The sequence below is a fragment of the Syzygium oleosum genome, unplaced genomic scaffold (assembly GCF_021117445.2).
Source record: "Syzygium oleosum isolate NSW1041296 unplaced genomic scaffold, Sole_v2.1 Sole_v2.09, whole genome shotgun sequence".
Classification (NCBI taxonomy): domain Eukaryota; kingdom Viridiplantae; phylum Streptophyta; class Magnoliopsida; order Myrtales; family Myrtaceae; genus Syzygium; species Syzygium oleosum.
In genome coordinates, this window is record NW_026607493.1 from 4,709,027 (window position 1) to 4,775,196 (window position 66,170).

The window sequence follows — 66,170 nt, forward strand, 5'->3', positions numbered from 1 at the left end:
ATTAACTTTTGTCAATTCAAAACGAATTAAATTTTTCATTTTAGTGCTTTTATGCAAGTTTTTATTTAATAAAATTTTTAACTTTTAAATTCCACATTGGGGAATGTAATAGCGACATTTTTCCGACAAATCTTTTAAGGGAGTTTTTTTTTATGAAACAGGATCTATGTCATTAACATTTGTCTCTTGGAAGAAAACAGACACATAAAATGTCGGACATTTACCAAATCCACTTTTTTTCTAGGATTGGCAACCGCAAACAAACTTGCGAAATTATTCTAGAAGTTGTGCTCTAGAAGCGCCACGTCACCGTTCAAAATATTGATTTACAGGAAAGAAAAAAGGTTTTATAATATAAATTGATGGTTCGAGTTCAAGATTAATTACATGGAATACTGATCTAAGATTACTTAAATATTTGTTTACTGGAATTAGATCTATTAAACTGATTGGTTGGGTTGGGTTTGGGTAAGATGAAAATGGACTCGACCCGGGTTAACCTATCCAACCCGTTTTAATACAATACAATTTTAGCGACTCAAATCTGATCCGAACGCGACCATATCCGACCCACCTCGAGCTCCAATTATTAGCAATTTTTTCCTTTTAAATATGAAAAATAGAATACTGAAAAAAAAACTAATCAAATTAAAACAAGTTAAATATGAAAAAGATTAGCAAATGAGAAAAGACTAAAAATAGTCCGCTCAAATAACCCGTATTTTGAATGCATTAACGAAGGGACCGATGCCGTTACTCAGCCATTATCATCGATTCGCTAGCGTCAGCATAGTCACATTAATGTTGTTGAAAATTTATGTAAATGAAAAAATGTAATCCGAAATAAAAGATTAGATTAAGCAAAAAAACTACGGGCACTACCTAGTCCACTAATAATTGTATCAAATGAATTTTTTATTGCTACTCATGGCATGAAATCCCACGCTTACAAATCAAGGTCAGGAATTGAATCTCTGCAGATCTTAGTCGTTTTTTTTGGTTTTTTTCTTTTTGCGAAACTATGGATCGTAATTGGAGAGATTGATTGGAGGTACAAATATAGATGAAGGGGTTCCCTCGACCCGTAATTAACTTGGCGTTGTGGAATAAGAATCGCATTCGATTTAATCAAAATATCCTGCAGGACCACCGTAGTTTAAGCATGTGTGACAAATAAATTGTGCGATTCAGGTTTTCGATTAGAATATAATAATAAAAGTTGATCAGAAACAACAGCATAATTTATATCATATACAGACCATAAGCTGTGAATATACTTGGTCAATCGTACATGTTAACCTAATTTTTTCGATTGACAAATATCATGCAGGATCCATCATAGGTTAAAGCATACGACACATAAGTTGCCTGATTCGGGGTATTTGATTTCAAAGTTAATCAGAAACAATAGCAAAGTTAAGTAAACACTCTTTAATACAATAACTTGCAAACCATCGTCTTCACATCACGACTGGTCGAAAAAGAATACTTACAAGGAACACTCTACAGTATACATCACTGATTATATTAAACCTAAAATTGTATCTCTATAAGAAACTCACACTGAATCACGATTCAGTATGTTAAAAGCTTTTCCAATTCATCATATAGATCGGACAGTGCTAATTCTGATCCGGTCGCCCATGGATGTGCGGGAGTTGATGCCCCCACGGCCGGCATCAGAGGCGAGCCATAAAAACCAGCATCGTTAATGTTATCGTCTCGAGCATCGGCAGCTTGTGTCGATGAAGATGGAGGCACATCGACCTCTGTTGCGTTTTCTTCGAAGGTTATCTCGTAATGCATCGTCGGATCATCTTTATCGCCGATGCCGTCATGATTATTGTCTTGAGCATCAGCAGCTTGGATTGATGAAGACGGAGACGCATGTACCTTTGCCGTGCTTCCTTCAAAGGTTATCACATACGGCGTCCCCGGATAATCTTGACAAATGACCTCGTTCGGTGGTTGACGCATCGGCTCATTCCGGATTTGGTTCGATGGGGTACTACTAACCACAGATATAGGCATCGGCGGTGCGTACGACATTTGACGATGTGCGACGTTGTCAATGTTGACGGGATAATCGCACGACGCTAAATTCACGATCGGCGTCTTCGAAGTACAGGCTTCGGAAACGACGGACGAATGTTGAGGGGAAATATAATCTTCCATAATTTTCACCTTTTTCCCTCGGCGATGTTCTTCAGTCGATCCGATCGTGATCACGTCCGAACCTTTTTTCTCCGCCATTTCGAGGTTTGTGATTGCACACACGACCAACTGCAAAAGGAAGATAAAAGGGAGAAAAGGTAAATTCAGACGTATACAGAAATAGAGAAATTAATTAAACAAAAATTAGGGGAGGAAAGAGCTTAATGAAGAATCGTAATATGACTATAGTTGTGGCCAAGATTGAAACAACAGAAAGAACAATGCCTAAAGAAAACGAAAAAGGGGTACAAGATCATTTATATGAATGATTGTGTGGCAAAGCTTGAGCAAGTAATAACAGAAAATAACATGCAAAGGACGCACAGAAAACGGTATGAACAGGCAGTAATTGTTGACATTCTATGGTAATAATCCTCAAGAATAACATCATTCAGTTCTATTTTCTGCCGGAAGGGTTTCTCGAAAGTTTTGGAAAAAATTCATTCAATAAGTTCATTAAATCCATTAACTATAGAAGATTAATCCGAGAAATTTAAACTACCTCTTGACCCTTCATAGAGTACTCGTGCATGGTCCAATGTCCGTTCTTCATCTTCTCGCTTCCGGTCGACGACTTAAAAGTGAACAGCTTGTTGTAACCGACGGTGTAGCCTCGATTGTCCATGATTTCTCGCTTATTCCCATTGGTCCAAGTCCCGGAACCGGCGGTCCTCTTCACCCTGGACTTGATCATCTTTAACCTAGTGAAGACGTAGAAGCTTTCCTTAGAATTCGTGTCGAACATCTCCCAAGGATCATCGTCGCCGTAAATGTCGACCTCGGGCATGAATGGAGGGATGGCCTCCGATTCCCCTTCCACCTTCTTCGCGAGGTAATGAAAGAAGAGGTCGTCCACGGACGGGCGAAACCGGTAACCGATCGGATACCCATCCATCGGTTTTATTTTCTTTCTCTCCATCTCTCTTCCCTCTCAAGAACTCTCTATACTCTGGATGACTAGGAATTGATTTGTGTGTGAATGTGATTGTTTTCGGCTTAGGCCGGTAATGTTGATGCACTTAAATAGAAGTGACTTTTGACCGGGAAATGTAAATGGATACATGGCCAATGCTCTCTCTCTGAAATTACTTAAGAGTTAAGATTAGAACAGATCACACACACAGGTAGTCGTTGGTTTTACGCACTTAAATCTTACTAAAAGAGGAAGGTGAACTTGTAATGAAAAGATTTAAATTCTTATTTAGGTAAGAATTAACTGTAAGTGGCGAAGTTTACTGTTCACTTAGACATTTAAAACAAAACTTGCCTTTTTAATCCATACCATACCCTCCCATTTGGCGAAAACGATAAATATTGCACTTATGGATAGTGTTTAATTCGAAGTCGGTAAATCGGTTAGCGAAATCGAAACGTAGTTAGTTGATTTTTTGGGGATGGACGAACGGTCGAGCGGTGCTCGAGGCGGATGAAAACAGCTTGCCTTAGCCACACTACTTAATTAAACGCAAAGTTTAATAACTTAAATATAAAGATTGCTTTGGCGTATATGTGGATCATTTAGATTTGCCAGATCTAGTTGTAAAGGATATGGATAGTGCACTCGTAAAGCTCATAACCATCTGTTCACGCATATCTGTTATAAATGTACAATTGTCCCGGCTAAAAAAGGAAAGTCGCTTAGAGAGTTATGTAAGATCATTGTCTCAACTTATGGAGTCTCAACTAGTTCTTGAGAGAGAGAGAAATAGAGTGGAAGAACGGCGGATACGCTTCCCTTCGGATATTGATTTTGTCCGTCGGACGAATGACTCTTCTTCGATTGCGGAATTTGGTTTTTCCTGAATTGATCATAGGCGAGTTCGATGTGTATGAAAAGGAACCATGGAAATTCTTCGACAAGAACGCGGAAAGAAACTTGTATGTCTTCACCAAACTCAAGATGAAGAAAGTCTAGAGCGGAACGAACGGCGGGTTCAGGATACTAGGAGGGAGCGAAAACCACCGACATCAAAGATTGCCATGACAATGTCGTTGGTCGCAACAAACCTTTCAACAGTGCCAGACTTACTAAAACTAATGTACGATACTATGAGTGGACCTATAAATAAATGGCACTATTCAAGAACCAATAATAGCCTGACGTATCACTTAATAAATCAGTCTCGATAAGTTTAGCAAACTCTTTTCACAGCTCTTTTGAACTTAATTACAACCACAACTTGTGACGTTGTAAAACGATTTACCACCTTGTGGCCTTCTTATACTTAGTTATTACGACGATTCATAATTATGTATGATGCAATTAGTGTGCCTTAGAAGTGCCCATTTGATCTATTTGATTTTAGAGAGATTATCCGATTTGGAAAAATTGAACAACCATACGCATCTTAACGAGAATATGAAGGACGTGGATCCTCTACCTATACACATTTTTTTAATATCTTGATATACTTTAACTGTTGATAAAAATCTTACTTCTGTAAATCGATTGTTTTGATTTCTTGAGTCATCAAGGGGACCACTATTCGGGATAGAAAATTTTCAGTCCGAAATCTCAGGTTGAATATAATGAGATTCATGTTAGCACAAAAAGTTTTGGTTATCGAATGAAGATGATCTGATTCTTTCTTATTGAGACTGATTTATTACATGATATACCCACACTTCTATGAAATTACCAACTATTTTAATGGTTTGCATATTGACAATTTTTGTATAGACTTACCAACATTTTACATAACAACATGATGTTTTGAATCTATTATCTCCTAGAAATTACTAACCTAAATTAGGGTGACCTACCAATCTTTTATCAAATTAAATAACCAATTACTTGTTACCGACTCTCATTTTTATTACTTACCAAAATTTATCTATGTATCTTATATCTCACCAACTTTTTCTATTAAATTACCATCCTTTATTGGTGTTGGTTAATAATCCCTTACTTAGATATTACCAACTTAAAATAGCGCGACCCCCTAAAATTTTTCTATTAATTTGCTATTTAGTATTGGTTACCAACTCTCATTTGATTTACTTACCAACCTTTATTTAAATTTTTTTATAGCGTGCCAACTTTTCTTGATATTTACAAACTTTTATTTGCATTTCATAATATTGTCTTGAATTTACTAACTCTTTTAGAAATTATCAACCTTAATAAAAAAGACTTACTAACTTTTCTACAATTAAGTTTTAAACTAGTTTTCGGTTACCAACTCTAATTTGAATAACTTATATGGCAAGTTTATTTTTCTTTTAATTACCAACTTTTATATACCTCTCTTAATTATGTTGTAACCTTACCAATGTTTATATGAAATTATTAACTTTAACTTATGTGATTTTTCTCTAATTAAGTTTTCAGCTATTGTTGGATTATCAACTCTTATTTGAGTTAACCGACGTTTCTGGGGATCTTTGTTAATTCACCAAATTTTCTATTGTGTTATTTGTTCTTAGGGAAAAGAGTTAATAAGTCACCTTAATAAAAGTTGGTAATCTTAAAGTGCTTATAAGGGAGGTAAATAAAGTTGCTTAAGGATAAGAAAAATCGGTAATATAAAAAAGGCGGTCCTATTTCCAACCTTATTTTTCTTAAGACACTACTTTTTTAAGTTTATTGACCGATATACTTCTCTCTCTCTCTCTCTCTCTCTCTCTCTCTCTCTCTCTCTCTCTCTCTCTCTCTCTCTCTCTCTCTCTCTCTCTCTCTCTCTCTTCAGTGTATTGTTTCTTTTTTTTAGGGGAAATTATCCAATTAGTCTTAAACCTACAATACATATACCAATTCAGTCCTAAACTTTTCAATTTTGTCAATTGAGTCCAAAACATTTGCACGAAATTTCAATGTAGTCATTCCGATCAATTTTTGCTAAAAATTACTAACGTGGTGGTGTGCCACACGGCTAGTGAAGACTGGACCATCACGTCAGTGGTATCTTGCGAAAATTGATTGGAATAATTACATTAAAATTTCGTGCAAAGGTTTAGAACTGAATTAACAAAATTGATAAGTTTATAACTAAATTAATATTTGTACATAAGGTTTATGATTGATTAAATAATTTCCATTTTTTTATAAGGCTAAGTAACAAAAGGTTGCGCTATTTCCACCTCCATTTTGGCTAAGACACACATTTTTTTCAATTAACTGACCAAAACACCCTCCGCTTTCTCTTCAATTTACTGTTCTTTTATTAGGCTAACAAACAAGATTGACTTTATTTGTATCATCTCTCATTGATTTCACAACATATATGCCCCATTACACCTAACAATATATCATCTTATCCTCCATCCTATCATCACTTTGTCTAGAGAAGTTTGTTAATTATAATTTATGGTCTCATATTTGTTATCACAAAAGATTAGAAATTTCTAGCTGCAACGGCTTATGAACACACAATCAGTTTCCTAATTTTCATCAAATAATTTGCGCGAAACTACATTTCAAAGTTGAAATTTAATTTCAATCTAATTATTAGTCGATCTTCATAAAAATGGAAAAAAACATTTGATCAAAATATGGAAAAAATTAACCCGTCCGAAGCATGATCAGACATTAAGCATGTTTATATTTAGATCATATCAAAACAAAACATAAGCACAAAAAGAAGAAAGACGAAACGGGACATCATAAATCTGGAGCGACCTGCATGGAGTTGAGCCATGCTTCATGCCTCCCCACCATTTTCTCTGAATTATATTAGTCAACTTCATTTTCCCGCGCATATGGTACTTTTCATAAAAAAAAATGAAAATTTTAATTACTTCGATGACCATAACCCTTTATTTTTTGTTTTTTACTTTTTTTTTCCTAATGATAACATTGGTTAATTCACACAGACAATATCATAATTCTTTTCCATTGACAAATATCCTGCAGGTTCTTGATTAGAAGACCCAAGCCCTCTGCCGCTGTGTCGGCCCGTTGGAGCTGATCAGGACAGGCCGAAAACAGGCTCATTTCATAAGCTGACCAACGCCACTCAAGTTTGCTTTAACCCGAGAATGACAGCTGAGGGAATTGCAAGTTTGGCCAGAAAAGAATCCATGTCCCATAGAGATCTTTAAGGCAACAATTTAGCCATTTTAAAAGGAACAATAACAACTACATATTACAATCTTGCAGGTTTTGGTTTTAGAACCAAAAATGAGTCACCATAGTTGGAGCAAAATGAGAGAGTATAAAGTGCAAAGTATCAGATGCTTTCTGTCCAACTTTACAACGGAACCTTCAACTTGTACAATTCACAAATTACCTCGAGTTCATGCGGTTCTGACACCTACTTACCATCACTTCAGGGCAAGAAAAATGCTTAGTTATTTCTATACATGCTTGCATTGCAGACTTTAACAATAAGGTTTCAATGGCATCCCCTCCATTTTGCTTGTCCTGAATCCTCGAACTTCTGCAAGGAGGAGAAATCAGGGATTTCCCAGTTTGCATGCCCAAACATCTCGAAGAGATCACTTTCTATTAATGGTTCCCCCTAGTTTTCAGGCCTGGATCACAATGTATCTTCTCACCTGATACTTATTTTACGAGCTCTCTGAATGAGAACATCGGGGATTCCTAGGCCTTCTTAAAGTGTGGCATTTGGTGGACATGCATCGCAAGAAAAGGTTTAGGAGACCTGTATTTCGTTAGGAACTAACGAGGAGGTCTTTCCAACGCTATCCAACCAAACTTTCCCTTGCGGAAGTCTGTCAAGATGCGGAATGCAGCTTGATGAATATCCCCATTGAACAAGTTAAGAGCAACCTTCTGAACGAATCTGCAATTAAGAAAAGGAGAAAATTAATTAGTCCTGGACCTACAGAAGAGTGAAAATGGCTGCGCATTGTCAGAAGCGTTTAAACAGCCCAAGGCTATCTCTCAACTCCGAAGATAAAGATTATTTTTCTTGCTTTTTCTCCCTTTTTTTTCTTCATTATCCATATTATGTTTACTCTTTATTCTTGCTTGGATCCTAGGCTTTTGGAAAATCTTTATGTCCAACTCATTGGAAATCTTAAAGGACCATGGTCACTAGAATCATATGCATACATGTCACCACAATGACCATCCGCATCGATCTTGTAGCGGTTCTGAAGGACCCCTGCACCTGAAAAAGAGGACCGTGGGTAAATGTAGTTGTTCATGAGAGGGAATAGATATGTACTGACAGCAACCTATTATAATGTGAATGCTCAAATTATTAAATGAAGCAGCACAAGCAAGATGGCAACGAGTTTTTTATGAGCAAAGGCAAAAAATATAGACTTTGTACAAGAGTTTCTCATCTTCTCTCGAAATAAATAATAAAATCCAGACAATTTCCTCCAACTGACAATATTTTCTTCACTTTCTCAAATGATTGACAGACAATGCAAACCGGTTTGCACTTTTTCTCCCCTTTTCCTTATTTTATTTTTCATTTTTTTTCGGGAGAAACAGGGGTGTTTCAATGACACTGAGCTTCCATAGAAATGCAAATGGCTTATAATGACTAATTAAGTTATCCTTAAATCAGTTGACGGCAAGTGCTTCAGCTCAAAAGGCAAGATTACCCCAAGTCCACACTGAGGATTGTATAGTCACTCTTGATAGTTTTATTTATTCTCCAAGCATTTGCAATGAAGCTCCAATACCTAACTAAAAGCCTCACACTAAACCAAATCAGCCAAATAGAGAGTAAAATCCAGTATGGTTAACATTGGTGGAATGCGTTGAGTGACATTTGAACAAGTATTACCAACTAACAATGGGTTATCCAGGGCTTTTCCAGCACTCAACTAAACTTCACCAAGTCTAGCAGAATTTCTATTATTGTAATATATTTTACATCACACATTGCACCTAAAAGTAAAAGCTACTTTTGCCAGCCAGCAACTGCTAGCCACAGAAGTCAGAGATAAACACCATAGGTCATGGGGAATAATGCAATGGGCAACCTACCAACTGCGGGAAGCCTTGTTAGCATTTGTACAAGAATCGCAGCAACATCAGCTACATTGTAGGATCTCTCTCCAATGTCATCACAAATGGCTAGCTTTATAGCAGCTACCTGATCACTAATTCGCATAGGGATTATTCCAGGGGAGTCTAACAACTCGAGGTCATTCCCAAAGCGTACCCATCTTCAACAGTAAAAGGAAATGCATGTATCAGTCAAACAGATATAACTGGTGTAGCAGAATTCATCCGGCATACGTGGTTTACCTAGATAGTATTATTTTACTTAAAAATTTCCATCTTTTGGATGAGCTAAAAAGAATTCTTCAAGATGAAAATTCCCAAGTAAATTTCTGAAAATAGACAGTGTAGGAAAATTTCTTATCATCTGCCAAAAAAGAATTTGCTGTAGTTTTGGACCGACTTTAGTGGTTTTCTCCATCTTCTTTTTGTTTGAAAGCAATAAATTGTTATGATATATATCACCAGAGAGTCCAGAACCTTAAAACTAGATTATAAGCACAGAACATATTTATGATACTTTCAAAGGGTACGTTGTCAAAAGGCACTTAGAAATTCAAGTAGAATCTCTTTTCCTTTTCCAGCATACCTTACAAACATAACAAATCCAATCTATACGTACTTTAATTCTCTTGTAACACCAGGTCTGGGAGCTGCTGGACACATGCGTCGCTTCAACAGACGATTAATCAAAGAAGATTTTCCAACATTTGGATAACCAACAATTCCAGCTCGAACCTGCTCAACAGCAGAGGAGTTTATACAAACAGAAGATGAAACTGTGGTATGGAATGGAGTGTGGCAAGACCCAAAGACTATTCTTAGGCTTCAAATTTGAAACAGTAACTGTAATGAACTGCCAGACTCAAAAGTATATCAAACCCTTGATTACAGAGTTATCATCATAACACGATGCAAATAACAATATAAGCATTCAAAAATTGGGTGGATGGTGACACCAGCCTGAGTGAATCCATATACCTAAGAGAATAAACAAAAAGGTGTAAAGAAAGAAAGCAGAGAATGTTCTTCTAGGCAGCTAGAAAAGGAGTATCATTACTATGACACCAGGGTTGATGGTGGAGACAATGTACACTGTTACTAGATTCGTTGGTAACAGGTGATTCTGGAAGCTGTTCCCATCACTGTAAGGAAGATGCCAACCATCTCTCTTTTCTCCAAAACCCAATATCAATACTCAAGAACCAAGATTCCCAGATACACCCAGCAAAATTTTTTCCCAGTGTAAACAAGATATGCCAAGTCCAGCTAACTAATTATCAAATCTGATGTCATGCTTCAAGCACTCAGCAGACGAAGTTTTGACTAAAATTATGTTTGGAAGATCACAGACTGCTTTCTTGATTAGAAAACTCTAGATAAAGTATAGAAATGAACTTAAATTGATATCCCTTTGTCTTGGAAAAAAATTCTAATCTAACAAGTGAGATTCTGAAAATGAAGGCAAAAAGTACAACAGTTCATATGGCAAAAGCAGAACAGATATCTGTTAGTCGTATGCAATAAAGACAATCACATGTAAAAGCTTCTAAGGTTGCATGCTGCACATAAAAGTTCACTATATGCAGATTAACAAGTATCAAATGTTCCTACCAAAAAAAAAAACAAGTACTAAATGAGTCCATTGATTTCAAAAACATTAAAACATGAAATAATCAAATAAATTGACGCAAGTGTTATTCAACAGTTGAAGGAACATACAGCTCGAGGAAGTAAACCTTTTGCCCGGCGTTTGACATTTACATCCGCTGCTAGTGTTTTTGTTAATCGGCCTAGCTTCATACTCCCCTGCAGTTCCAATACAACCATCATTTGCTATTTCCATTAAAACCAAAAGCGTGAGGGGTTTCTAAAAGATACCATTCCGAGTTTTCCGTTCGAAAAGACGACTTTTATGCCTTGTTTAGAAAAATAAGTTGCCCAAGCATTCCGGTCTGCCTTGGATATCATATCTTCTCGATTCAGCACTAAAATCCTTTTCCTAGTACCAAGCCATGATCCCATCTGCCCACAGAAATGAACTCATAACAATGAATTGTAGCATATTGATTATTTATGTGCTTGAAGCTAGTTACCCCCACATCTGACAGTGGCATAACAAATTACAATCCCATCAGGTTCACATCCCAATGCTCCGGATAATCTACTAAATATTCTATCTAGCTATATTTTTCCTTCTCAAAGTAAACGTGAAGCTCGTCAGGACCTATTGACCTCGTAGTTCCCTGATTAACTTGTCCTTACGCAGATCTTATCTTTCAAGAGTATATGATTCTTCTATTATGCACATGTTAAAAAAAACAAGATCAATATCTAAGCACATTCATGCTATCCCTGACGAGCAACCACCGCAGAACCAGTAATCTCACCTGCGGATGGCTTGTGGACAAAGGAATTCTTGCGTCGCAGACTTCTATAACAACATCCATCAACTTCAACTGCTCTTTAAGTTCTTTCTCCGTCTTCGCAATATGACCAGGATACCACTGTTTTTTGGCCGTGACACCGCAAAAATCCGTTACTCAACAACCAAGATAATCCAATCAAAACCCAGTTAACAATACCACAACGTTAGAATCGAAAACCACAGCGGGATTATACCTGAACAGTACGCAAACCTTGGGTCCAGTGATAAAGATCAGCATCCAGATCCAACCAATCCACTTCTTTGTCTTCTTCGCCGAGCTGGGCAACCCCAGTTCCATGCCAACCCGAATTTCTCCCACCAACTATCTGCGAAAGTTCCCCCAGAGAAACATTATCTCACCCTATCCATTGGCAACCGAATTCCCCAAAACAAGCCAGACCCACAACGCATTGCTAAGAGTTCATAAAGGGGAAGCGTTAATTTGAGTACTCAATCAAATTACTGCGATAGTGGAAGCACTTGGTTACTGCTGCATTCTCAAGTCACATTCTTGAAAAATAAAAAAAAATAAAAAAAAAAACAGTCGAACACGCGTGCGCGCCGAGAGAGAGAGTTTTTGAGTTGATTTCGCTGTTCTCAACTGCTTCACGAAAACTGAAAACAGCGATGATACGAAAATCTTGAAATTTCTCCCACCATCTGCAAAAGTTCCCCCAGAGAAATATTGTCCCACCCTATCCATTCGCAACCGAATTCCCCGAAACAAGCCAGACCCACGACGCATTGCGAAGAGTTCATAAAGGGGAAGCGTTATATTTGAGCGCTCGATCAAATTACTGCGAGAGGGGAAGCACTTGGATACTGCTGCATTCTCAAGTCATAATCTTGAAAAACCAAAAGAAGAAAAAAAATCTGTCCAAGACGCACACGCACACGCACACGCACGCACACACCAAGAGAGAGAGAAGGAGAGGACCTGAAAAGAGGGAGAAGGGGAGGGAGAGGACAGAGACGGCATGGCGGCGTGAGGAGGAGCGAGGGAAGGCCTGGTACGGCGGAGAGAGAAGCTGAAAGAGGGGAGGGAAGGAGAGCTTGGTAGGCATAGGCTCGAGACCCGAGCGGCCATCTTGCTGCGAAACTGATGAATTTGGACAGGAATGCTTCGCTTTCTCTCTGCAGGCTTCAAGCTTCGGGCGGTAGCTGTTTGGCGATGAATGAGCGATAGCTCCTGTAAAAGTATCCTCTCCGGTAAGATGACCGCTCTCAAAGAAAATTTTCCTCGATATCTCCAGATAAAAAAATTTGCTCCTTTTTTTCATTTTTATTTTCCCCCCCTTTTTTTTGCCCAATCTACTTGAACTAGCAAAATCACTTGAATGGAGTATGTGTCGGATACGTTTTTGCCCTGATAGTTAATTATAACGTGGGTTGAAATGGAGTTGCATTCGAGTATATGTTGATCCTCATGTGAAATTCTCCTATGCTTAGTTTTCAATATAAAGAACTTTGTCCGTAGAAAAAACGATAGAAGGACGAAATCGCCATTTCTCACTTCCGATTCCGATTCCGATTCCAGTTACACCCATTTTCCGATTGTAACGATTGGCAACAACTTTAGAACAAGAACAAGCATTGCTACACAAGAAGAAATCCTTGACCGAAAGAACTCTCTGAAAACAATGTCTCGTCAGCTCATGTCCCTGGATACTAGATGTGAGCATTTTCACTCCATAGCCACAACCAGCATAACCTTCCCGAAGCTTGACTCCACAATTGCCATCAAAAGGGTGTCAGCACAAATTTGTCCATGGTATATATAGCTTTACTATGCAGGTGCCAGATTTCATATAACGTGCAACACCACAAAATCTAGCACCCTCGACATAGCCAAAGGAGCTAACAAAGACAAAGGATGCACAAGAGATGCAATGTCAAAGATTGAGAAAATGTGACGTCAGCACTAATATGTGATACTGAAATCAGTTGTGTCGTGATTGTGGATCAAATTACACGAAAAGAATACCGCTTACATGTTTGAATCCTTTCTTAATGTTTTAGCTCCCAAGTTACTGGAACGAAGTGGTACACGACTCTTATTTAAGTTGACCGAGAAAGTAAGAGTACAGGTAAAAGAGTATGTTTAAGATCCGTCTTCACAAGCCTCTCCTGCAAACGAACAGTGGAAAGAAGTGCGAGTCACTTTTGAAGGAGAGAAGCCAAGTTCAGCTTGACATCTTCCCTAGCTTGTCTATCGAAAGGATCCTCGCCGATGTACAAGTCCAGAATCGACCGGCAAAGAAGTTTGCTCTCTATGCTTCCCACCTCGTTCCCATCAACTGCAAACATGACATTGAAAGAAGCATCAAGTAATGTCATACAAAGTCTTTCTATCAATCAAGTCAGATATAATTTTGTATCTGATGCCTTCATCACCATTGATGAGTTGGTCAGTGAAAGAGCAAGTAGTTACAACCAATGCACTATTGGTGATCGAGGCCTTTCGTTGAAAAAATTTTCTCCACCAGCCGTGTTTCGAAAAATAATTCACACAATGGCAGCTCACTCTCATTGACGAACACAATAATCAACTTTGTGTTTGCCAGAGTGGTTGCTCACATACTATTGATAGAGCCACCATCTACTACAGTATACAGATCCACAAAAACAAAATTGCTTAGTCACAAACAAGCAGAGCAGAGTAAATCAATTAACACAAGTGCACAAGAACAGGAATAATAAAGTCTATGCTAAAAGTATATGAATATAAAATGTAGCTATGCCATAGAGCAAGGACTAAAATGAGAATATGCACAATCGCCATGACTATGGTTCAACAGGATTCGAGTCACATATTCTTTAACTTTACTTCGAAGGTAAAATTCGTATGCTGTGTTTGATGTACTGTATGCTAGAGAAACACAAGACGCGTGGAATAGAACTGTTCTTCAAACAAGAAGATGGTACAATCTCAAGCAATCTATCAAATCATCTTACTTGTGGTGCGAAGTACATGACCCCGGTCTCTTGACAGGTCTATCACAGATCCTCGTGGTATTTTGTACTCATCCTTGAACTGGGAAGTAAATCTGCAGATTCATCTTTCGAAGTCACTATTGATATGGAATACATGATACTAGATGCGCAAGAGTAAAAAATTTAACACGAACACGTCTTTCTCAGATAAAGTAACATCATGGGGAAAGGAAATCATAGCAAGCCAGATTAGACGGGGATAAATCTTCAACTACTATTGGAAAAGAAGTGGCCATATGGAATAATATTCTACATGAAATTGCTCAAATCTTAAAACATCGAAAATATAAACTCGCAAGTCATTTAGGAGAGAAGGAGCTCGAACAGTTCATGTGTCCAGTATCTTTTTACTTTCAGATACATCTAAATCAAAATTCCTTACTTTAATTATTAGAATAAGTTATATGCAGCTTACAACAGCTGCCAAGACCTCAACTCACCTTTGAAGCAATTCTTTATTGTCTTCTGTACTGAACTTTTTAAGTCTGTTTCCAACTGATTCTTCAAATGCACTGCGTACGGATTTTATACTCAATTTGCCATAAACAATTTGAAGCCTGACAGTTACGCATATATCACCTTCCATCAGATCCTCCGATACTTCCTTGCTTTCCTTGAGCTCAGAAGTGGATAATTTTCCATATTTCTCCTTGAGCAACTTGTTTACATCCTCATCATCAGCATATACACCTTCACAGCCATAGCTTCGTTAGTGCTTGTGCAGATACCTTGAAGCAGAAAATATTATGATGCCCTCAAAGTGCCACAAGCCAATACAGAAGAGCAGGTTTGATCTAGAAAGATTACAGTAGCGTAAACAAGTTATAATTACAATCATTAGGCAAGCAATAGCCACCTGATTTATTCATTAATTATCTGGAAATGGATGTGGATGGTGGCACCCAATCAACTGTTCAAGCAATGCAGAGCATGTACAATAGAAAATCTGCACAAACTAAGTGTTGAATTATATTGTAAGTAAAGCTGCTGATGGATGTAATGAAAAAGGAACCAACTGGACCTCATTCATGGACTATGAAGGGCAGAGTCTAGTAAGCTGTGGAGAATGCCAAAAATTATAATATTCTAGATAGCAAATGCCTCAAAATTACTGCGACCACCAAGATCATTCACAAAATAACCAAGCCACGGATCTTGAAAAGGTTTGAGATGTCTTAATTACACGGAGGAGCTTTACTATAGTATTCAAAACATTAGATCCCAAATGTTGACCGTGACAAGCAAGAGCACTAATTCCATAAAAGCAAGCTCTAGGTCATGCTCACTCTTCTGTAGAATTCTCCCACAAAGACTGGTAGACCCCCAGTTTCAATGAAGTATAAACAAATTTTGTTCATCAATGAGTCATTCAGCTGCTCATCCAGAGTTGCCCACGAAAAAGTCTGTCTAAATGAACAATTTCCAGCAGTTGCTCCCTTAATGCCCCCTCAGGAATAGTTTCACATTCTGATCCTTCACCAGAATACTCGTGATCAGCCCTTAAAAAGGACAACATAGAAGCTTTAATGTGCTGATTGTTTGCAGAAAGCTTCCTCTAACAGCACTTACTGCGAGTAATCCCGTCTCACTTAGATATGAAGGACCTTATAATCTAGCTCTATAGTGAACAACTGAAGACACCCCAGTTCAGTGGAAAATATATAGGGACACGCACACACGACCATGTCAGTAAGCACAAACACAGGATACAGAAAGATCAAGCTGACAGCAATTCTTAAGCAAACAGTATCTTCACCCAAATTAACAAGAATGCACGATCTTCAGACACACTCGAAACATCAGAAGAAACAACAAATGATGCATGAATCCCAGAAAGAGTAGCGGAAATGCCGGTACCGAACGCATAGACATCGATGTTCTTCAACCCCAGCAGGCTCTTCCTCCTCAACCCGACTCCCAGGAGCTGCCGCGACCCGCCAACGACCGAAGGGAACGACACGCCGGTCCTCGACTCGACCACCGGAGGAGAATTCTCGGCCAGAGAGAGCGAGCCCCACAGGGGCAAGGAAGAGCTCCGGGAGACGAGGACATCGAGCGCGCTCTGGAGGAACGGGGGGCGCCGCGGGTCCCGGGACGCCGCAATGCCGGCGACGGCGGCGGCTCCGGCGGCGACGGAGGCGGCGGCGACGGCGAAGGAGAGGGCGGAGGGGCGGGGGAGAGGGTGCTTGGCGGGGGGCTGAGAAAACGAGAAAGGGAAGCGAAAAGAGACCATGGCGCTTGCTTCGGTTTCTTCACACCCCCCTCTCCCCCTCGAGAATTCAAGGAAATTAAAGTTTTGAACTTTGCGGAGTTGGCATGTGTTTTGTGAGTCTTGTCTTGTCGTGTCCATTTGCTGGCAGTTTCCAGATTTCCTTCCGACACAGCAAAAAATCCATTTCGTGTGAGAAATACGGCACGGGTGTTTTGGTCTTTTTCCTCGGGTGCGTACCAATTTTGAATGCAAGAATAACGACACGAATAGTCATATATAATCTTTAAACTTTTAATTTATTTAATATGATCTCTAAACTTTAGCCTAATATGGGATATCGTCCTTGGACTTTAAAGTTATTCAATATAATCCCTAAACTTTTGATACATGTTCAAATTAACCCCAAACTATACAAAGATTGTGTAATGTTGTCCTTCAATAAATTTAAGTTTGGAGAGGATGTTGAACATTTTCAAATAATCTACAGATTAGATTGAATATGTATCAAAAGTTCATAAATCACGTTGAACAAATTGAAAATTCAAAAACGACATTGCACATTAAGATAAAGTTCAAAAACGACATTGCACATCATACATTGAACAAAAATTCAATTCAACGATCAATTGTGTCATTTTCTCTTAAAAGTAAGACTTTAGAAAGTAGTCTAGGTAAGATGCAAAGCCTCGCATTGTTCGTGTTTACAACAAGCTATATCGCAGTTCCATCTCGATGCCATCTCCCCGAGTCCCCCGTTGTCATATGTTTCTCCTACACGGTTGTACTCACTATCAAAGACGGCGCAAGACGCTGAACTCTGGACCATTCGGGAAACTAATGCAAACAGCCAACGAAAGTTTCAGATAAAAAATGTCTCATCTTCAAGACACGTTTGAAAATCACATCGACATGTTCAACGAATAGGAGCAGGGATACAGTTTCGATCGTGTCCATGCGAACAGGAATGGTCCTGCAACCAACCACAGAGGGGGAGCAATACTAACGCATCGTCCTCGTCTGCGAGTAAGATGGACATCTCTAGTCGTACTCCAGCTCATCGGGAGTTATTGGCCGTTTGAGGGGAATGACGGACTTCTTCTCGACGTCCCGAGACAATGCTTTTCTCATATCTGAAGATGAAGATGGTGTTTGTTGAGAGAAGCGGCAATCGATAGGGAAATGATGAAATTCACAGACTGAACATATTTCATTGGGTGAGAACGGAGACTCACCTAAAGCATCTTCTTCACCAGAATAATAGCGTAGCACCCTTCTATAAATTACGTATCCTAGCTGAGAAAGGAGAAATAAAGAGAAGATGAGTCCTCTAGACAAGTAAATAAGCAAATCCTAATTGTAGCAAATTAGTATTGCGAACACATTTCTGCAAAAAAGAGGGCAACTGCTTGTGGACCCTGCACAACAGGGCATTTGTGCACGCATCACACACATACACTGATTAACTCGTTTGGATTCAGGATAATGCTAGGTATATTGGACAGTTTAAGATTGATCTACTAAATTGGTTTACGATGCCATGCACCAGATTTTCATTGGATGTCGAGCATCATACTTATTTAAAAGGCACGGTTATAGTCTGCAACATTAATCAATAAACATTTTAGAAGATTAGCTTATGAATAATTACACAAATGGTCATTGAACTATGGCCCAACGTGCAATGCCATCCCTGAACTTTTAATTTGTCCAATATGATCCCTGAATTTTAGCCCAATGTGTTAATTAAAAGTTTAGAGACGGTATTGCATATTTGGCCATGGTTCAAGGACCATTGGTGTATTTTCCCTTAATGTTAATATGCCTAACATTACTCGATATGATTTCCTATAAGTAAAATGAAGGCTGAGATTCTTTAAGGCACTAATGGATTTTCGCTTCCCACGACCACGCATGGAGCTGAGCATCTTTTTGGTGCCTCACAGGTCAATTCAATCGCGGCTGACGGGTACAGAGAACCTGAACTTATGGATGGGGGTTGGAGACACGGGCTACAAACTCCTAAAGCTCAGAATTGTTTCAGTAAATTAGGGGCTTCTCTTTTCATTAAAAGAGTTTCGAATCCTAATCCCTTCATCATTATAATGCATGCAGTTCTCTCATGTCTGAGCACATTGGAAGAACGCATGTCTTTTCTACGACATTATTGACGGAAAACAAAAAAAAAGAGGACTACGGAGAACAAGAAAGAATGTAAATTTTTCAAAGGTCGGCAAAGAATTCAGCTAGTCGAAAAAGGTTCACCTTTTCATACATCTTTATGGCTGGAGTGTTTGATGCTCGCACAAACAGATCAACAAAGTAAGCCTTATCACTGCCAAAGAAAAGTTCTTGTAGTGTTAATAATGGAAATGAAAGCACATGACCTCCTAATAGATACAGCTTATAATGAAACCCTCAAATGAAAAAAAATAACATTATCAATGTTTAGGCAGTATAAAAAAAATCAGAATCTAAATAGACAGGTTCAGCTAACATAATATCCAAGAAAAAAATGAATACAAATGAACAAGCACAGTGTCTTCTTTGACTATTGATGAGACAGACGTTACAAACTCATATTAACAACTGAAACAAATAAAACGACCAAGTCTTCATTTGATTCAATCACCTAATCAGTTCCAGATGATTTAATGCACTAGGGGAAAAAACTCCTGGCTCACGAGACAACATATCAAGCATATGACTGGATTTGCCATCAATTTGAAGTAAGTAGTGCATAGGAAGATTGCAGGATATGCTGAAAGGAATCTAGATGAGGATTTGCAAGTATGTGACTTTAGCACTTACCGAGCTTTTAGCCAAAATGTGACCATTAGGACGGAGAGAAACCAATGTCAATGGAATCATTCCAAAAGAAAGTATTTGTTCTTTAGTTTAAAAAGTCATAAATCATTGAGACCCAAAGAACCTGAACCAACAACTTTAACCTGCTAGGTGACCAGGCTTCTATCAGTGGCAGGAGAAGCCTAAACAGAAACCATCTTGTCTGTTTTGTGTTGACCAGTATTCGTAACTCAACTAGTATACTGTATCCCCACAAATGACAAAGCAATTCAATGAATAACTACCTACTCCATGACCCTTTCCGAAATGACTCAACCCATCCATCATTTGGCACTAACAGAAGAACTTTTAATGTCTCTTCATGGTTCAGTAATCTGGGACCACTTAAAGGTTTCAGTGGTTCTTCGTTCATTTGTCCTTGAATTCCCCATAACAACGTTTTCACTATGGCTCAAATGACTTATGCAATAGCAAAATGGTAGCTATACTACCTTCAAACGGCCGCCAGCTTAGTAAAGACAGGAGCTGACAAGACAATAATTACGAGATAGCACATGCACAAGTCTTACAAAGTCAGGCCAAAGGTTTTTGCATATATCAAAACATGTAATACCATAGTCCTCCTTTTAAACTGAACCACATACGCTTTATGCAATAACAGAAGAGGGAAGAAATAAAAAGTTCCATTTCTCATTATCGTGCTTCTACATTATAAACTTTTGCTGACTCTTCTTTATTTTACTATCTCAGAGAGAGGCAGAGACAGAGAATAAAAATAGCACCTCCACATCATGCTCCAAATCCTCTGGAGAAATTTAGGGAATTATTCACTTGACCAGGGAACACATATGCTCCAATTCATTTTCTATAAGGCTAAAGCATTTCTCTGGTCATTAATGAAAAGGTAATTCACACAAATTCAGCGATAAAGAGATTCGACCATAGCTTAAATCGGCCTTTTCTGAACAAAAGGAGCAGAACATGGACGGTTAGTATAAGATAACATTGTGCATTTTGCTTACATCTTGTCACTATTATCTTCCAGCAGATTCATCAGTTTCTTGGCCACCTGTTGCCTCCGATACTCTGGAGCAACAGTTACAGCAGTTACGTGCCCATGCCAAGATTCACCCTGCCCTTCAACTTTTCCCATAACTGCATCCATACACACACAGAGGAGGAAAATGAAAGTTTTGCTTAAGTGATGCCTGGATAATATATGGGAAGAATTTACAGCGAAGACCAACAAAGAAGCTACAACAGAAGTGACAATGCTGGCACAGGAGGAAACATTGCAATCCCACATCATCAGATTACCCTCGCCAGACTTGCTCATCTTGCTCTTACCCATCCATTGAAAATAAAAGCACTTCACTTAGACTCTCATCTCTATATGGTAATTTTTATACCATTCTCTCCTATTTACAAGCTTCAATCAAACTTCTGATGACTTTGAATGAACAATTACCACTTAAGTACATATAACGGCACATGTTCTATCGACAAGAAATCCCATATAACAGCACAGCAACCATATCATCACATCGAAAAATTGTGTAAGGATAAAGTGAACTTAGTGATAGCTTCCAGAACTCCTATCCCTCTACCCTACAGGCATCTAGTGGACAAATGCTACTTCTTGCACCCATTAGTACTCTTATCATCTATTCTCTAATTCTCTACTAATGTCAGGTCGCATTGCTCCGGGAAAACATTATATGATTGCGTGTGTCAGAGAGAGAGACATGGAGATGGAAATAAAAAGAAAGAACAAAAATCCATCCCACAGGTTGAACAAGTACACGTTGTTACAAGAAAATGCACAGTTCTCGCTTGGAAACCCAAATTTTGTAAGCCAACATACAAAAAAGGGGTTCTTCCTCCATGAGCACGAAATCACGCAGCGCAATCTCCGCAGGCAACAAACCGTGGAACCGAGAAATGAAATTCAAGATCAAGAACATCGTATGAACCGACAAGGTCATCCACAAGAACCTAAGAAACAAAAATGGGGAAATTCCAGCTTACTCACTGTAACCCATGATTCGGTTGCCGGGACCTTCGGCGACGTGGAAGTAATCGGGCCATCTCGCCAAGTAGGTCATGTAGAACGACATGTTGAACTGCGCGGATTCAAAAATTTCAATCCTCAAGAGCCAGTCTTGCGGCTGAAATTTAGGAAGTTGGAATCGGAGAAGAGTCGGGGGAAGGAGAAGAGCTCACGGTTTCGGTAAGGTGGTCGAGATTGACGGACGCGAAGCGGAGGAGGTCGTCGCAGCAGAATCTGCGGATCGTCGTCATCTTTTCTTCCGCGTTGGGCCTCCCCCAATCGGCGGCACCAGAATGTTACCGATTTCAGCTGGAGAGGTCTTCCGAATCAAGTGAGTTTTAAGCCTAGTACTCCGTAATCCGGTTTAAATAAAGCTAAAACATGAACCCGGCTTGCGAAAAAACTAAATTCCATTTTTGTTTCTGAAAAGAGAATTCAATTTTTTTTAGAATTTCAGTTTTCTATACCAAACAAATGGCCCAATTCCTTTACAAAATGGGATAAACTTTATCTTGGGTCCCAGCCTAAACTTTTTTTGATTTCATAGCAAACACCGACTTTAACTCGTGTCCCAATTATTGCCCAAATTTTTTTTTTATTTCAAGAAAAAGCATCAACTTTCAATATAGAGCTCTCATTAGGTTTTCGCCAAGCATATGTAGAATGACAAGTCGAATTTATGAAAACTTGATGGGGGCCAAATCTAGATATAGATTAAAAGTTTATTCTTTTTTATTAGACGAAAGAAAATTTGGGTTAGAATTGGAACAAAAGAAAGTTTATGTGCTTCGAGACAAAAGAATGGCTAAAATTAGGATACAACCTAAAATTTGTGTTTTTTTTACGAGACATAAAAAAAAGTTTGGGTAATAATTGAGACCCCATTTAAAGTCGGTGGTTTTAAGGTAATTAGGCCGAAAACAAGATCATTCAATTTTTTTTTCTTTTCATTTTTACTATCTTTGATATGAACCGGGCCGGACGTGATAAGATACGAGTCGGTCTTGCGATTGATAACCCGAGCTAGACTGGACCGGTGCTGATTGACCGGAATTACCAATATCTCTGTTCTGTATATCTTTTCTTCTCCGTTCTTCTCCACCTCCTCCTCCTGTTCAATCCCGAAGCCGAAACGAAACCCTAGAATGGACATCCTCAAGCAAGAACTCCTCAAGAAGCGCCAAACCCTCGCCGAAGAAACCGGCGGCCGGCGCGTCTTCAAGCGCTCCGAGATCGAGCAGAAGCAAATCCAGAAGCTCCGCGAGCAAGAGAAGCGCGAGCTCGAGGCCAAATCCCGCCGCCACTCCTCCTCCTCCTCCTCCGACGCCGCCTCCAAGCCCGACAATCCCTCCTCCGCCGCCGCCTCAGCCTCCTCCTCCGCCGTCTCCACCTCGGCCGCCGCCGCCGCGTCGTCCAAATCCCTCACCCACGAGCAGAACATCGACAACCTTGTCCTGCCGAGGCAGGAGGTGATCCGCCGCCTCCGGTTCCTGAAGCAGCCGATCACGCTCTTCGGCGAGGACGACGACGCCCGGCTCGACCGTCTCAAGTACGTCCTCAAGGCGGGGCTGTTCGAGGTCGACAGCGACATGACCGAAGGTCAGACGAACGACTTCCTCCGCGACATCGCTGAGCTGAGGAAGCGGCAGAAGAGCGGGATGATGGGCGATAGGAAGAGGAAGGAGAGAGACGACGGCGCGGGGGAGGACGGAGAGGGCAGGAGGGGTGAGGATGAGCTGAGTGGTGATGGAGGATCGAGCGGAGCCGAAGCCGATAAGGATTTGAAGCGGATGAAGGCGAATTTCGACGAGCTGTGCGAGGAGGATAAGATCTTGGTGTTTTTCAAGAGGTTGTTGAATGAGTGGAAGCAGGAGTTGGATGAGATGCAGGAAGCAGAGAAGCGGACGGCGAAGGGGAAGTCGATGGTGGCGACTTTCAAGCAGTGTGCTAGGTACTTGCATCCGCTGTTCAAGTTTTGCAGGAAGAAGGTGAGGTTTCTATTCCTGAAAATTTTGTCTTGACTAGGTTTCTAATGTCTTTAACTTATTTTTAAGGCAAAAGGGGAAGTTGATGTTTGTTTCACTTATTGTGATCTTCTTTTTGGGAAAAAACTACTTGTGATCCTGATACTGATTCGGATGATTGACTTGCTCGAAGTGTAGATGCGTGGATGTTTCTGGTTAGCTCTTGCTACCTTGCTCGCTCTTTGTTGGAAGTTTGAGCGTTTCATCCGCTGGGTGAAGCCTAAACAATGGGAAGAAATTTGTCAAACTCTAAATTACTGAAAACTGAGGGAGAGGGATCTAGTTTCATTCACTAGTGTGATAGATTAGATTTCTTCATGATCACTCCTTTGCTGGTTTCGCGGTTGATTGTCCATGTGGGAGTGGCGGTGCTCTTTGCTGTGTTATGAGAGGGAAAGTAATAATTCTCTGTCACTGGCGGAATAGTTTCTGTGAGGAGATTAATCCATTATGAGTACTCTTGGTGCTTGATATACATCTGCCTACACGGTGTTCCAAATCTTGTCATGCCTGTTTGCTTCTTTCTTCTCATCTGGATTTTTTAGATTTCAAGTGTCTTAAGAATAGTTTCAGCCCTTCTTTTATGGGTAAGATATGGAGGGAGAAGATGAGAATTGAACCCAACCCTCTTATATTGAGGAGATGGACCTCCTCCAAGCCGAGCCCTTGTGCTTGAGTATGGCCTTTGTTACTCTGAATTAATAAGGAGGTAATGGTTGAAACCCTCAACTATTGTCCACAGTATTCCCCATATTATATTTCTGGGTGAGCGCAATTTCCTAATATTGAAATTATTGTGCTGAGACTATTGTAACAATTGGATAGGATTGCTAGGAATTTTCATTTTCGTTCACCTGTTCTGTTACACCTGTTCTCACCCAATAATATATCTTAGGTTGATGCTTATACCATGTGAAACTTTGACATGGTATCACACACCTTCTCTCCTCTTCCTTGAGGTTACTAGTGTTGGGCCCTCATGCTATAGTGGTAACGAAATAATTTTTTTTTATGCAAAGATTCAATTTCACTCAGGTTAACTGGCTGGTAGTTTCATAGTTCTGTGCATCGGCTAGCATCACTTAAAGTGACGTATAGAAGGCAGATCTCACAAAAGTTAACTTTCTTTGCTTACTTTCATTATCGTGGATACATTCGTAATCTGGAACTTGTCGTGGTAGTTTATATCGCTCGGCATTATTTGAATTTTTGGAGTTGAAGGAGCTGGTATTGAATATTTATAGATTTGGAGCAGTTCGTATTGCTCGGGTGTGGAGATGGTAATGGAGTGAGCAGATATTGATAAATGAGATGGTCATACCATAATGAACTAATCCTTTTTTCTCCTTCTCTTATCTGGGTCGAGAACGCATGGATAATCTGTGTCTTGTGTCTATGAGTGGACACTTCTTTGTTTTGCTCTCTTTTTTGCGGTTTATGAGAGGACAAATCGATGATGTGATACTGATTGCATCTCTGGTTATCTAAATCTCCAGGTTCTCCCTGATGATATCCGGCAAGCATTGATGATAGTTGTTAACTGTTGCATTAAGCGAGACTACCTAGCAGCTATGGATCATTACATAAAATTGGCCATTGGAAATGCACCCTGGCCTATTGGTGTCACTATGGTTGGTATCCACGAACGTTCAGCTCGTGAGAAAATCTATACAAACAGTGTGGCCCATATCATGAATGACGAGACAACCCGTAAGTACCTGCAATCAATCAAGAGATTGATGACATTCTGCCAGCGGCGATACCCGACCATGCCTTCGAAAGCTGTTGAGTTCAACAGCTTGGCCAATGGTAGCGATTTGCAGTCACTGCTGGCTGAAGAGAGGGCTCCTGCCGGCAATCAAGCTACTGAGGAAAGGCTCCGGTTGATGCCTGCACCGTGGGAAAGCTAGTTCTGTCTCATTTACGATGATTGATCCAAACGGTAAACTCCACATAATGTCTGATTCCTTGCAAGTTTGTAACCTTGGCAAAGCTGTAGTCATTGAACTTCATAGCTGTATTACTCCTGGATATAGTAAGGCTCTGGAAATTGCTGCCGATTGAAAAGCCTTTGTCACAAAGAAATGAGTTTGTATTTCTCTTTTCATGCTATTGCAAATAAGGTACTGGGTACTCTATTTACTATGTAGATTAAAGTCCATCTGGACCATTGATTAGGTGGTTCTCATAGTGTAACGGACATAATTAATGGTTCGGGACAAAATCTCACTTTTTAGCCTACATGTATACGGAGGAAGTTGGACTTACACCTTCCTCCGACCGCCCTTATTGCGGGCTATTTGTTGGCCCAATTCCCTAAAAAACCCCAAACTTTAGCCTTTGTCCCAATTATATCCCAAACTTTTTTTTGTCTCATAAAAAACCCCAAATTTTTACTTTTGTCCCAAATCTACCCCGTTTACTATTCATCCAATTTTTTAATATTATTTTTATTTTTTCGAATTTTTTTCTTTTCTTTTCTTTTTTTTTGTTTCACCTTCAACCTTCGGCCGGTCGCCGGTCCGGCGACCGACCGCAGGCGAGCACCGGCGAGGTCGGCCCCGCCGGCCGCCGGCGAGGTCGACCTCGCCCGGCAAGAGGGCGGCGAGCCTCGCCCGGATCCGGCGAGGCTCGGCCCGCCGGCGGGCGAGGTCGGCTCGCCCGGAACGGCGAGGTTCGGCCTCGGCCGACCTCGCCGGTCCGGCGACCGACCGCAGGCGAGGGCCGGCGAGGTCGGCCCGTGGCCGCCGGCGAGGTCGACCTCGCCCAGTAGGGCGGCCGAGCCTCGCCCGGATCCTGGCGAGGCTCGGCCCGGCCGGGTTGGCGAGGTCGGCCGCGCCGCTGTCGGGCGAGGTCTACGAGGCCGAACCTTGCCGTTCTTTGGGCAAGGTCGACCTCGCCCGGCTCACGGCGGGGCCGAGCCTCGCCGGATCCGGTGAGGGTGCGCCGCCGGCGGTGGCGAGGCTCGCCTCGCCCAACAACGGCGAGGCCGACCTCGCCATCGGCCCGCCGGCGAGGCAATGGCTGAGGCCGAACCTCGTCGTTAGCCGGGCGAGGCCGACCTCGCCAGTGCCGCGGGCAGACCGAGCCTCGCCAGATCTGGCGAGGCTCGGCCTCGCCCTTGCTGGGCGGGGCCGACCTCGCCGGCGGCCGGCGGGGCCGACCTCGCCGGTCCTCGCCTCTGGCCGGTCGCCGGACCGGCGACCGGCCGGAGGTTGCAGGTGAAACAAAAAAAAAAGAAAAGAAAAGAAAAAAATTCGAAAAAATTGGATGAATAGTAAACGGGGTAGATTTGGGACAAAAGTAAAAGTTTGGGGTTTTTTATGAGACAAAAAAAAGTTTGGGATATAATTGGGACAAAGGCTAAAGTTGGGGTTTTTTTAGGGAATTGGGCCGCTATTTGTTGCTTCCTTGTGTTCTTGAACCATCCTCACCACTCCTTCAAGATTTACTTGAATGGTCAACGCTCTCGTCCAACAAGACATGTCTCATGGATTGCTTTTCCCGATCAAAGTTGTTCGAGAATATCAGATTACTCGTGCTCTCCCTAACAAGCACGGCATCTTGAGCCAACTGAACTCCCCTCAACGGAGCTCTCTTTCGCCCATTAGATTTGTCTTCGTCTTAGCAAATCGAGGATCTTTTCTTAACATACCCCGTACAAGTTGGGAAACATGTTCTGATATCATCTTTCACTATCTCTCAGAAGCAGGTGCGGGACAGCACGCACTTTGAGGCGGTAGGGATCACGATCGCACCGCCGCCAGCGACCTTGTTGGCAATGTAGCGATGGCAGCCATCACATCGTCACCGGCATAAAACAAGAACCGGCACACCAGCTAAGGAAAACGATCGTTAGCGACATGGCAACGTACTTCTAAAGATCTGAGGGATGTTGCAAAACTGACCAGGAAAATTGCAACAGCATGAAAAATATTTGGCGGACTTATAAAACTTCGAGGTGAGCACCGGATCTTGCTCAATTTGGAAACCCATCGGCAACGACTTAAACCGATTAATTCGATTTCAGGTCAGTTCCAAAGAGGGGTGCGGTTCCCGATTTCAAAGCTAGGATCGGCAGCATTATCCTGAAACCAGTTCGACCAAGCTAGTTTTTGGAGTGAATCGATCTTGAACTTGTCTTGAAGCCTCTTTTTTGGAAAAAAAAATCGATTTATCATTACGTTCACCGTTAGTGTAAAAAAGAACTTCTTACACATTCACCGTTTGATGTAATTGACATGTTTATAATTTCAGTTGCAAAATAATCTCTACTTATACATGTCACCCATCAATAAATGAGTGAAAAATTATTTACACTGACGATTAAACCCAATAAAAATTTCACCAAAAAAAGAAAGTTTTCAGCCATCATGGTTTTCAATTTAAACAAACAACCGCATAATCGCTCGATGTTCGGTGACATCCTTGCCTTGGGATAAGCTTGGATAAGTATGGGTAAAATTTTCCGGATAACATATACAAGTCTTAGAGATCATCCCACCCAAATGACTTAAGGACTTAGAAAATAAATAAGTAGAACAAATTTGCTTCTACCCCAAGCAACTCCAATGACAAAGCCGTCGTTGGCTTCGTTGGCGACCACTGCGCGGTGGTCAGGCGACCTCGTCACGGTGGTCGCCTTAGATTCGAGCTCTCAATTCCCGCTAATTAGTCTCTCTCTCCCTATCTCTACTTCTAACCCTGTGGGCGGTTTACCACCGTGCACCGGCCATCGAGACCACCTCAACGGCGGCCACCATCTCAAGCTCGCGTCTCTCTCTCCATTCGACACGGCGGCACGCGGTGATGGTGGCTGGGTGGACCTCCCCGACTGCAGCGGGCTCGCGGCGGTCGACCGCTCGGCCCCCGAAACGTCCTAGCCAGATGCTTGGTGTTCTTATTTAAATTTCTTCGTTTTATTTTTTCGAGTTTTTTTATTTAAAATTTCACCAAAATAATAAAAAAAATCTAGAATATAAAAAATTCTCATCATTGTTTATTATATCTAATCATATTTTATCTCAATTAATGGCTCGACGACCAAAACGCCCCCCCCCCCCCCTAATTTTATGTCTCAAATCCCACGCTATAAAAGTCGCATTCCGGACTGCAAATTTATTTAGACGGACATCAGAAAAATGGCCAGCAGCGGCGCCACCGCCCCAACGCCGCCGCCGGAGTACAGGCCCTACCGCCACCTGAGGACCCTGACCGGCCACTCCGGCGCCGTCTCCTGCGTCAGGTTCTCGAACGACGGCAACCTCCTCGCCTCCGCCTCCCTCGACAAAACCCTAATCGTCTGGTCCTCCGCCACCCTGTCCCTCCTCCACCGCCTCGTCGGCCACTCCGAGGGCGTCTCCGACCTCGCCTGGTCCTCCGACTCCCATTACATCTGCTCCGCCTCCGACGACCGCACCCTCCGCATCTGGTCCTCCCGGTCCCCCTTCGACTGCCTCAAGACCCTCAAGGGCCACACCGACCTCGTCTTCTGCGTCAACTTCAACCCCCAGTCCAGCCTCATCGTCTCCGGCTCCTTCGACGAGACCATACGCATCTGGGAGGTCAAGACCGGCCGGTGCCTCAACGTGATCAGGGCCCACTCCATGCCCGTCACGTCCGTCCACTTCAACCGCGACGGCTCCCTCATCGTCTCCGGGAGCCACGACGGCTCGTGCAAGATCTGGGACACCAAGAACGGGGCTTGCTTGAAGACGCTGATTGATGATACGGTGCCCGCCGTTTCCTTCGCCAAATTCTCGCCCAATGGCAAGTTCATCCTCGTCGCCACTCTCAACGACACCCTCGTAAGTTTTCTCTCTTTCTGGAACTTGTGCGATATGTCATCGATCATTGTCATCGATCATTGTAAGTTTCCAGCTTGTTGATATGATTGGTGATTGCTTCTTCTTATTTGAAGATTATGTGGTCATTTCAGTTTTTGATTTTCGCTTACGTTCATGGGCTTTGCTGATGAGTTCAGAATCTTGTCGTTGGACCAGCTAGATAGTTGGACTATATCCGTAGAAAGTTAATTGAAGAAGGAGAAGTTGATGTTTCTTGGTGATATGTTATGTTCTTGTGATGCTTTCGAATGAATGCAATAAGGGAAGAAATATTAGTGGATGAGTAAAAAAGTTGGCGTCGCCAATTCGTCTCCAGTTGTATGACGTTTTGTGCATTGGGTTGCAGAAGCTGTGGAACTACGCAACCGGGAAGTTCTTGAAGATTTATACAGGTCATAAGAACAGTGTCTACTGTTTGACTTCTACGTTCTCTGTTACGAATGGAAAGTACATCGTTAGCGGCTCGGAGGATCGGTGCGTCTGCATATGGGATCTCCAAGGGAAAAACCTAATTCAGAAACTTGAAGGCCACTCTGATACAGTCATTTCTGTCTCGTGCCATCCGACGGAGAACAAGATTGCATCTGCCGGCCTTGATTCTGATAGAACCGTGAGGATTTGGTTTCAAGATGCTTAAGTGCTTAGGCTGTGATGTATAGGTGAGTTTTTGTATCCCCTATCGAATGTCTAGCATCTTTGGAAAATGAAAGAATGTGGATGGAGCATTCTCTGCTTAGCGTACATCTTTTTCGCCGGAATTGAAATCTGCGAAAACCTTGTTCCTACATGACCCGATCAATTCGATCAGGCATTCACCATCTATTTTCATTGTTCAACTCTTTGACAACATGAAAAATCCAAAAGTGCTTGTTTTGAGACCTGTAGTTTTCTTTTGCTATACTGCCTTCTTGCCGCTATATAGTGATACTAGGTTGCTTCAGCTTGCTTACAGTTGATGTTCTTGTCCGTCTCTCCACCCCCGGCAAAACTCATGAGAATATTGAATAACAGATTAGTTTTATCAATAAGTATTCAGTGAATAGGAAAGTTTCTTTTATTTCTGGCATCTATACATTAATACAACCTGTCATCTGAGTGCGATGGAACTGCATTGACAGATATGAGAGTGGCCTATAGACGTTCATGGGTTTTACGCCACGCAAAGACGATTCTGGTGGTTTCCATGAAATGAAAGCACTGGGTTTTACTGATCTAGCTTTAGGGAAGCAATTTATCTTTGAGGAGCAAAGACATTGGTTGTCTTGCTTTGAATTAGTTTCCTGATTCAAAGCTTCAAGTCTTCTGAAGATTCTAAATTCATTCATTTCCTTTCGCATGTCAATTAATGATCAGGGCTATGTACCTTAACATATTTTCGGCTTTTTTTATCTAGTTTTTGAGATGTTGGATTCATGGACAATTGTTGAACTTATTCTGTGCTCTCTTGCGTGGTTTTTGTAGATGGATTTCAAGCTGTTTCCCTGGATGTCGAGGAGGGTAATTTGCAGGTGTAGCGGGCTCGAGCAATCCAAGTGCTCTTCCTTGTTCCGATGTGGGTTCAAGCTTTGCTATCCACACATGCGATGGGTACTATAATCTACCAAAGGCTACTGAGACCCACAAGCAGGATGAATGTGTAAAACTCCATAATAATTGGAATCCTTTTGGGGATCAGTTGTTACTAGATTATGATCCAGCATAGATAGTCCATGTGGTGTAGAATCTATCCGATGTACTAGTAGATGTTGATACATTGTGTACTGATTTCTCCCCATGGTTGAGGTTTACTCAGCTTGAATTATATATCTAATGGGTTGTACTGACGGTGTAAGAGTCTTTACTTCATTCCTGATAAGGCTCTTATTCTGTTTCTGAGAGGTGCCCCATTGGTCCTGAAGAAACACTTCCATCGAAATAAGTTTCATTGAATGTGTAGGGGCTCTTTTCTTAGTGACAGCTCCATCCATTTTGTAAATCATCATCCGTATTCCTAGGATTACTGCTCTTCAAATGTACTCATCAACTAAATGGAAACGGTATGTTTTTCTATTAAGTCTCGACCCGATCGTAAATCCATGGCAAAAAGTATAGATGGGGTACAGACACAACATCGTCGGATGGAGGCAGTTTGAAGCACGGTATGGCCAGTTTCCATTTCAGATCTGTTCTAGTGTCTGGGGGCAACGAGGGGTGCAGCGCTGGAAGCAAAGAAGCCATGGCATCTCCATGGACGAGTCGAGATACTGGACCGGCTTTGGGTGTTGCTAATAAACGATTGCCGCCGGTTCTCACAATCTCCCTTCGCTTAACAAGTGCCTTTGCGCCGCCAGTTCTTGACTTTCCATGGACGGGCGTTGCCCAAAAACCTGCCCGACCCAGCTTCAAACCCCGAAATTTTGTTGGTATACTGCTGCACTACCAGAACAGACGAGTTCAACGCGAAATTAGATGTGACGATCGCATCTCCTAAGGCTCCCAACTCCGGATACTCGGTCAATTCCGACAGGCTGGCCGCGAGTGGGGACGTGCTTTGTTTCCCTCGTCCCACAATGCACAATTCATACGATTCTCGCTCCATTATTTGCCCCATAGCAGTCAGGGTTTCATGCAAGTCGTTCACCACTTCCTCTATGTAAGAGAAGGACTGATTGTTCATCGTCTTCGACCTGAATTCGTTTATGTACTCTTCGTCCATTGCTCTTTGCCTCGCATGCTCCTCAAAGACTGTAAGAGCCCCTTCGCTGTCCTTGGGGTAGTCCAGCGGTGCGCGGTCTATGGTGCCTTCCCCTTCGAAGAACCGTACGACTGTCAAGTGAACCTCAGGCTGGAGTGCCATCCTCCAGGCATACGCTAAGGCCTCCCGATCGTCGGGCCCGCACACGAAGAACACTAACAATGCTCGCCGTCTGTGGTTGGACATCCCTAGACCCCGGTTGACCAGCAGAGCTACGGAGCACGGTGCTCTCGCCAGCACATTTTGGTTGACGTCTTTGATGGAAGAACTGCTGCTCTCGGATTCGTCGTTGTTCTTTCCCTGTATGTGGAACGGTATGATTATGATTGAAGCTCGCTTGTCTTCCGCGATGCTGCAAACGTCCACGTGTATCGTGGCGTAGGGCGACAGAGCAGACAGAACTTCGACGGACGCCGTGTTGTTGCTTTCCCTTTCATAGTCTTCAAAGGCTTGGACGATCTGATCCGAGTCGGCCTTTGCATTCTCCTCGCTTGCCCTGTGGGAATTTGGCTTGTACGCATCGTGCACGACCAGCATCGCCGCTGAAGTGTGCTCTGTGAGCTCCACCAGGTGGACGGCCGTGACGTTGATCGGGGACTCCCTGGTAGCATGAGAGAGCTGCAGTAGGTTCACGATGCCGCGCATGCTCTGAGTCGAGTAGATTCCCGCGAGGACTTGAAGCGGCGAATCTAGTCCAGTGCTCTGGATGGTCCTCCGTTTGTGCAGCATCAGAGGCTTTTCAATTCTGTAGGTGCGCCTGATGATTGGAGGGACCGTGAATGTCATCACCAGGAGTGCTATAACCATCACCGCAGATGACTCGATGTCCAGAAGCTGTATCGCATAAACAAAATCACACGGTTATGAGACTTAAAAAACCAAAATCGCGGTATGAAGGGCAATTACAGAGCCGTACCAACAGATCCCGCCCAATGTTGATGACGATAATGGCCAATAGTCCTTTGGTGTTCATGAGCACTCCGAGCGTCACGGATTCTTGTCTTTCCATTTTGTAGTATATGGAGATGAGAAGGGTGCTCAAGAACTTGGCGACCCAAGCCAAGCATATGAAGACCGCCACGTGCGCACCGGTCCTTCCTTTCGGTATCATACTGGGAACATTGGTCCGGAGGCCGTTCAATAGGCAATATAGTGGTAGCATTATCCATGACGTCACCCTGTCGATCCTCTCCGTGATTAGGGTCGCGAGCTGGCCACTCGGCAGGATGAAACCGAACATGAAAGACCCGAAGATCGAGTACAATCCTATTGCATCTGTTATGAAACCCCATAGCATGACTCCGCAGAGGACGAATTGGACCTGGTACTCCGTGTACTCATCCCCATCCATCGTCCGGTCGATGAGCCACAAGAGAGCCGGACGGCCCACGTACATGCAGAGCAGCACAAAAACAACGGTAGAGATTGCAATGAAGAAAACGTTATCGTGAGACATTGTGATCACTGTAACGAGTAACAGCCAAGTGCCTATGTCGCTCACATAGGCACAAGACAGCGCCGTTCTTCCGGTCTCCGTGCGCAGGAGCTTGAAGTCGGACAGAATCCGCGTGACATCGGGTAAGTTCGTGGCCGTGAGGGCGATGCCCCACACGAAGGCACCCCTTTGCCTCAACCACTTCTTGTCCGTCTCTTCAGCTTCCGGGACAATCAAGAAATACGAGCCAAATCCTATGGCGAGCGGGACAAGAATCCCAGCCAGGGCGATGCTTATGGATTTCCTCTGGATTCGAAGTATAGGAGCCAAGTTCATCTCTAACCCGACGAGGAACATGTAGTAGACGACACCCAAGGTGGTGAAGGCCTCCATGACCGTTGCGCTCGCGAAAGGAAGGAAATGATCGTGGAAATAAGTGCCATCTCCTAGAAACGTCGGCCCTATGAGGATGCCGCCCTGCAATCAAATGAGTCGGTTGATGAGTTTCGGCTCTTTTTGCTGCTTCCTCTTCATTTTTGCAGCGAAAGTTTTGAGAGGATTTAAATGGCCAAGATGAGCAATGGAAGAGGAAAGCTAGCGTAGGAACATAAAGTCGAAACTAGGATGCTCTTAATAAGCTCACACTAGAATTGAAATTTCCCTCCCCAAAAAAGGGCAATTTCTCCCCTTTATATGTTTCGAGAGGTCGATCTAGATCCATACGAGAGTTGAGACTCCGGTAGCTAACTCATATGCTTATGATAAACTACATTTGAATCAGTCGGGATTCGGAAATTCGAAAAAAAAAACGTAACGTATGGTAATGTAGGTTTGTCGAACTGAGGAAGTGCGTGCCTAATCTGGCCGAAACAGAACGTTTTACGCGGTCCCGAGTGTTCGAGTGTTCGCTGATACGAAAACATACGCCAAAAGATGTCGACAAATTCGGAAGAGAGGGTGCGAGCGCTCGCGTGTGCACTCACAATGATCTCGGCGACAAACCGAGGCTGATGGAGGGGCTTGAGGAGGACGGAGACGAAGCCACTCATGACAAGCATGACCAGAATTTGGCGGAACAGCGTGGGAAGAGAGGTGGCAAGAGGATCCGGACTCCATTCCGAGTTGGTCGAATTAGCAGGTGGGCACACTTTCATCTCATTCCTTTCCGGGTTCACGATGACCTTGTAATCCTTGAAAGTATCGTCGAGCACCATTTTCACGGATGATCTTGAATCGGCTAAGGAAAGAAGACGACGAAGCAAGAGCTTCTCTGCAAGGAGCTCAAGTTAACAGGGCAAAGAACAGAGTTAGAAAAAAGTAAGGACGAGCAAAGGAGAGAAAGAGATCAATAACTGATAGGAGTTTGGTTTGAGAGGCTGTGAGTTTTTTTCTGGGTGGCCTTCGCAACTGCTAAAGCAGTGTCGATGGCTCTCTTCTTCCTTGTACCTTGTACGGCTCTTACAGGGACGTTGGTCTAGAAACTTTTTGTTGAGGATCAGTTGATTGTTTGTGCTAAATTTTAGCTAAAACTGTCCAATGGGTTATTCGGTTTGCTATCCGGCGTCGTGTGGGGCTGTGATTCGGGTTGATCTAGCTATTATTGTCCGCTGGAACACGGGTGGGTCACTAGCAAAACCGACCCACGATTCGCACGGGAACAACTCCGCATATGACTTTCAGGTTAGCCATGAAAATTAAGAGGGAAGGCTCATAACATCGACGCAAACTTTGAGAGGCGAGGCGACGTGTTCTTGATACTAATATCGGTCGATTTTGTTTCGGGTTTTTGCCAGCCCAGCTTGGGTTAAACACTCGCAAGCTGCAACGGAAAATTACTTTCGGATGTAAATATAACTAAGCTGTGGAAGAAGCTAGTAAAAATATCATATTCAAAGAAGCAATTACGAAATTGTTCCTGTCGTTGTTGCTTCTCAAAGGAGCAACAGGCTTGTTTGAGATTTTCTTTTATTTGAACGAAAATTCAGGCTTTATCGTTAAAAAACTAAAAAAAGAAAATCTACATTATCTGGCAAGCAGGGAAAAAGAGAAGAACTCAATTTGGCATGTTCTAATAACTAGATAGAATCTCCCTAACTTCCTTTTCAAGATTTTTCATTTATGAAATCCAAACCCAACTTCCCCAGAAACTTGCAGTTTTTGTATTTCATGCTATCTTGACAACCTAGAACATTCTTCAACATTTTCTTGAGACTTAAAAGAGTTAAATGTATTTTTCTTCATTGCAACACGATTATACAATACTACCGACTATAAACTTTAGCATCTATGCCTTACCAAAAAAAAAAAAAAAAAAAAAAACTTTAACATCTATGCAAAAACGAAGAAAAGAACATTTTCCGCTGACGTTAAATACAGATCTTCATTCCATGAGATGCTTTCGACATTCAAAAAATCCTCATCACTCCACGATATACCGGGACTCACCCTTCATCCTTTCTCTGCTCCTCTCTTCCGGCTTCAGCTAATGATCAGTTGGAGGATTGGTCTATACCGTCAGCCTTTGTCGAACCAAATATATCTTCGACGCCACTTCTCACCCTCTTTCTTCTCTCGGCAATCATGTCTGTGTATGCCTGAAACAGGAAAGGCGATTCTTGCAAAACCAATCGATCCCCTTCTCTTAATGCAGGATGTGTGATGGGGCTATGGCCATACCTTAGGGTAAGAGTAAAGGAAGATGTACCACCATGAGCATATCAGCAAAGATATAATTGCCGTTACCAACATTGAATGCAAAATTAGCCAGCTACCGGCAATCGCTAATGTTCCTGTCAATATTATTGTCCAAGGCTGACACCTGTCGATGCAACAATTGGATGCACAAACATGAGTTATGAATAAGAAAACTACTAATACAAAGGAAGGATTCCTGTTTTAACTTCTGACAAAACAATCCTGTGAGCCAAAATAAAAATAAAATAAAATTACAGATACCCATTACAGTTGAGCAAACCAATCTGGCTAGACTTAAGAGATATGAGCTTTAACTATCACCAGAACATCATCCATCTCTTGCAGCAGTTCACTTTTCCTTCATATGGGTAACCTTGTACACAAGCTATGCTATCATCAACAGGAGGCATGTGCAGATTTATGTATTATATAGAGCAGGATCTCAATCATAGTATTGGAGTCCTCACAATATAAAAAAGGTCGATCACTCTGGTCATCAACTATATTTCATTTCATGATGGAGGAGGAAGTGCATATATTTTCCGTAAGTATTTTTGGAATGAAATCAGATGCATGATGTGAGACTGTGTGCCTAAGCATTATGAAATAAGCCACATCATTTCCTATTATAAGCAGACTATAAGCAGCCTAGATATCCATTTAGTAGAGGAGAATGCAATTCGTAAAATGACAAGATCCAAATGACACATTTAATCCCGATATCCAAATGTTAAAGTTTACAAAAGAACCTCTAAGCTCCAATGTCAAGATTTAAGACAGGCCTATCATCTTAATGGCACTTTCTCTCCAAAAGTTCAAGTATATCAGACAATATCCAGACTATTAGCCGAAGACTTCTTAAAAGTGAAATTCACGGCTATCAAATAGAGTTGTCTGGAGGGAGAACACATAGAGCAAAACATCTCTGAGAGTCTGCAAAGCAGGTCTTTCAAAGGATTCTGAACAATAATATTACGCGCGAACAACTGGCCATCAACATTAGATAGAACTTGCATCTTCACAGAGGAGAAAAGCTGAAACATGCACATACAAAGACGGTTATGACTGAAGTTGTACTGATCATACATCTGAATCAAGTATGCATGGAGAAAGTTTGTTAAAGGATTCTGTCACTGCAATGTAAACATGTAAACAAGAAACATGACAAAGTTCGTAGATCTACAGGTAAAGTACTTCAGAGCTCCTAAAGAATTCTAGAAAGCAAGTGCTTGAAGGCAGATGATGATAGCATAGAACAATGCAAGGATTAAACAAACAAGGAAATAACTCAGAATGCCTAAAACTGAAGAATAGTGTGCAAATTAATGATCAAAACCATGAATCACTGACACGGATTCTATTGGTGCAGGTCAAATTGAATTGCTCGCCGAGATATCTATGGATTCCTTAGTTAACCCCATTAGTAATTGACTTTTCCAGAAAGCACCTGGGCATCTACCACCACAAGTTTCTAGATGAATCCACAATGGTTCCACATTGTTCAACACGGCATTACAGAGATTTTTGTACAATACTGATTCTCCTTCAAAGCTGCCTCGGTTGTAGTCAAGTTCAACAACCCGGACGTGGAACCATATGCTATATCCCAAGCACAACTGCAGAATGTTCAAGTGTCGACGCAAAATGACACTTCCATTTACCAACTTGAGCCAATGCAACTCAACCGCAACAGCAACACAAGAGGTAGCCATTCGAGCAAGAAACCATCAAGTTCAGTAGTTGATTAGGCATGAATGGATCACCAAGACAACCCCATCTGTCGGCAGGTCTTCGAAACTGACCCATGAATCTCAGAAATCAAACTCAGTAAAAAGACATGTCAAAAGCATGGTCAGCCATTGTTCTCACATAAAGTACTGGGATTTTTTCTGCAAGAACAGCTTATGTACTTAGTTGTATCAGAAATTCCTAATGACCCTTCAAACGCAAACCCCCAAGCAATTGCTGAATCCACCAGACAGAAGAACGCGTCAATCAAAAACTCCACCTTGACATACACCAGCCCAAAACTACACACTTCCGTACCATCGCGAATAGAATGAGGACAAAACAAGGGAACGACGGGAAACGAAACTGGGGAAAGTCTCACCAGGAAGGCTTGGTGTCCCAGACGGACTCGTATTCGGGGGAGAGATAGTTCAAGTACCCATCCATGTCGTCGACGACGCCGTTCTCGTCCATGAACATCGACTCGTTTCGCTCGTTCGAACCGCCGGCGGACACCGCGGCTCCGCGTCGATAGCTTCCCGTCGCTGCTTCCCCGCGAGAAGGAGACGCGGGTGGCGAGAGAAGGGGACGACAGAGGAGGTGGGTTCGCGACGAGGGTAGGGAGGGACTCCATAAGCAAGAGATGCAGAGCGGGAGCGGCGACATCGTCCCCATTTTTTGTCGTCGGAGAAAGACGGGGGGCGGCGGCACCTGTAGCTCGGTCGGATAGGAGGACCTAACGACGTCGTTGCCACCAGAACGAGTCAAACTCTGCACGTTTCGTCCCTCGACATCGTAACACACGGTTGGGATAATAACGCGAATGATCGATGAATTTGATCCGATGTACAATATGATAATTGAACTTTAAATTTGTTAAATATAATTATCGAATTTTTAGCGTAAAGACAATATTGAACATTTTCTTATGATTTGGGAACTATATTGAATATGTACCAAAAGTCCATGAATCATATTGAACAAATTAAAAGTTCAAGAATCACATTAAACATTGTACTAAAGTTCAAACATCATATTATACGTTTTGGTCAAAGTTTAAGAACTCATTTACCCAAAATCGTTTGCATGCACCATGTCTATTTTCTTTTCATTTTTTCTCTGCATTCATTTTTTTTTTTTCGAAAACATTTGGTGTATTCAAATTGTTTAAATCTGTTGGGACGGACCATTCAATGGTGCATATGGATCCAAGTCCATGCACCTTATTTGTGAGTAAATCACACTTGAAGTCCCTCGATTTTTAATTTCGATTGGTTTATCCACGAACTTGCAATTTGACTTTTGGCAACATCAACACCCCAGTAGATGCGATTCGAGAAGGGATGATCATGAAATAATAAATCTCGCATGATGCGAGAACGAAAGAAAGGACGACCATGTCAGTGGCACGATTGTCATTATCGATTAGCCTCCGTGGTTTGAAAATCAAATTAGCCCGATGGATTGAAACCCAACGATATTTTGGCCTCCAGTACGGGTTTTAAACGGATTTAATGCGATTTAATTATGTGTTATTTTAGAATCCTCTCTGACGTTGGCATGATCAAACACATTCAACCCGTCACGGTTGTGGTATGAAATGGATCTTAGTATTATTTACGTACCCAAAACTCTCATCTTCACCTTCCTCCTTAGTCATCACATATACGCATGGGTCAATTTATGCATTGTCTATTACATGAAAGTGCGAAGTAACTACTTGCAAGCCATGCTAACCGTATCTGTCCAATTATTATAACTCGCTAAATCCGGTAGAAACATGGCCGTGCCCCAGCGTCGTTCGCCGGAAATATAGGGCAAGAACCCACTTCGAGCATCGATGAATTTGGCTGTTCTTCGTTTTTAAATTGGGAATCTAAGAAGCGAAGCCAGAGCACAAGACAACAGTCAACAAGTACACCATGCACAGTGAGCATAGCCTCCATTTTTGAAACCGCGAGTTGCAGTATTCAACAATAATCGTACTCTCTTCTCTTACACATTTTAGCGGATCTATCCCCATTTCTCTTCCCCGGGTTTCATCAACCTGTTTGTCATGAAAACGAAAAGAACAGTAGATATACACACACCGACACAGCAGATTCCTCGAGCTTCGTCTGTCTTTGGCACCATTTGCAATCTTATCGATTCAGTCCAATTTCGGCTTTCTCTCCGGTGTACCGTACCGTGTTTGATGCGAAGATTCCCCCCCTCTCTTCAGGCCCAACCCAAAAACAAAACAGGACACTTGATCCTGTTCTTGAACCACGATGGGCACAGATTTTAACCCAATATCTTAGCTAACTCAATCATGTCAGAAAGATATAGATTCTAACTTGTTTTTTCTTCCCACTACACATGGTGGGTGCCCAACCCTGCCTTCTCGCAGCCACTTGACACGGCAGCATCGTTGAACAAATTAACTTCGGTATCAGCAATTTTCATATTCACCGATGGTAGTGATTTGTCCGACCATATTTTTAATTGGCGAGTTGTTACGATTACGGGTTAACACCCACATGCAAACGCTTAATCAAAATCAAGTGTGAGTGATGTTAATACTCATAGCCCATCAATCAAATGTATAGTTGGAGACACCGACGCTCATGTTTCTTCCCATTTTTGGAGTCAAGGATTAATCACCAGATCCGCAAAATCAGCACCTAATGGATACGACAACAGCCAAACACTGCCCTTGCTCAGAATAGTGTGGTCCCTTCAGCTCTTCTGCATTAACTTAAAGCAGCAAGATAAGAAACGACAGCAAACGTAAATATGCCATCAGCTCAATTTACTGATCCCTGATTAAGTAACCAATCCATTTTCTTATGGGACAAGAGTGATAAGTAGGCCATGTTACTCTATAAAACCATAGTTATGACATATCTGCGATTTGATGTACACGACATAAAGACAAGAGTGGGAGTGCCCGTATATGACGCCAACCCCGCAAAAAAGAATTCGTTTTGTGCATCGGTGATAGGACATGGCGATCCCTCTTTGGTTTAATGGACCGCAGGAACATGGTTTGCGTAGTAATTGTCGTAATCTAATCACTGCAGCGCCGGAGAATCTTACATCCGTTGCCACCGTGGGGATACTCGGCTCCGCCGCCGCGGTCGCTCCGTTGCCGTGGTGGCCGCGACATGAGGCTGACGAGGAGGTCGGCGAAAGCGCCCACGATGATCTTGTGGGTGCTCTTGGGGTTCAGCGCGAGGTAGCACAGGAGCAGCTCGTGCAGCAAGTCCCAGTCGGACTTTACGTCGAACAGCTGGCGCGCCTCCACCATCTCTTGCATGGACCGCCGGAAGTCCGCGTAGGGGTCCGGGGAGTAGGTGGGGACGGCCACGGTGTCGTCGACGAGCGGCGCCGAGGCCTCCGCCCCAGCGGCGGCGGCGGTGGAGGCGGGAGGCGCGGAGTCGATGATGGAGTTGGAGTGGCCAGGGGAGGAGAAGAAGAAGCGGTGGGAGGCGAAGGCGGCGGCGAGGTCGGGGTCGGCGGCGTCGGCGGCGGAGGAGGTCGAGGAGGGGGAGGGGGAGGAGGAGGAGGAGGGGTGGAGGGTGGGGTCGTACAGGGTGTTGAAGTTCTTGATGAGGGTGGAGGTGGGGGTGGCGGAGAAGGGCGGGGACGGGGATTGGGGTGACGGCGTAGGCTTCCACTTCGTGAAGCAGAGGTTGAGGTTCTTGCGCAGCGTGGCCGGCATCGCCGGATTTGGAGCACAGAGCGAGCGAGCGAGAGAGATTGGGCAGAGAGAGCAGTAGCTATGTAGGCAGGCTTTTTGCGGAGACCCGGAGTGGGGCAAAGCAGAGCAGAGCATCGATGGTAAAGAGATAGCTCTCTAGGTACTTATATTTGTGTTCAGAGAGAGAGAGAGATCATATGTCAGACAGTTTGCTAGGGACCCAACATCACCATTTTCAATCATCTATCTAGTACAACTATTAGCAACTGGTTAGGTAGCTGCTAGAGACCGAACGCTTACACCTGCGCGGAGTCTACATGATGTGGCGAGCAAGAATACATGTAGCAGAACTTTTTTTTATGTTCGTGCTATGTAATGCCCTTTTATCTAAGTTTATTACGCGGTATAAGTTTTTCATGCCGCGAGCTAATCGATCATTTCATCGCTTTCCGCGCGGCTTATGCCGTGCATAATGGTTGTCGAATATACAGCGGTCTAAGGCAAAAAACAGATATCCCCGACCAAATCGAGTTGATGTGGAGATTAGATCTTCGCGCATTCATTTGCTCTAGTTTGCTTATCGAATGAGAGACCCCCAAAGAACCATATGCATAGCACAAACTTTCCAACACATGCTATGAAAATTCAAGAGGTGGGGTGTGGCTATAATATCTTTGACCTCTCATTCGAAAAGCCTCTTTCAATTTTTTTTTTCCTTTTTTGTTTATCGATGTAATCGTCTCGAAATGTATAAACGTGTCGAATAATGTTAATTTTCGATCTCGCCAGGGGTATTTTGGGAGGAACAGTCACGAAAATATGGATCTGCCCCATCTTTTGGTCCCACGGAGTTGCAGAGAAAATATTGATACAATATGAGTGGGCTTGTGTATGACTGACATGCCGTAATATTTTCTTCGGACTTGCATGTTTTGACGTTCAATAACGAAAAGTATGGACCGACTGCTTAATCTTACACATAAAACATGCACTCATAACTATAGGCCACCGTTATTAATTTTCAGTCAATTTTTGTCCAAAATCGCTGACGTGACGCAATGTTGAATTGGCATCCATACAATAGTATGAGAACTATATTGAAATTTCGTGCGAAGATTTAGAACTAATTTGATAAGATTGAAAAGTTTATGATTAAATTAGCATTTATACAATAAGATTAAGATTAATTGGACAATTTCTCCGTGAATTTTTTACTAGTCATGACTTCCTCATAGGCCATAGCTTCCTTTACCCCTTTGATTTGGAAGTAATCTAGCTTGATCGTCCACCATTTAAAATGACCTAATTTTTGGAATTGACTCTTGCACAAGTTTAATTTACCTCTAGGTTTAGACTCTAGGTTCTCGACCCAAAAAAAGGTTAAGACTCTAGGGTCAGTCACTAAATTAGGAGTCCAACCATGTAAAGGGCAAATGCAATTTATCACCTACCTCAGATTCTGTACAAAGTAAACTTGCCCAATTGAAAGAAATAAGATTGCATTTGATAATACTTCATCATCCTCCACATGTGGATGATTCTAAATTTAGGGTAGATTCCATTGGACTTAGTCAGGTTGTTCAATTGGGCTAGACATAGGTAGTTCGATAGGATGGTCTAGTCCAACCACCGGTGCAAATTCTAGCATCACAACCTTCGGATCGGGCAAAACCTCGAGACGTGCTATCGAAACCGTGTTTGGCCCCCCGAAGGCAAATAGTTCGGCATCGAGCCCGCATCAAAGGTGTCAGGTCGCATCGGATGTTGACTTGGACGTCGCGCATGACGGTAGACTTGGTTGTGCATGGGGCGGTCGCGAGGAGCCCGGCTACGTGACCGGCCGGAGAAAAACTCCGTGGCACTTCGGGAACATCGGGCCGGCCGTCGTCCGCCCCTGGATCACGTGGCATCGATGGGTTGGGTTGATGAGGCAGACAGATGAGGAACGCTTGCGAATCCCTCCACGGGGTCGGGTGGCTTGGTTGGACGATTTCAACCACCCGCTTGCTTCATCCCGTATCCAACGCCCCTAACCGAACAACCTCCGTTAACTGTTCGCATCACACTGCGCTCTCCTTGATAACTTGACCTCGAGACTTTTCCCGATTTGAACATCACCGCACCCGTCGGTTTCGGAGGGTCCCGTGTGTGATCTAACGGCGGCCGCGCGCCGAGCTCACACGAACCTCCCGATACGTCGGAGGCGTGGAGACAAATGAATTGAAGATAGGGTGACAACAGCTCAAAAGGGGAGGGGGAAATTGGTACTTCGTTAGGGTGAAAGTAGCTGCGAAAAGCCAAGGGGGGGAGTGTTTTGCTTTATCTTTAAGAGAAGGGACATGGCACTGTCCGCGAGAGTTTAAAGCCAGAGAAACAATAATACAAAACTGGCACTCCCGAGAGATCAACATCACGTCACTCGAGAGTCGAGATAGAGAGAGAGAGAGACGGCCATGGCACACGAGCCGTGAGGCACATGAGATTTCTGCATTATTGTACTTCAAGAAACAACATCCTCTCTCTCTCTCCCTCTCGATCTCTCTCGTTCGAAGTTCTTTCCCTCCAAACTCAGCAATTTTCAAAAAACGTTAGCTCCGAGTGCGCGACCGTTCGTTCTAGAGGCTCGGATATTCCACGGGTTAACGGAGTATTTCGCGAAACCGAGATTTACCCGCTTAAAAGACGGACTTTCAGATTGTAACAGAGAAGAAAAAAAAAAATCAAAGACCACTGGCAGCATGTGCATGGATTGATAGCTGACTACTGTCACTGGCTCTTTCTTTAGGACCAAACTGTGGTCTTTAAATATAATGACTTGAACCCCAAAGAAGATGTCCTTTTGAAACGACCTGCAGAAACAGCTGGGAGGGACATGCCTGAATGCAGATCCCACGTTGCAGTTCTTATTACACATTGAAACATACCTGTACTTCATGATTTTTGGAGAACTCATTTTCGGGTAGGTAAATTTCGGGACTACTGCGACGCACCCGATTAAATTTTACGGACCGCGGTGCGGAACATCAGCAGCTAAAGGTCCGGATCGACAGCTCGAATCTGATGCCATTTACACTCGGCAACGTGGAGAATCGAACTCGACCTCGACGTGTGCTCATCTAATTCACTTGCGAATCCATCTGTCGACCCCATGAATCAAGCCCCGCTTCGCTTATGTCCCGTACAATCGAGCTCTTACTAGCTTCTGAAAAAATAGCAAGGCGGGTCAACACGCGCGATCAGTCTCGTTACAGATAATCTTCGTGCTCTTGAATTATTTGCTGAAACTCATCGAACCGGACACATGGGATCCAGGGTGCAGTACAATAATTTCCTTTTCCCTCTAAGTTAGACAATCATGCAATTGTGCCTTTGTTCTTTATAGCAAATATGGGAGATTTCCCCTCAAATTTCTCGTCGGGGTTGGAACTCGGAACGAAGCACAACGAGATCATCTGCCAGAAGGGCAGAGAAAGAACTGACAGTTGCGCAGAGCATCTTGAGCACACTTGATGATCAGGTAGAAGCAGCAATGAGCTGTTTCGATCGTACATGCATGCTCTTCTTCTTTTTGTTTTTTTTCTCAAGGCTGAACAAATCATTCGTAACACTTGTCACGTGACCCGTTGAAATGGGTTCGGGGCGATTTTCCTTTCGTTGCGGATCGAATTACAATAGGCGCATGTGCTGGAACGCTCGATAGAGTTCGGTTTCGGGGTTTAGGGAAAGTGATTTTCTTCTTGCCCGGAAAGAAAGTTTTTTTCTCCCAATCTAAGCTTGTTGTTTTCAGTTCATGGAAATCGTTCTTCGTAGATCGATTAATTTTCCGTCATTCGAACACTGGAAAGTCGGAAAACAATTTCCCGAAGATAGTTTTTCTTGAAAAATGGTGCGTCTGTTTCGCTGAAAAACTTCATGATATAGAAAATATTTTTCATTGAATCATTTTCAAGGAAAACGGTTAGTTTTCATTTGTTTGATAAGGAAAAGTGATTTTCTTCTTGCTAGAAGAAGAAGTCGTTTGCCCCCAATCTAATTTTATAATTTTCAGTCAGTGAAAAACTAGGGGTGAGCAGTTCCCGATCCGATCCGGTCCAACCTAAGAACTGGAAACCGAACTGGGAGGACCGGTTCCCAGTTTCTAGGACCGGGGACCGAACCGGCTAGTTTTGGGACCGTGGATCGGTTCCAACGGGACCAATCACTTATTGGTAAAGGCAAGAGGGAATAGGGGAAATTAGATTAGGCTTTCTATTTTTTTCAAAAATTTTAAAAAGTAAATAAATATATATGAAAAAAATTAGAAAAATATATATTGATCGGTCCAGTCCGGTCAGTCCGGTTCCCACCTTAGAACCGGGAACTGGACCACCTGGAAACCGATTCCACTTTTAGGAACCAGGAACCGGACCGATATTCCCGACAACCGGACCAAACCGGTTGGTCCGGTCCGATCCGGACCTGTCTCGGTTTGGGTAGTCCATCTTGTTCACTCCTATAAAAAACGTATTCCATCTATCGACTAATTTTCCGTTATCCAAATACTAAAAAATCGAAAAAAATGATTTTTCGTAAACAGTTTTCCTTTAAACAAACGAACATCAGTTAAAAACATTTTATCTCGCCACTCGAAAGTCCGAAATTCTCGGTCCGACATTGCGAGGCAGAGAGTCTTAGCCTAGACAGAGAAACTTCCTCTTTTACCGAAGCGGGAAGTTCGTGACTTTTGAAGCGAGATTATAAAGCAGGTTAGCTTTTTGAACCCAACACAGCTTTCTGCTTGCTGTATCTGTCTGTCGCATGGTATCTCGGGAACTCTAGTGTTGTATTCTTCCTGCGGGACGAAAGTTCGGATCGAAATTCCCTTGGGATCAGAGTCGGAGCCCAGCAGATCTGTCTTCAACAGGGAGCATCTCCTAATCGAAACGGAACTGCAGATCTCGAGTTCGATTCGCTCGCGTTTCCCCTTTCTCTAACGAACAGTTAGACCCGATGGCCCCGCGAATCGAACATCTAACAGCAGGACGAGAAGCGGATCGAAGCTCGAGCGGGCATGAGACCAACAGGGTGTTTAACATCCTATGTTATGACTGTGGCTTTTCTCAATTCACTGCTTTTTGCATGGTCCAAGGCATGGCCCAGAAAAAAAGGAGTCACGATGTCTTGGCACAATACCATGCCCATTTCTCATCATTGAAAACAATAATAGGAGTGACCGCCAAGGCGCCAAGGCACCAAGGCGATCGGTCTGGTGGTCAAACAGTCATCTGACCTGCACAAGGCCGGGAGTTCGATTCATGGTGTGAGCGAATCTCCGAACGACGAATGTTGTATTGCCTAGTTGCAGCATACCCCGTATGGAGAGATAGCTTGGCGGGCATGCAGTGACGAGAGATTCAAAGTAGTTATGACTTAAACCGGACATTTTATAGTAGGTGTGAAGCTGTTGTAATAATGCTCAGAAGGGTCGCCAGAGATGGTTGCCATTCTTTCGCTCTTCGGAACTGCTTTTTAAGAAAGAAAGAAACAAATTGATTTAAGCACCATGCACGGCGACATCTCGGAAAAGTACCGCCATAGGAGATCGATCAAGCCGGTTTCCTTGTTGGGCTTCTCTACAAATCGATATTGGAGACTTTGTCGGAATTTCTCATTCGAACTAAACAAGCGCCCTCGAAATGTTCATCGACTTGACCTTCATTAAAAATAAATTAATTTCCCATCGTATTCCAATAGTTTGAAGTTTAGATTACTCGGGCCAACTTTCCGCCATCCCCTATTTTTTTGCGCACGAACCATTGAGTTTCCGGCCGGCGGGCAACGCGGGCGGCCGGGCCTAGGCGTGACGAAAGCTGGATTGAGGCGGCGGGCTCGGAGGTTACCCAAATTGGGCCTAACAGGAACAGCCGGTTAGGCCCTGATCAGGGCTTATTCCAAATTGACAAAGGCCTACTTACATGGCAAGCATGCAAGAATCGAGCAATTTCAATCCCGAAAGCAATGTCACTCGATTTAATGTTTCCCACGGCGTACCGCTGCTAAAGCAAGTACGTGTTGTCTGTCGTGTGAGAAGATGAAGGATTTGCTCATTAAAAGCTCCTACCTAAAAATGCCTGCGCCCATGTCCCACACGTTACATACATCTTAACCCACATCTAATCTTGGAAGGGAAAAGTACACCAAAAAAAAAAAAAAAAAGCCCTAAACTTATTACTTTGATACCAATTCAGTCCTAAACCTTTCGATCGAACAAATTTAGTTATAAACCTTTTCACATTGATACCAATTCAGTCCATCCGACTAATTTTGGGCATATATTGCTGATGTGGACACCGGCCGTCCTATATAACGTGTGGGCAAGCATGGGTTAAAAATATCGTCACTGTTCCCTACAAATTTTTATTTTATTCGGCGAAAATATTCCCTATTTACATAAGAACAGTGACATTATTATTATTTTTAATTATTGTTGTCGACCCGTCTAAACTTTGAGATTGTATTACTGAGGGACCCACACAATTCAATTAGGATCTTTGCTTTAATATCAATTTTTCTTTTTAGAGAATTTACCGTGATGCTAAAAATAATCAATTGAAAAAAAGGGATTGCAAGTAAATTGCTAGAGCTACGCCTACGTAGATAATTTGTAAAAGCAAAATAAGATCTTGCTTCCCTAATAACCATCTGCGGTGGATAAGTACAATAGGATTAATTAGCATTTTCTTTTAATTATGTCCGAAGTTGATTGATGAAATTCCCTATTGCGCATTACCATATCACGCGCTTTCTTTTTACTCGATGAATGAAATTTCTATTAGCAAATGAGTCTTAATGCGCCAAGCGCAATCATAGTTTAAGCGATCTCAACGACCGGTAACTTCGGATCACGGATCGTGCAGAAAATAGTTGTCCAATATCATGCTAAACAGATCAACAGTAATTTAGTTGCCTATGGATCTTGATTTTATGCATCAACTAGGCTTGGATTGGATCCTTTGTGATGAAATTTGCTCACGGTGGAATTTAATTTTCATAAGCTTTTGGGCCCAAGATGGGGTTGCCCGTGTTCAATAAAGCGAACGTCAACACGTTATGCATGGGCTCTACGGCTATAAATAGTTTTAGTTCCATGATTTTTTTTTTAATGAGAAATCAACGTTTATATTATATCGAAGTATTGCATGTCGCTTGCCTACGTGATTTATAAGTATTTTATATACATGTGGTCTCCATTCAATTATCGACTTAAAACTTTTAAGTTGGAAAATCGAACATGGTATTACAGTCGAATTCCACCCCAATTTATTTCGCGTGTGAAAGGAGTAACACTCGAAGCCGTATTTACATACAATCGGTCTCCCTCCACCTCCGGTGTAAAAGTACCCCAAAATAATTAGAGACGAGCATTGGAACCAAACCGAATCGATCGATTTCCAGTTCCTAAAATTTGAAACCAATGACAATAGGTTTGGTTCTTGGTTCCAGGTGTGGATCGAACCATCCAGACCACCCAAACCGATAGTTTTCTCTTTAATTCTTATTATTCCAAAACCCTAATTGCTCATTTTATTTTCGTTCAGTCTTCGTCAAGCTCACACCCCTGGCATCTCTCAGTCTCGGACTCTCAGTCGCTCTACTGCCTCCCTCGCCGCCTCTGACTTCTCTCAGTCTCAGTCATGCTCACGCTTCTCGCTTCTCACTTCTCCCTCACTCACGGCTCAACGCCTCCCTTTGCCCCTCTTGCTCGACGCCATCTTGAGTCTCGCCTTCCTCAAGTTGCTCTTGTCTCTTAGTCCGCCTCTCTTAGCTCGTGGACTCTCTCGCTACTTGCCTCCCTCTTTCATTCTTGCCGCTCGGTTATTGGTGTCACTCTCACCTCTCACCGGACTTACCCTCCATCGCCCCTTTTTCTGTAAGTAACTTTCTTCGTAGTAACATGTGGGTTAGGGGACTTTTTCATTTTCGGCAATTGATGCTCCAACAATGGCCGAGAATGATTCGGTACCTCTCTTAACTCAAGAAAAGGTATCACCTCTGATTCTTGATTCCACAAATTGAGAATAGATCCTTCTAGTTTGGTTCCCGATTCTAGTGTGGAAATCGACTCACCCTAAAAATGATCGCCCTTATATATAATGATCTCCCCAAAACAATATGCATGTAGATCTCTACTCATCTATCAATTTCAACTAATGAAGCTACTCATTGACAAAGCCTCATCTATCAATTTCAACTAATGAAGTTTCCTCCTTGACAAAGCCTGGTTCTTACTAAATGCAAGATCAACGTTTTCTTCGTGAAGATGTAGAATCCAAATCGAAAGCTACCATCGGGGCAAAACCCTTATCTTGCACGAATTCAACCTACCAATCGGTTGACCAGAAGAGCCTTACCCAACTCTCTCATGTTTTCCTTGTGAATTCAAGAAAATTGGGCAAAAAAAATCAAACTCTGGTCCAAGTAATTTTCAGGAGCAGGACCACAATATGGGGATGAATAATTTGATCAATTTCTAAATTAATCTGTAGCAGAGGGAAGACCCTGCAATGTGAAGACCGATCCAACTCCTCACATATATATATCAATTCAATTTAGCTCGGATCACGAACTTGAAAGTGACTTCCCATCTGGATCGATGCGTGGGAAGAGTCAGATATCGGACGAGACTCGCGTTATTAAAAAGAAATGGTATCCCAAATGCTTACTCAACCGAAGCTGGAGCCAGGATAAGGCTGATGAGGGCAGAGAATCTTCTTCAATTCATTAAAATTCAACTCCTGTCATGATATTCTCACGTACAAAAACGATTGATTGCAATGATCTGATTATAAAATCACAACATGGTTTTTCATACTTCATCATCATCATCTGTTGGAAGAGCCAGGAGGTGGCTGTGGGCAGAGCGCTCAGAAGCAAGCATTGTTTTTTTATTGCTCAAGAAAGGGCAGGAAGTATTAAACAAGTAGAGGTCTGCTTGCTTCATCTGCAGATTCCAAAACCAAAAAAATTGAAAAAAATTCATAATCAATGGAGGAAGCTCTACAAAATATCTCTCTTTTATGTCTTATCTGCAGGAGAGCGGTGATATGAAGAAGCGTTAAGAAGTGTTCCCTAATCTGGCAAATGTTGAGTCCCGTGAAATCCATAATAATAGTCTCTGCAATTTCTGGAATAGTAGTTCTCGAGATGCACGAAACTTAGGGAGGTGTGAAGTGCTCGAGTTAGAGAGAAACGTAATCAGGCTTCTGCAAAGATCTCTGCTTCTGCTTCATCTTGCAGCATCTCTTGGTACCGGCATTCACTGCTACAGAAAGCTTTCTCACCCCTGCAATGAAACCAGAACAGCTTTAGAAAAATCTAACATCATCTTTTTTTAATTGATTTCACAGATTTGTTCTCTCATAAATATCTCCCATCTGTCCAGGGTGTGGACTGTGGAGTGTGTTTTACACTCCATGACATTATCTTCTATGCTCTTGAAAAGAAGAGGAAAACAGAGGAGGAGAAGGAGAACCTGTTTGAGTTAAAAGTAGATGGACAAGTACCTGTAAATGTAAATATCTGCGTTCTGTTCAATGCTCTTCTTGCAAGTGTAGCAGGAGCTGAGGAAGTTATCTGGACCAAACAGTGTCTGCTTCTTAACCTCGCTGGACAAACAATATGTCTCAACTACAGAGCTACCAAAAATATGAGTGGCCGTCGGGTTAGGCCCGTGAGATATCACGCATGTGTAGTCCTCCGAGAGCTCCATCTCGCTCACAGACAAACGCCCTCTCAACGGCGCCTGATCGTCAAGAAACGCAAAATTCGGAGACCCACTTGGAGAAACCGCGGGCTCTTGAACGGGAGGAGCCTCAAATTTCAGTCTTGATCCGGGCAAGACCAGCTTGTCACTTCCTTTGACGACAGATTCTTGATGGGTGCGTGCTTTGTTGTTCGACAGTGTGTCCACAAGAGCGAGGCCGGTCCTTGCCGTGGAGTCGAGTTCTCGAAATGGGTACTTGTTGACTTCATGGAATTTATCTGGGAATCTCGGATGTTGGTGATAGTTTTGGTACCAAAATGGGAATTTGAGGTGAGAAAAAGGATTGATGTGGAGGGTTGCGCTTGGGCTGCTTGGACCACCCACACCCATTACGTATTTGGGCTCGGTGAGTGCAGTCTTGATCATCAAATGCATGAATCTCGAAGCTAAGAAAGATGGGAAGATCGATTTGTTATTAGAGGCGTGCTTGTTCTGAGCGGTGGTGGCGGACTGAGACCGCTGATCGGCCACCAATGCTTGCTTATTCCCTGTCACTGCTCTTGGCCTGTTCCTCAGCATTTCGTACCCAATTTCGCTGCCAAAACGGTCGCAAAATTTAGCATCAAGAAATGATCCGAGAGAGAGAGAGAGAGAGAGAGCAAAGAAACTCACTACGCAAATCAGGAAAAGAGGTCTTTCGTTTTGTGGTTTGGTATCCTCAAAAGATGAAGATGAGCTTGGCTTTGAAAAACACCGTTAAAGATGATCCTAGTCGTTTCAAATAGAAGACAAATGTGTCCAAATTTCTGCTGCCTCCATGCCTGACCACCACAACACACTCTCTCTCTGTCTCTCTCACAAACACTGTATTTGGTGATTTTTTTTCTTGGGTTCTTCGATCCTCAGAGCGAGAGAGGAAATGAGAGAGCGATAACCGCAACACCAACAAAAGCTGCTGGATCGACAAAGAGAGCAGGGGAAAGAACCGCCATGGCCAGCAGGAGAACAATCACTCTGATCCTCTCAGACTGAAACTAAACACTCAATGGGGATGGAGCCACAGATTTGATAAAGCGCCCACATAACACCATCATCATCGATCAATCAATCAATCAACGTCACTGGGGAGCAAATGAGAGCAACTCCCACTTCCAGCAAAAATCCCCTCCCTCCTTTTTTTTAACGTTCTTTTCCCTCTCTGGCCTCGGTGGTGGTGGTGGTGGTGGTGGTGGGTCAGCTTCGCCACCTATGTCATCAATGTTATCCTGTTCCCTGTGCCGTCTCTCTCTCTCTTTCTTCTTTCAGAGCACCAGTTCTGCAAAAAAGAAGGCAACTTCGAGAGAGAGAGAGAGAGAGAGATGGAAGAGACGTGGCATATAAAGACGGAGGAGGCGTGTGCATGCAGAGTCAGTAGCTTTGACAACGCAGATCCCCTCCCAATCCCATCAGCACCATCACCATCAATCGCTCATTTTTTCTTCACGAGGAATTTGTCATCTTCTCACGTTACATACGTGTTAAGGATCATTCTTGCGGGCGATGTCCCACGAAACGCTCGGGATTGGAGCTTGCCTCGTACGAATCATCCGCGGTCTGCCACAGTTGTGAATTCAGCGCTGCAATCTTCACAAGATAGATTTGACAAATTCTTCACATACTTACGGTCATAACGCATGTCTCATTGACAACTTTTACATGATTATTTCGTCCAAATTTTTTGAGGGGCCGCACATTCAAAATATTTACTAATCGAACCTGCGAGCTATGACATCTTTCAATACAACCGCTGTACTCCATAATTATGACGCGGAATTACCGTCATATTGAACAGACTCTATCTTGTGATTGCCGAACCTGTGATATGACTATGTGAAGGTGCCAAATCTAATCCTGAACTTATTCAGAGCTTGATAAGCATATTATTATTTCGGAAAGGATTCGACTTGATAATTACCATTATTATATACATGGGTTATCAACGCAAGAAAAAAACTCTCAGAAAAAATCTACTCCATCAAGAATTCCGTGATTGTAATTGTTCGTATTCTTATTGATCGATTCAAATAGTTGCACATGATTTAAGATCGTAATTCGAATAACTATACACAAGCATTCATTTTCCTAGGATGAATTATAGTTCAAACCGCTGTATACGCACGCGTATACGAGGATAATTATAGTTAGAAAGGGAAAATGACACAAACAGTCCTTGATCTTTGACCTAATGTGCAATTTGATCCATGAACTTTTAATTTGTTCAATATAGTCCCTGAACTTTAGCCTGATATTCAATTTGGTCCCTGAACTTTTAATCTGTTCAATGTGGTCCCTGAACTTTTAGTATGTGTTCAATTTAGTCCCTGAACTATTTGAAAATGTTCAATGTAGTGCTTCTATTAATTTAAGTGTAAGAACTACATTGAACATTTTCATATAGTTCAGGGACTAAATTGAACATATGTTAAAAGTTCAGGGATCACATTGAACAGATTAAAAGTTCAAGGACCAAATTGAACATTAGGCTAAAGTTCAGGGACTATATTGAATAAATTAAAAGTTCAGGGATTAAATTGCACATTGAGTCAAAGTTTAGGGATTGTTTGTGTCATTATCCCTAGTTCGAAACGAAGACCAAGTCCTGTTCCTTTTTTTTTTTTGTTATCGTGAAGCTTTTCACTCTATCTCTCTAGCTGTCAAATTCAATTTTGTCGTGACTCGCTCGGATGGTCAATCGTTTTTGTTCCCATCTCCCTCTCTAAATTACGAGATAGGCATTGGCCCACCGCAGGCATAATTCATTTTGTCGTCTTCTTCCATCATTCCCTGCGGGTCCCATGCATCTGTTCATCCTCGGATTAGGACAATAAACACTCGAAATTATTTGCAAATTTTTCCTTCGTTTGATCCAAATTTTTCATCAGATTTTACTATTAAATTTTATCATTTAGCGTAGGACTAGAGGGATATGGAAAATGTTTAATGAAATTTCTCCTTTGTCGTCTGATAATTGAGCTCGGGCAAGTATTTCGAGGGTAAGGATTTGATTATTTCGCTTGAAGCTCGGATAAGTGCTGCATTGAGATAACGTAATCCCTATCATCGCACTTTTTGCTTCAATTTCGCAATTTTAGACAATGTGTTCATCCCAATACTACCTTCCGACAATGATTTATAAGATAACCCATGAAAAAGTTCTTGGCTATACTCTTTTCACATCGGGAATAAAGTCGATGACCAACATGTCCGTCGTGATATTGCGAAAAGCGGACTTGTTCTTATTGATTAATTCTCCTTTTTTTTGCGCCAAACAAGTACAATCTCCATAAATCGGATAATTACAGAGAGAGAGAGCGCAAATCCTACGTGGCCACGTGGACCCCACCATCACGTGGCGAGACGTTAATTACATTGTTTTGTGGGGCCCCGACGGGTCATCAACATCATCGCCATTGACGAGTCCCAATCCGCTTCCCTTAGTAGTGTTCATTTTCATGTCCTCTTTTGAGGGGGTGGTGGTGAGGCCCAATGTTTATCTTGCACGAGACCACGAATTAGATTCAAATTGAGAACAGATATCTGAACGGGTCGTGCCGTGTTGCCTGATTGCGGCTTATCTCGTGTGCGGAGAGCTCTTAACCGCTATCATCTTGGCGGCGCCGCGGTGACGAGCTCATCAACCTTGTAACTTTTAGTTGCAGGTGATGCCGAGGAATCTTGGCCCCACCTGAATATTCATTAGCGAGGTACGAGACCTTTAAGGCAATGCTTAGAGTAGATTTTTACCGCCGGCCAGCGCCTCTTCAGCCATTTTAGTTGATATAAAAGAAGATCAAACAATGTAACGGATCTTTTTGTAGCTTCGTGTTTGGATCCTGCACCACACATCTATTGTCGCGGACAGGAAGATTATACCATGTTGAATGACGGGTCAAATCGATGTACTTTCGGTGTAGAGAAATAACAACATCTTACGAAGGCCGGTTTACAGAATCGATTTACTAAGCGATGCGTCAAGACTGCTATCGATTCTTGAATAGGGCCCGCTTGTTTATAAATCCGCTCACAGTTCGATGTGTCTCTCGCTTTGTAAATCGATTTTAGTAAGTTTTAAATCAGGCCCGTTTGTGGGCTCGTACCTGATCGAAAATGCGTGCACTGAAATATTTTTCATTTTTCATTCTCTTCAATGAAGAGTCTATCTATTTATTTTTGAAATTTCAATGTACGTACCCATATTCAAGTCTGCAATTACTTTTATACATGCAACAAAGTTGCTTATGGACATTATCTATGAGGTAGAGGAAACGTTTTAAAATGCCGAACCGTGTATTTATATTTATAATGGTTAAGACCATAAATAATCTTAAACTATATCCACCGTGCCATCAATATCCATAATATCATATTGTTTAAAGTTAGACACAATAGAATATACTAAACAAGAAATAGTTAAAATTTTTATCTACATCGAAATATTCATTGGATGTTAATTATTCCAATTAATGTATTCTTCAATCGACATCTATCTTTCAACAAAAAAAAAAAATCCGCATCTATCTTGATTCTTGAATCTCATCTCTTTTTTCCTCTTTATATCTTTATTTTTACAATAAGCGTGTACCAACCACTACATGATTCTAAGTTAAATCAGGGCTTTCCTAAACGCGATTTAACTTCGCATATACATGAGTAAACTCATCATTAATGAGAATTAACTATCATAATAATAACGATGATGATAATAATAATAACATATTGTTTGATGAGAATGGAGAATGAATAACAATGGAATGGGATACTTTACAGTTAAATCAACATTAAAATATGTAATTGGGATTCGAATGAAACATATTAGCACTTATAAATGTTGCAAAATCACATCATCCAATATTCATTGATTGTAAGAGTTCATTCGGTTCTTGCAATGGACTGTTTACATATTCTCGTAGATCTTCACTGAAAGATTACTCGAGTGCTTCTACTGTCACAGGGGCGAACTCTGATGCGGTAACATCACGCGCTAGAGGCCATTCACCTGGTACGAAGCTGTCATCAGGGTCCTCCCAGCCATTTGTCCAATCAAGATTGATGTGGTCAAGAAACCATCGAGAACTGTCGTCGTCGTATGTATCCTCTTCCATGATTGCAACTGCAGGTGAATTTGCGTTTCCACCGGATGTCGCGATGCCCATGAAGCTTTGCTCGATTGGCCTTCGTTCACTTACGAAACCCCCATTATCTGACAATGGTTGTGCACTGATTGCTAAGCAGGGTTGAGATGCCAAAGTCGAGAATTCCCCCTCTGAACCTGTGCAATACCATGGTTGCCAATCAACATGAGGATCCGAAAAGAGAGACATTGTTTCCGATGGTTCCATGTTGATGTCTTGGTGAGGCACATCGATGTTGTGGTTGAAGTCGGAAGATTCGTTGAGTCGGTGATCTTCTCGGGTTCTGACTGGCATGCTTAGGAAAATTGTAGTGCCTTGTTTTTTGTTCCTTTCTTCCTTTTTGAATCGGATCTTACATAGAACAATCTGCAATTTTACATACCAAAGGAAACACCAAGGCGTTACGACATCTATGATTTTTTCTATCAAACAAAGCTGGGAGAATAGGATCTAAACATGTTATATGAATGCATTCTGCTAAACAAGGCTTTCAAAGAATTAAAAACGAGAACACAAAAAGATGACGAGTTTGGCTTTCACGATTTTCTCACCTGATGAAATCCCAGGATAACGAAGCGGCACTATTCTGATTCTACGGGTACAATAGCATACACAATATTATAAGAATAATTCTAACATGACAAAGGCTAAGATATATTGATTATACAAATACATTACGGTTCACTTGGCTTTGAAAATTGAATCTAAAAAGAAAATAATCAGCTTTCAGGATTTTATTAACATCAGGAACCCGAATATCTTATGTAAAATAACGAAACTGTTGTAATGGAAGAACTTCCACCAAGTTTCGAAGGTTCATTAGAGGCACTCATACGGTACGTAGAGACAAGGTAGACGTACATGGCAATAAATTAACGAAGGTAGAACAAGAGAATTTGACTCACTTCCTGTTTAAGCATGGAGTACTCGTGCATGATCCAAGATCCCTTTGCTGCGTTTTCGCGTTCGAAAGACGAGCCGTCTTTCGCTTTAAAGTTGGAGTGCTTCTTGTGGCCGACGATATTGCCCTGATGATCTTCGATGTCGGTGGTTTTCACCCCCTTCCAGAATCCCGACCCCGCCGTCCTTTCCGCTCTGGACTTCTTCATCTTGATCTTGGTGAAGACGTACAAGCTCCTGTCCGCGTTCTCGTCGAAGAACTTCCACGGTTCCTTCTCGTACACGTCGAACTCGGGGATGAATCCGGAAAACGATAAATCCCCTCTCACCCTATGCGCAAGGTAATAGAAGAAGAGTTGTTCGTCGGACGGAGAAAACCGGTAACCGATGGGAGCGTATCGCCATGTTTCTCGCTCTTTCTCTCTCAGGAGCTATCTGAGACTCTTGAATTCGTAGGAGGATGATCTTATGTTGCTCTCTCACGAACTATATAGCCCCGTCGAAGGTGACGGTAATGCATAATTGCCGCTGGAGATAATTTCGGAATATGAAAAATAATGTGTTTTTAGTGTAACAATCAACTAAACTAACTCGTATGCAATTTAAATGAACAATAGAAGTGAGAAAAACAGTTAAATATCCCAAAAGTTCAGGTTGGATCTTATCTTTCCCAAACACGCGCCGTCCTTCCGCCTGGAGACCAATCCTTACCTGATCGCCAATTACATTTAAAACTTTACAGTTACTTTCTAGTAACTGATTTGCCGACTTTTATTTATACAATATGGAATGAATGCGAAAATCAACGGTCGCCCATAATTGGGAGTTGAAAATGTTAACAACTTATTAAAATTTTTTAATGCCCGAGTGAATGGTAAATTTTACCACTTACTCTTACATTAAAAATAAAAACATCTTGTCATTACAAGACGAGCATTCATCTATTAAATACAAATTATAATTTTTTTTTTCATTCTTTCTCCGCCAGTTGCCGGGCTTTGGAGATGGCCGGTGACCAGCTAAAGGCGACGACTGGTGAGGGTTGCCCTCACCAAATCCGGGGAGGTTGAGCCTTGTTACAGGCTAGTGAGGCATGGTCTCATCGAGATCGGGTGAGGGGCAACCTTGCCGAGATCGGGAGAGTCTCGCTTTGCTAGATCTGGTGAGGTCAAGCCTCCCTTGAAGTTGGCAAGGTCGCCCCTCATTGGATCCCGGCGAGGGCTTTGCCTATGGCCGGCCGCCGAGCGCCAGCTTTAGCTAGGGCCCGACGACTGGTGAAGGAAGATGGAAAAAAAAAGAGAAAAGGAAATGAAAAATATAAAAAAATAATAAACTGTCCACATCAGCGCCGGCTGTCTACTAGTTGTGCCACGTAGGACGGCTGACACCCACGTCAGCTATTTCCAGTCAAAATTGGCTGGATTAGCTACATTGACAAAATGTCAAAAGGGTTATGACTCCATTGGTACAATTGAAATGTTTAGGACTGAATTGACATAAGTGCAATAGATTTAAGATTTTTTTGGTGCTTTTCCTAGTGATTCTTAGCTTAGGTTAAATTAGGCCTCTCTTGAGTATTTTACTTTTAACTTTTAAAATTTCCATAATTTTTGTTAAATTCACATTTTGGATTTAATTTAATCCGAGAAATACTTGAAACATTTGGAAATATTCAATTAAGATTGTGAGAAACATCATTAACTTTTTCGTAACTTGTATGCTTAAGTTGCACGTGTCATCTTAGTTCCGGGTGAAATGTAAACCTTTCTTTCCATTTGGAGATAACCTTTTACAAATCATTTACCTTTCATTCCAAATGATAACTTGAATTCCTAATGAAAAATTGGGGGCACGAAAGGTTGTTTAACTTCATTCCTTGACCAATAATAACCTTTTGCACATCATTTGACACCCAATTTTCAGTAAATATTCTTAATACGTTTACCATTTCTCAAAAATAAAAAAGGAAATCCTTGTGTTGATCAAGAAGATATATTGCAATAAACTATGATGGGTCGATCACTTTTATTTGGTTAAGCTTTATGTTTTATGGGGAAATATATGAATTACCTAAGAGATTTCGACCCAGTGAATCTGTGATATGCACAAGATGCAATTTAGTGAAATTAAATGACATTATTTTGGATGAAAAATCATCTAATGAGACATTGATGGAGAGCAAATGTGTCACATTGGTAAAAGTTTAGGATTTTTTATCTCATAAAAGAAGTTCAGGTAAATGTGTCACGATTGGCATATTTTAGAGTTTTTTTTTGTAATTTTTTCCCTTTTCTTTTTGGATGGTGGAGTTCAATAATGAGAATGTCTTAGTCGACGAAGGAAGGTAGATTTGCTTGCACACCATCTTTCATTGAGGAATGATGCAGGGGATATAAAAACCAGTTTATAAATTTGATTCATAACTCCACATTGGATTACGTGGGCCAAATTCGAGTACTAAATATGAGTAAATCACATTTTTTTATTATTTTTTTGGAAAACCCCTTTTTGAATCTTTAGTATATTCTTCTTCTTTTAAGGTGCATACAACATAAATTATATTCAACATCCATCCAAGTTCAAACTCTCATTCAATAAGCTTACACAATTTAACGCTTAGAATTTGCTGCACAAAGAAAAAATGCAATCATTTTTCTTAGGGTTTATATCACGAAAATCCTTAAATGTTATATCTATAACAAATTTACCCTCCGTTAATTTCCATAAAATTTTGCCATTACAGTTGCAGACGTGGCAAGCCACGTGGACGACGGTCGGTGATGTGGCAAACCACATGGAGAGCCAAGTGGAATAACTTAGTTTTTTTTCAAAATAATAATAACTCAATTGATGTTTATTCAATTAGCTCATGTTCTCTCTTCATTATAACACAAAAAAACCCTAGCGACAAATAGGGTTCAGTTCATCTTCTCTGACATTCCCTCCATCAAAGTCCCTTCTTCCCATCGCCATTTCCACCTTGCTGGTCGCGGATTTGGGTTTGTGTCATAGGTTTCATATTGTCGAGGTAGGAAAACGATAGTCCTCTATTTCACGTCGCATTCGTGGCTCTATGTTTCCAAGGACCTCCTCTTTTTCTTTTTTGTTGGATCTCTCAGCCATAACACTCTAATCGCATATCTGGTTGCTTCGCTCATTTTCGATTTGTGTCAAACTTGGTCTTATGTTTCTATGTCTTGGCCCTAAATGATTTACTGCTTGTCTGCAAATCTCTTTATACGGTTATGTATTGCTTTTGCTATGTTGGTCATTCGTGTTAGTTCATGCCCTTGTTAGCGTTACATGTCTTTCCAACGTTGAATCATACCTGTCAAAATTTTAACATGAAACTTGTATGTGAATGGTGGTATGATTGACTTGTACACAACATGCCAGATGAAATGCCATAACCTAATTCACTTAAGTGACAACCTTGAATCATACATGTGTCAAAATTTCAACATGAAACTTGCATGTGAATGGTATGATTGACTTGTACACAACATACCCGATGAAATGCCAAAACCAAATTCACTTAAGTTTGTCATTGATTTCGGGTGTACTTTAAGTGTGATTCTACGTGTCTTATGAGAGTTCACCTTTTTGGCTTGTATGTAGAGCTAATCACCAATGAGAGTTAAATATAATAATAATAATGAGGAGGAGGAGGAGGAGGAGAATCGCCGGACTATATAGTTTGCCTTTTTATTGAGAACTCTTGATATAAATTCAATCTTGAGGTATAGCATTGAATAATAACATATTGTTTGATGAGAATGTGTACAATGGAGAATGAGTAACAATGGAACGGGATACTTTTCAGCGTAATCAACATCAAAATATGTAATTGGGATTCGAATGAAACATGTTAGCACTTATGAATGTTGCAAAATCACATCATCCAATATTCATCGATTGTAAGAGTTAATTCAGTTCTTGCAATGGACTATTTACATATTCTCGTAGATCTTTGCCGAACGATTACTCGAGTGCTTCTACCATCAAAGGGGCGAACTCTGACGCGGTAACATCACGTGCTAGAGGCCATTCACCTGGTACGAAACTGTCATCAGGGTCCTCCCAGCCATTTGTCCAATCGAGATTGATGTGGTCAAGAAACCATCGAGAACTGTCGTCGTCGTCAGTATCCTCTTCCATGATTGCAACTGCAGGTGAATTTGCGTTTCCACCGGATGTCTCGATGCCCATGAAGCTTTGCTCGATTGGCCTTCGTTCACTTACGAAACCCCCATTATCTGGCAATGGTTGTGGACTGATTGCTAAGCATGGTTGAGATGCCAAAGTCGAGAATTCCCCCTTTGAACCTGTGCAATGCCATGGTTGCCGATCAACAAGAGGATCCGAAAAGAGAGACATTGTTTCCGATGGTTCCATGTTGATGTCTTGGTGAGGCACATCGATGTTGTGGTTGAAGTCGGAAGATTCGTTGAGTCGATGATCTTCTCGAGTTCTGATTGGCATGCTTAGGAAAATCGTAGTGCCTTGCTTTTCGCTGCTTTCTTCCTTCTTGAATCGGATTTTACATAGAACAATCTGCAATTTTACATACCAAAGGAAACACTAAGGCGTTAAGAAATCTATGATTTTTTCTATCAAATATAGGTGGGAGAATAGGATCTAAACATGTTATATGAATGCATTCTGCTAAACATGGCTTTCAAAGAATTAAAAACAAGAACAAAAAGATGACGAGTTTGGCTTTCACGATTTACTCACCTGATGAAACCCTGGGATACAGAAGCGGCACTATTATGATTCTACGGGTACTATAGCGTACGCAATGTTATAAGAATAATTCTAACATGACAAAGGCTAAGATACACTGATTATACAAATATATTACCGTTCACTTGGCTTTCAAAATTTAAATCTAAAAAGGAAATAATTAGCTTTCTGAATATCTTATGTAAAATAACTAAATTGTTGTAATGGAAAAAGTTCCACCAAGATTCAAAGGTTCATCAGAGGCACTCATACAGTACGTAGACTATCATCTCCAACAGTCAACAATTAACTGGAAAACATAAGGTAGGCTTACATCGCAATAAATTAAAGAAGGTAGGAACAAGAGAATTTGACTCACTTCTTGCTTAAGCATGGAGTACTCGTGCATGATCCAAGATCCCTTTGCTGCGTTTTCGCGTTCGAAAGACGAGCCGTCTTTCGCTTTAAAGTTGAAGTGCTTCTTGTGGCCGACGATATTGCCCTGATGATCTTCGATGTCGGTGGTTTTCACCCCCTTCCAGAATCCCGACCCCGCCGTCCTTTCCGCTCTGGACTTCTTCATCTTGATCTTGGTGAAGACGTACAAGCTCCTGTCCGCGTTCTCGTCGAAGAACTTCCACGGTTCCTTCTCGTACATGTCGAACTCGGGGATGAATCCGGAAAACGATAAATCCCCTCTCACCCTATGCGCAAGGTAATAGAAGAAGAGCTGTTCGTCGGACGGAGAAAACTGATAACCGATGGGGAGCGTATCGGCCATGTTTCCTCGCTCTTTCTCTCTCAGGAGCTATCTGAGACTCTTGAATTCGTAGGAGGATGATCTTATGTTGCTCTCTCACGAACTATATAGCCCCGTCGAAGGTGACGGTAATGCATAATTGCCGCTGGAGATAATTTCGGAATATGAAAAATAATGTGTTTTTTTTAGTGTAACAATCAACTAAACTAACTCGTATGCAATTTAAATGAACAATAGAAGTGAGAAAAACAGTTAAATATCCCCAAAGTTCAGGTTGGATCTTATCTTCCCCAAACACGCGCCGTCCTTCCGCCTGGAGACCAATCCTTACCTGATCGCCAATTACATTTAAAACTTTACAGTTACTTTCTAGTAACTGATTTGCCGACTTTTATTTATACAATATGGAATGAATGCGAAAATCAACGGTCGCCCATAATTGGGAGTTGAAAATGTTAACAACTTATTAAAATTTTTTAATGCCCGAGTGAATGGTAAATTTTACCACTTACTCTTACACTAAAAAAAAAACATCTTGTCATTACAAGACGAGCATTCACCAATTGAATAAAAATTACGATTTTTTTTTCATTCTCTCTCTACTAGTTGCCATGCTTTGGAGATGGCCGGTAACCGGCTAAAGGCGATAACTGGTGACGGTTGCCCTCGCCAAATCCGAGGAGGTTAAGCCTTGTTACGGGCCAGTGAGGCCTGGTCTCGTCGGGATCGGGTGAGGGGCAACCTCGCCGGGATCGAGAGAGTCTCGCTTCGCTAGATTTGGTGAGGTCAAGCCTCCCATGAAGTTGGCAAGGTCGCCCCTCATTGGATCTCGGCGAGGGTGACCCTTGTTGGTCTTTGCCTGTGGCCGGTCACCGGGCGCCAACCATAGCTAAGGCCCAACGACTGGTGAAGGAAGATGGAAAAAAAAGAAGGGAAAGGAAATGAAAAATATAAAAAATAAGAAAGCGTCCATATCGCGTCGGTCGTCCTGCTAGCCATGTCACGTAGGACAGCTAACACCCACGTCGCTATTTCTAGTCAAAATTGGATGGATTAGCTACATTGGCAAAATGTCAAAAGGTTTATGACTCAATTGATACAATTGAAATGTTGAAGACTGAATTGACATAAGTGCAATAGGTTTAAGATTTTTTGGTGCTTTTCCTTTAGCTTAGGTTAAATTAGGCCTCTCTTGAGTATTTTACTCTTAACTTTTAAACTTTCCATAATTTTGCGAAATTCACATTTTGGATTTAATTTAATCCGAGAAATACTTGAAACATTTGGAAATATTCAATTAAAAATGTAGAAACATCATTAACTTTTTCGTAACTTGTATACTTAAGTTGCACGTGTCATCTTAGTTCCGGGTGAAATGTAAACCTTTCTTTCCATTTGGAGATAACCTTTCACAAATCATTTACCTTTCATTCCGAATGATAATTTGAATTCCTAATGAAAAATTGGGGGCACGAAAGGTTGTTTAACTTCATTCCTTGACCAATAATAACCTTTCACACATCATTTGACACCCAATTTTCCGTAAATATTCTTAATACGTTAACCATTTCTCAAAAATAAAAAAGGAAATCGTTGTGTTGATCAAGAGGATATATTGCAATAAACTATGATCGGTCGATCACTCTTATTTGGTTAAGCTTTATGTTTTATGGGTAAATATATGAATTACCTAAGAGATTTCGACCCCGTGATACGCACAAGATACAATTTAGTGAAATAAAAATGACATTGTTTTGATTGAAAAATCATTTATTGAGACATTGATGGAGAGTAAATGTGTCAAATAGGTAAAAGTTTGGGATTTTTTATCTCATAAAAAAATTTTAGGGTAAATGTGTCACAATGGGCATATTTTAGAGTTTTTTTTTTGTAATTTTTTCCCTTTTCTTTTTGGATGGTGGAGTTCAATAATGAGAATGTCTTAGTCGACGAAGGAAGGTAGATTTGCCTTCACACCATCTTTCATTGAAGAAAGATGCAGGGGATATAAAAACCGGTTTATAAATTTGGTTCATAAGTCCTCATTAGATTACGTGGAGCAAATTCGAGTACTAAATATGAGTAAATCACATTTTTTTTTTATTTTTTTGGAAAGCCCCTTTTTGAATCTTTAGTTTGTTCTTCTTCTTTTAAAGTGCATACAACATAAATAATATTCAACATCCATCCAAGTTCAAACTCTCATTCAATAAGCTTACACAATTTAATGCTTAGAATTTGCTGCACAAAGAAAAAATGCAATTACTTTTCTTAGGATTTATATCACGAAAAATCCTAAACTGTAATATCTCGTGACAAATTTACCTTCCGTTAAATTTCGTAAAATTTTGCCATTACAGTTGCAGACGTGGACAATGCTCGGTGACGTGGCAAGCCACATGGACGGCGTTCGGTGACATGGCAAACCACATGGAGAGCCACGTGGAATAACTTAGTTTTTTTCAAAATAATAATAACTCAATTGATGTTTATTCAATTAGCTCATGTTCTCTCTTCATTATAACACAAAAAACCTAGCGACAAATAGGGTTCTGTTCATCTTCTCTGACATTCCCTCCGACAAAGTCCCTTCTTCCCATCGCCATTTCCACCTTGCTGATCGCGGTCTTGAGTTTATTGCATAGGTTTCTTATTGTCAAGGTAGGAAAACGATAGCCCTCTATTTCACGTCGCATTCGAGGCTCTATGTTTCCGAGGACCTCCTCTTTTTCTTTTTTGTTGGATCTCTCAGCCATAACATTCTAATAGCATATCTGGTCGCTTCGCTCATTTTCGGTTTGTGTCAAACTTGGTCTTATGTTTCTATGTCTTGGCCCTAAATGATTTACTGCTTGTCTGCAAATCTCTTTATACGCTTACGTATTGCTCTTGCTTTGTTGGTCATTCGTGTTAGTTCATGCCATCGTTAGCGTTCAGTGGCTTTCCAACGTTGAATCATACGTGTCAAAATTTTAACATGAAACTTGCACGTGAATGCTATGATTGACTTGTACACAACATGCCGGATGAAATGCCAAAACCAAATTCACTTAAGTGACAACCTTGACTCGTACGTGTGTCAAAATTTTAACATTAAACTT

General features: G+C 41.8%; 9 protein-coding genes across 11 annotated transcripts; 2 read left to right on the forward strand and 7 right to left on the reverse strand.

The window, feature by feature from the left end:
* Positions 1 to 7,296: 7,296 nt before the first annotated feature.
* On the reverse strand, positions 7,297 to 12,987 carry LOC115673702 (DAR GTPase 3, chloroplastic). 2 transcript variants are annotated; one of them, XM_030595952.2, is made up of 9 exons: positions 12,505 to 12,981; positions 11,762 to 11,893; positions 11,530 to 11,646; positions 11,021 to 11,164; positions 10,862 to 10,948; positions 9,762 to 9,877; positions 9,122 to 9,303; positions 8,231 to 8,288; positions 7,297 to 7,958 (listed from the first exon to the last, which is right to left on the reverse strand). In XM_030595952.2, the coding sequence occupies exons 1-9, from the start codon at positions 12,652 to 12,654 to the stop codon at positions 7,835 to 7,837; spliced, it is 1,110 nt and encodes a 369-aa protein (XP_030451812.1). In that variant the 5' UTR covers positions 12,655 to 12,981; the 3' UTR covers positions 7,297 to 7,834. The 2 variants fall into 2 exon arrangements, with proteins under 2 accessions (XP_030451812.1, XP_056170749.1); XM_056314774.1 differs by lacking the exon at positions 11,021 to 11,164 and having other exon boundaries at positions 12,505 to 12,987.
* A 479-nt stretch (positions 12,988 to 13,466) lies between these two features.
* Positions 13,467 to 16,928, reverse strand: LOC115673759 (fatty-acid-binding protein 1). Its single transcript, XM_030596016.2, has 4 exons — positions 16,419 to 16,928; positions 15,002 to 15,251; positions 14,523 to 14,614; positions 13,467 to 13,864 (listed from the first exon to the last, which is right to left on the reverse strand). Exons 1-4 carry the CDS (start codon positions 16,909 to 16,911, stop codon positions 13,725 to 13,727), a joined length of 975 nt encoding a protein of 324 aa, XP_030451876.2. The 5' UTR covers positions 16,912 to 16,928; the 3' UTR covers positions 13,467 to 13,724.
* Positions 16,929 to 17,630: 702 nt separating this feature from the next.
* Positions 17,631 to 21,933, reverse strand: LOC115673431 (N-terminal acetyltransferase B complex catalytic subunit NAA20). The gene is made up of 6 exons (XM_030595594.2): positions 21,802 to 21,933; positions 21,611 to 21,701; positions 20,601 to 20,733; positions 19,036 to 19,105; positions 18,006 to 18,066; positions 17,631 to 17,903 (listed from the first exon to the last, which is right to left on the reverse strand). Exons 1-6 carry the CDS (start codon positions 21,877 to 21,879, stop codon positions 17,812 to 17,814), a joined length of 525 nt encoding a protein of 174 aa, XP_030451454.1. The 5' UTR covers positions 21,880 to 21,933; the 3' UTR covers positions 17,631 to 17,811.
* A 776-nt stretch (positions 21,934 to 22,709) lies between these two features.
* LOC115673429 (uncharacterized) lies at positions 22,710 to 25,790 on the forward strand. Its single transcript, XM_030595591.2, has 2 exons — positions 22,710 to 23,616; positions 25,149 to 25,790. Exons 1-2 carry the CDS (start codon positions 22,774 to 22,776, stop codon positions 25,560 to 25,562), a joined length of 1,257 nt encoding a protein of 418 aa, XP_030451451.1. The 5' UTR covers positions 22,710 to 22,773; the 3' UTR covers positions 25,563 to 25,790.
* A 2,968-nt stretch (positions 25,791 to 28,758) lies between these two features.
* Positions 28,759 to 31,321, forward strand: LOC115673430 (COMPASS-like H3K4 histone methylase component WDR5B). The gene is made up of 3 exons (XM_030595593.2): positions 28,759 to 29,459; positions 29,845 to 30,157; positions 30,960 to 31,321. The coding sequence occupies exons 1-2, from the start codon at positions 28,794 to 28,796 to the stop codon at positions 30,133 to 30,135; spliced, it is 957 nt and encodes a 318-aa protein (XP_030451453.1). The 5' UTR covers positions 28,759 to 28,793; the 3' UTR covers positions 30,136 to 30,157; positions 30,960 to 31,321.
* LOC115673427 (cation/H(+) antiporter 15-like) lies at positions 31,185 to 35,495 on the reverse strand. Of its 2 annotated transcripts, XM_056314968.1 has the most exons (4): positions 35,021 to 35,495; positions 34,651 to 34,937; positions 33,149 to 34,144; positions 31,185 to 33,066 (listed from the first exon to the last, which is right to left on the reverse strand). In XM_056314968.1, exons 2-4 carry the CDS (start codon positions 34,879 to 34,881, stop codon positions 31,804 to 31,806), a joined length of 2,490 nt encoding a protein of 829 aa, XP_056170943.1. In that variant the 5' UTR covers positions 34,882 to 34,937; positions 35,021 to 35,495; the 3' UTR covers positions 31,185 to 31,803. The 2 variants fall into 2 exon arrangements, with proteins under 2 accessions (XP_056170943.1, XP_056170942.1); XM_056314967.1 differs by having other exon boundaries at positions 34,651 to 35,494.
* Positions 35,496 to 35,987: 492 nt separating this feature from the next.
* LOC115673698 (uncharacterized) lies at positions 35,988 to 38,863 on the reverse strand. Its single transcript, XM_030595947.2, has 3 exons — positions 38,472 to 38,863; positions 36,344 to 36,485; positions 35,988 to 36,261 (listed from the first exon to the last, which is right to left on the reverse strand). Exons 1-3 carry the CDS (start codon positions 38,762 to 38,764, stop codon positions 36,157 to 36,159), a joined length of 540 nt encoding a protein of 179 aa, XP_030451807.1. The 5' UTR covers positions 38,765 to 38,863; the 3' UTR covers positions 35,988 to 36,156.
* Positions 38,864 to 40,929: 2,066 nt separating this feature from the next.
* Positions 40,930 to 41,871, reverse strand: LOC115673641 (transcription repressor OFP12-like). The gene has a single exon (XM_030595861.2). The coding sequence runs from the start codon at positions 41,790 to 41,792 to the stop codon at positions 41,139 to 41,141; it is 654 nt and encodes a 217-aa protein (XP_030451721.2). The 5' UTR covers positions 41,793 to 41,871; the 3' UTR covers positions 40,930 to 41,138.
* Positions 41,872 to 50,911: 9,040 nt separating this feature from the next.
* On the reverse strand, positions 50,912 to 52,875 carry LOC115673712 (protein MARD1-like). Its single transcript, XM_030595962.2, has 3 exons — positions 52,186 to 52,875; positions 51,314 to 52,108; positions 50,912 to 51,093 (listed from the first exon to the last, which is right to left on the reverse strand). Exons 2-3 carry the CDS (start codon positions 52,090 to 52,092, stop codon positions 51,006 to 51,008), a joined length of 867 nt encoding a protein of 288 aa, XP_030451822.1. The 5' UTR covers positions 52,093 to 52,108; positions 52,186 to 52,875; the 3' UTR covers positions 50,912 to 51,005.
* Positions 52,876 to 66,170: the final 13,295 nt, after the last annotated feature.

What these genes read in the sequence shown, in the direction of transcription:
- LOC115673430 (XM_030595593.2), top strand. Translation starts at nt 28,794, where the DNA reads ATGGCCAGCAGCGGCGCCACCGCCCCAACGCCGCCGCCGGAGTACAGG. An exon ending in CCACTCTCAACGACACCCTC is followed by an intron (nt 29,460 to 29,844) that starts GTAAGTTTTCTC and finishes ATTGGGTTGCAG; the next exon opens with AAGCTGTGGAACTACGCAAC.
- LOC115673712 (XM_030595962.2), bottom strand. Translation starts at nt 52,092, where the DNA reads ATGCTGAGGAACAGGCCAAGAGCAGTGACAGGGAATAAGCAAGCATTG. An exon ending in GCAGATATTTACATTTACAG is followed by an intron (nt 51,094 to 51,313) that starts GTACTTGTCCAT and finishes GTTTCATTGCAG; the next exon opens with GGGTGAGAAAGCTTTCTGTA.
- LOC115673431 (XM_030595594.2), bottom strand. Translation starts at nt 21,879, where the DNA reads ATGACGACGATCCGCAGATTCTGCTGCGACGACCTCCTCCGCTTCGCG. An exon ending in GAAGATAATAGTGACAAGAT is followed by an intron (nt 19,106 to 20,600) that starts GTAAGCAAAATG and finishes TTTCTTTGGCAG; the next exon opens with TGATAAGGCTTACTTTGTTG. An exon ending in CCATAAAGATGTATGAAAAG is followed by an intron (nt 18,067 to 19,035) that starts GTGAACCTTTTT and finishes CTCCTTTCTCAG; the next exon opens with CTAGGATACGTAATTTATAG.
- LOC115673698 (XM_030595947.2), bottom strand. Translation starts at nt 38,764, where the DNA reads ATGGGGACGATGTCGCCGCTCCCGCTCTGCATCTCTTGCTTATGGAGT. An exon ending in TGGGACACCAAGCCTTCCTG is followed by an intron (nt 36,486 to 38,471) that starts GTGAGACTTTCC and finishes TTGCATCGACAG; the next exon opens with GTGTCAGCCTTGGACAATAA. An exon ending in TCCTTTACTCTTACCCTAAG is followed by an intron (nt 36,262 to 36,343) that starts GTATGGCCATAG and finishes TTCCTGTTTCAG; the next exon opens with GCATACACAGACATGATTGC.
- LOC115673759 (XM_030596016.2), bottom strand. Translation starts at nt 16,911, where the DNA reads ATGGACACGACAAGACAAGACTCACAAAACACATGCCAACTCCGCAAA. An exon ending in AATAAAGAATTGCTTCAAAG is followed by an intron (nt 14,615 to 15,001) that starts GTGAGTTGAGGT and finishes ATGAATCTGCAG; the next exon opens with ATTTACTTCCCAGTTCAAGG. An exon ending in TCATGTACTTCGCACCACAA is followed by an intron (nt 13,865 to 14,522) that starts GTAAGATGATTT and finishes TCATGTTTGCAG; the next exon opens with TTGATGGGAACGAGGTGGGA.
- LOC115673427 (XM_056314968.1), bottom strand. Translation starts at nt 34,881, where the DNA reads ATGGTGCTCGACGATACTTTCAAGGATTACAAGGTCATCGTGAACCCG. An exon ending in GGTTTGTCGCCGAGATCATT is followed by an intron (nt 34,145 to 34,650) that starts GTGAGTGCACAC and finishes ATTTGATTGCAG; the next exon opens with GGCGGCATCCTCATAGGGCC. An exon ending in ACATTGGGCGGGATCTGTTG is followed by an intron (nt 33,067 to 33,148) that starts GTACGGCTCTGT and finishes TATGCGATACAG; the next exon opens with CTTCTGGACATCGAGTCATC.
- LOC115673702 (XM_030595952.2), bottom strand. Translation starts at nt 12,654, where the DNA reads ATGGCCGCTCGGGTCTCGAGCCTATGCCTACCAAGCTCTCCTTCCCTC. An exon ending in GGTGTTACAAGAGAATTAAA is followed by an intron (nt 9,304 to 9,761) that starts GTACGTATAGAT and finishes TTACTGTTGAAG; the next exon opens with ATGGGTACGCTTTGGGAATG. An exon ending in AACAAGGCTTCCCGCAGTTG is followed by an intron (nt 8,289 to 9,121) that starts GTAGGTTGCCCA and finishes CCTCTTTTTCAG; the next exon opens with GTGCAGGGGTCCTTCAGAAC.
- LOC115673429 (XM_030595591.2), top strand. Translation starts at nt 22,774, where the DNA reads ATGGACATCCTCAAGCAAGAACTCCTCAAGAAGCGCCAAACCCTCGCC. An exon ending in TCAAGTTTTGCAGGAAGAAG is followed by an intron (nt 23,617 to 25,148) that starts GTGAGGTTTCTA and finishes CTAAATCTCCAG; the next exon opens with GTTCTCCCTGATGATATCCG.
- LOC115673641 (XM_030595861.2), bottom strand. Translation starts at nt 41,792, where the DNA reads ATGCCGGCCACGCTGCGCAAGAACCTCAACCTCTGCTTCACGAAGTGG.